Source organism: Athalia rosae, chromosome 4 (genome assembly GCF_917208135.1).
Source record: "Athalia rosae chromosome 4, iyAthRosa1.1, whole genome shotgun sequence".
NCBI classification, from domain to species: domain Eukaryota; kingdom Metazoa; phylum Arthropoda; class Insecta; order Hymenoptera; family Athaliidae; genus Athalia; species Athalia rosae.
Window position 1 is genome coordinate 10,361,234 of NC_064029.1, and position 52,465 is coordinate 10,413,698.

The 52,465-nt window shown below is 41.2% G+C and overlaps 1 long non-coding RNA gene across 1 annotated transcript; it reads left to right on the plus strand.

Moving 5' to 3' along the window:
* The first annotated feature begins 8,586 nt into the window (after positions 1-8,586).
* LOC125500646 lies at positions 8,587-48,929 on the plus strand. Its single transcript, XR_007278073.1, has 3 exons — positions 8,587-8,650; positions 8,735-8,921; positions 48,676-48,929. It is a non-coding gene; the product is annotated as an uncharacterized LOC125500646 (long non-coding RNA).
* Positions 48,930-52,465: the final 3,536 nt, after the last annotated feature.

Sequence of the window (52,465 nt, forward strand, 5' to 3'; positions counted from 1 at the left end):
GGTCCGTCTCCATTTTGGATTCCTAACAAGTAGGAAACGGGAGTAAATACATTGATCGAAAATACATTGTTCAACGGAAGCCACGCTCGTCCCACGCGCGAAAAGCATGCAGCGACAATCTCACTTTTTACTTCAATACACTCGCGCATGATGGGTAAAAAAATACGTAGTGATACGTACGAGAAATTATCGTTAATAGTTTTTTCGTGAGATCTATTTCGAACGATTCGCGATATTTTTATATTTTTACACTTCTTATTGTTATAGTCGCGTCGCGTTTGGACGCTTTACAGATAACGAATCGGAGTGAGTTCTTTTTTTTTCAACACGATGTGACTTTCGATCGGTCATAATTCAAGATTACTTTAAAATAGACCACCGTCAATAGCGTTAACGCAACGGCATCGCGTTCCGTTAACGTGAGAATGAAAAAACAATTATACGAAACCAATGCAAAATTGGACGCGCGACTTACTGATGCGGCGCATTGTTCGAGGTGAGGTAAGAAAACGCTGGCGACAGGGTAAAAGATAAATGAACGGATAAACAAAATAAAACGAAACAACGACGACGACGACGATAAATGAACGGATATACGCGCAATCTTCACCACGGAGTCGTCGGTGGCTTCGATCACCGTGCAACCCGGTATAACGCAATATCGTATCAAGGCGACACCTCGCGCTCGCCCTTCTCATATAAATGCCTCTCGCGTGCCGTACGGGACGGTGCGAAATATACATGAACGGGAATTTTTTACAGGCTGCGCGGTGGAGGCTGACGGTCGTTTTGTCGTCAACTCCGACAGCGACGCGCGAGCAGGTAAAAACGGGCATGTGTACGACGTACGTACCTGTACCTACGTACAAGGGGCGGAGGGGAACGGAAAAAAACGAAGCGACACTCACCTCATCGTAAACTGAATATTTAATTCCGCCTATTTCGTGCCTCGAAAATGGGGTGTTCGTATATCCGTAAAACGAAAATTTGAATCTAAAAAAATTAGTCCAATCTTCTTTCGTTCCCCCGCATCTTTTCTGTACGGTAACGCGTGTTCTTCGCCACGTATATGTGTTCGGACAGACTCTTACAGGTAGTACGTGCGGCGCGGTACGCCGTAATAGTGGTATACGGAGGACGAGATGAAGTCGAGAAACTATCTATCGTTCGTAGGAGTTCGTAACGTGTTCGAGAACAGCGTGGAACGCGGCGACGCTGTTCCAGTCATCCTCTGATCGAAAAGTGCGATTTATTTTTCTATCCTCCCGTTCCTCCTCCGCTTGGCATTTCGCTCACTCGTTACCTTCGTACCACTCCATTCCAGCCGGTCGGTCCCCGCTCGCTTTTCTCTCTCCTCCTTCTCGCGAGTATTTATCCCATCGCTCGTGCAACAACGCCAAAGCTTTACGGGTCGCACCGTACGTACGTACGTACATCACGTATACGTATGTACGTACCTCCAACGTACCCACGGAGTTATGGATATACATACATTACACGCATCCTCCCTCTCCGGCGTACTGTACGAGGTGAGTATTTTCCAACCTCCTCGAAACGGGAGGTGTCCAATTTGACGGATACTCGGCTTCTCTATTCATTTGTCGTTGGTTAGCTACTCTCGAGTCGCTGTCCCGCTCCGCTTTTCAGCCCGGTGCGTCGAATGGACGAGAAGGCGGCGGAAGTTAAGCTCCCGCCATTTTTGGTATTTAAAGAGGACTCTTTCTCTCTCTCCATTTCTCTCCCCTCCCCTCCCCCTCCCGCCCCCCGACTCGCCGGGTGTGCACGTTGTAACCTATATCGGCTAGTGGGTAGAGAGGCTGCAGTCTCGAAGAGGCGGTGAATGGTCCCATTAATTCATCCCGTCACCCCGTGCACACATCGTCTACGTATAACCAAAGCTTGGCGTCATGTAATACCGCGGTATAGTACATGGTAAATCATGTAGGTGTATCGTTCACGTACACGTACACGCGAGGTGGATACAAGCGGCATATTTGCACATGTACAGGTGGAGGGAACATATTGTAGAAATAGAGGCCTTTGCGATGCATATTATACGCGAATTAACGTTCTTAGGCAAACTACGTATCTATGCAAATTTATCTTCCAAAGTTCGACGGTGAGTTTTGCGTTTGTTGTTATCCGCTGTATCGGCAGAAATTCGAAAAGATATCAAAAGGAAATCACGAGAATCACGACCTAACCTAACCACAACGAAATTACAGCGATCGTTATACGTTGTCCTCAACTAATAAGCAAATTTGACATAAAAATTGAGCCCTGTAGCAAAAGTCTCAGTATACTTGGCGTCACATATTCTGATTCCACTGCAATAATGATCTGCAAGTTTTTAAAAGAGTAACCTACAAAGGTTATCTTTTTACTTATGGCAAGTCTTTGGCGTTTGCGTAGATATACACCCATACACCTCAATTAATAATTCCGCTTAATCTCATTGACGCGATTTTGACTTTGTACGAAAATTAATAGGCTTTAAGAGTACGGTGGCAGAAATCTCTCTATTAAATTTGAAATGAATCCGCGCAACGATTCGGAAGATATCAGTGTCTCGAGTTCGGGTCTGCGAAGAAGAAGGGGAAGATTGTTTCTTCACAAACTTTGACGGTTAATATTTCAACAACTACTCGACAGATCTGAATCAAATTTCGCATGTAAGATCTGCCGCACGAGAACTCCTCGTATTACAAAATTTATTCGATAATAATCCAATTGTGAGTTTTTTACGTAATATCTCGTCCAAGCTCTACAAAAGTCTATGAATTTCTCCGATAGGATGGAGAGAAAAACATTCATAGGCGTTTGACGATAAATTTCAATATGAAATGGACTTTCAATAGCTGCTGAATAAAAGTGACCGACTGCAGAGAATCGATCTCGTCGAGTATTTCGTACATCGTAATTTAATTCCCTAGAAAATCATACACCCCGTTTATCATTTAGTCACTTACATTTGTTGACTTAAAAAATGAAGGCTGTAACGAAAAAAGTTTTTATACACGCTATTTTCGAATGGGAAATTTTCTCCAAGCGGCCGCGAGCTGTGTAATTAACTCAGTTGCAGGGCTCAATCTGGTATCAAATTTTGTTTTCGATCAGAGACGACGTAACATTCGTATGGGAGCGAAAGAACAAAAATGGTCGACTCTTTGGCACGGTCTAATGTACACGTTAATTGGATATTCCGTTTGACCGCATCCAGCGTGCAGCGGAAGCACGGGGTTACCTACTAAACGAGCATAACGAGTGGTCAAGGTAATATCTATATGAAAAGCTTATAATATCTGCAACCTTTGATAATTCAAGAGCGAATCTACCCCAATCAATATATGTACACAGACACAGTGGTGATGGAACGTCGAACTAAATGGGGCGAAAATTACGCTCCGGAAATAATGAGGATACCAGGTAAATTGAACAGTTAGGTTCGTTTGAACCGGCAAAGTTGAAAAATGGCGCGTTATCTAGATGCGGTGTGGGTACGAGTACATAGGTATAAAGTGAATAGCGATCGAAGCGATCTGCTCTTTGTTTTGTTTGTTTTCTATTGTTTTTTTTTTTTATTCTCATCCAAGGATCCGAATACCTCTTTGTTTCGGCGAATGAAATGTGATGGGAAAAACTGAAGAAGAAAAGGAAAATAAGAGGGAAAAAGAAAAGAGTACTGTGAAAAAAAAAACAACAACTTTACTTTGTTCGAACACTTGGACGAATTTGTCGTGAAAAAATATCACCGTCGCACCGTGTATACAGGTGTGTTGTACTATACTTCCGCGTCTTTCCAAAGTCTGTTACTTCGTCTTCATCCACTGCAGAGTTAAGGGGCGTAGGAAAAAGAGAAGGAAAAAGAAAGAGAAAAGGGAAAAAGCTGTACCCTCTTGTGGATGAAGTCACAATCAGCATATTTTGGGACACAATAGGTTCGGAGTTCACCTTTCTCCTCAGTGGCGTTGCAAGTATAGGTGGATAGGGTGGTACAAGGTATATAACTATATACCATTTCGCCGGTAAACCTCGGGAATAAAATAAAAGAAAATAAAATGAAATAAAGTAAAACGAAACAAAACAAAGGGGGAAAACTCAGCTTTTACTCTTTAACCCGCGAATACCCCGCGCGACGACTTATACTTTATTCCCTTTCTTCCGCCCTATACTCCCCTGTACATACGTGCACACACCTATACATCCGTATAAATTCACAGCGCTGTACGTTTCCCACGGATAACCACAGTTTCCACAAACGCGAAGAGGGATGAATTCCTTTTGTATTGTATATATCTCGCCATTATGGCTGCTTTTTCACCCATCCGATATATGTATACCTGCAGCTCTACCTACGTGCTTCGATGACGTCCGATAAACCACCCTCGAGTTTAATTTTTACCCGCAACGTAAAGTAGGCAATACGCAACGGTTGCTGGCGGGAGGAACAATTGAGAGCTGGCACTCGAGATACGGAAAAATTGAACCGCGCGGCCATATTGCTCGAAGGCGTTTTGCACTTGACAAATTTCATACGTCCACACTCGAAGAAGATCGAACCACAGCGATCACCTCGCGAATTCCTACCTTGAAAATGTTCGAAATGGATCGAAATCAGGCTAACTCATCGTTAGGAGGAATTTGAAGTGAGCCGAAAAAATCGTAAATCTTTGTTTGCCGGTTTTCGACAAAGTTCCCTCGATTTGATCTCGAGCCTCGAGAGATATGCGGCGTAAAAGGTACCGAAAATCTTCCTTTCTATTGGATCTAGGCGAACTACGTTACCTGGAGAAATTGAAGAGCACAAACTCCGGTAGTTTTTTTCTTGCAAGAGCAACCTAACTCACAAAAACTCGATGCGAAAGCTGACCCGACGTACGATATTACCGTAACCGTGCCAAGTGAGAAAAAAAAACAAAAAGAAAAACGCGCCGATCTCGTGAACGTGATCCGAACAATGTCCATACAAATCTCCGCGCATCATTTGATGAGCACATTAATTACGATCGCCATTCGTTGCGTCGTCTGAGTTTCATCGTCAACTTCGCGTCGCTTCGACGTCTGCATATTTCCATGTATTCACCTATTGTTGTTCGTGTACGTATCACTTACGTTGCAACACAGAAGGCAGTAATGAGACATAACGAATGCCATATTTAGGATATTTGGAACGTCGTATTCCGAACTGTGCCATTTCCATTTACGAAACAATTACGTGTTTCTCCTTTCTACTTCGTCATTTCTCGTCTTTTCCCAGTACAGACGGTTTTGTCCGAGCTAACGTTGAACGAGGTAGGTGGGGTATCCGTATCCGAATACGTTTGCGAGTAAACGTTCACCACCACGTTGGAACTCCCTATCGGAGAATTAAATATCGGACTTTCGAGTAACAACGTGATCGCGGTATAACCGTAAAACTTACATTAGCCAGCCGTTTCTGTCCGTGTTCACCGGTCGTGAAAAGCAGGCTTAAACGCGGGAGAGCGAGCGGGATGAAGAATAGTTGTAGGGCTTTCAAAATGCGAGCGAGCGAGCGAGAGAGAGAGAGAGAGAGAGAGAGAGAGAGAGAGACGAAGGGATGGACGAGAGCGAGGGAGAAAGCTCGGAAATGGATCCAGACGGTGAGTGAGTGAGTGAGTGACGTAGGTCTGATACGAAGGCGTTCAAGTGCCGAAGGGCCCGAGGGCCGAAATAGAACCTCGCCTCGTAACTCATAGCCTGCCAATTCCTATCATGAACACCGAAAACGTAGAGAGGCTGGAAGGCAAGAGCGGAGCGAACCAATAAGACGAACCGAACCTTTGCCGCACACCCTTCGCTACTTTGTACCTACCTACCTACTTCCAAGAATCGAAAAGGGTAGCGGTAGGTATTCTCCCGCGGTTGGTGTAGCTGCGCTAAAAGGTTCGTCTCGGTTATTAGAGAGATTTGCTCCGAGTACGTTGTCTGTCACTTCATGAAAGGGATATTTCGCACCCTTCCGGTTCCCACTGGTGACCCTCCGACCCAACTTCAAACTTCAAAACTTCCGGTACCTTTCAACGAGTACCGCCACTACCAGGTTGCCATTTCTTTGGGTAAAACATCTGGAGATTATTTTATTCGAAATTCAGTTACCGCGGGGGGTACGTCAATGGCGGCGAACGAAAAAGTAATCCTTGTTCGCGTGTGGGCAACTTTTCGAAAGGGAAACAAAGTGATTATCCTCGGAAACTTGACGCGCTTCGGAGGCGCAGCTCGTTCAAAGGTATCGATGGACCCCATTCTCAAAGCAATTGCGACACGAGTACGTAGTTACAAAGGCGAAAGAGACCCGTCCACGATGGGATTATGTCCGTAGTTAGCTCTGGTCCTATCAAGGACGATACCAGTCTCAATTTCTCAATTTCTACTCCCCGGCAATTACAGAGGAATGCAGATGCAGCGGGAATAGATATGTATGGGACCGAGTGGCGGCAACTGTTGGGTTACCGTCGTCCCATTTCAGCGTCAAAACTGAATTTCGCCTTGCCGAAACACGCGAGTATATTTAGGCACAATGGACTACGCGCGCACAATGGTACCACAATGACATCGGGTGGTTTCAACATCGCGCAGAGTAGCTTCTGCTGCGGAAGCGTCGGCGGAGGGTGGCGGCGAGCTTATACGAACGTCACGACGTAACGTGTAGTTGGCGAATAGAGCGCACGATAATACAACACCGAGTCGGCGGTAATTGTACGCGTTACGTATACCTGGATACGCGAGGAGGTTAGACGCGTGTTTGTACCTACGGATGTCGTACGTAGATCGGGTTATGTTCGGATATTTCTGTCGTGATTAGCACGAGGTAGCTCTTACATCGGGTAATGGGAAACAATGACGATGATCTGCCGCGGTGGGGAATGAACATTTTTACGGCTCGGTGGATCGGCACCTACGTCCTGAAGTTGGCCAACCAACGGACGAGATTTTCTTTTACCTTTTCCCCGAGGGGAACGGGGGGGAATCGGGGGAAAAGGAAGTCGGAGCGACGTCCGAAGGGTAAGGGTGGAGTGTGCGGGGTTGTTTGCGCGTATAGATATATACAGAGAGTTGCGTTAGCGGGAAGTAATTTCAGTCGGAGGGTACATCTTCTAGTCAATTACCGAGTGACGTAGGAATTTCGGTTTATCGACGTGCCCCGCACCGAACGTCTAACGTACGAACGAGCGGTTGACCGAGTGCGAGTTAAAGTTCGGAAGCACGCGTGCCGATTACGTCGTATCGCTTGGACATACCCGGCGATTTATTAGAATTTGTTACGCCGGTTGACGGGAATACGTCGTTCGGTCGGTCGGTACCGCAAATTTTGAAGCTGCCGAAAGCCTCGTCCGAGTACCCCTCGTACCTAAACCAATATTTCTTTAATGCTTCCGTTTGAACGTCCGTAAAGCGCGTTGTACCGGATTACAAAACGCTGACTTTATATACAAACGCTCGCTTTTACCGACGTGCCTCTCAAAAACTCTTCTCTCCTCTCCCTTCTCATCTCCATCGACTCGCAGCTGCGTGTGTTTCGGCTCTATCCCTCCAGGTAACAAGACTCACGCGCACTCGACAAACACAAAAGAGTTCTGCGATACGCGAAGGTTATTTCGGAAAATCTCTCCGTCTTCCCACGACTACCGCCTAATTCACGCGAACGCCGACTTCATTTCCTATCGCTTTCGCAATAAGAAGCTACGAAGGGTGTACCGCGTTTCAATCCAACCGCGAAATACGAAAAGCGAGAGCACGCTCAACTTTCGGAGATTGAAAACGATCGCGAATAGCGACAACAGCCGATCGGTCGTAGCGAAACAAATCGAAACTTTCGGTCGCACAGTCGAAAATTAAACGTAATAATACGGCGTTACGTACCTTCTTCAAATTTTCGAACTCATCCGTTTTCACGATGATTTTTCAAATCTATTCTTTTTTAATACATCTCGTCGATTTTCAAAGCTGCACTTTACCACGACCACGTTTCAAAATCAAACACCCCGTATAATACGAACGTATATTTTATTACTCAGTTTCTCCCGACTCGTTTTATTCTCTCTACCTGCAGTGCGCGGTGAACATAAATATATTATTAATGCCCGCGGAATTTAATTTCGTTAAAAATAACCTCACAATCGACGAGTTCCACAATCTGAATGTACGTATCAAACGCGTACCCATAATTGCGGTACAAATACCAGAACGATTGAATTTTTATAGAGCGAATTGTAGTCTACCTTGATGGCGTCGATATGAATCGAGCACGCGACATAATTGGCGTCATCTATAATAAAGTGGGAAAGTGAACGAAAGAAAAGGATAATTATATAAGAAGTATTTGTACGCGGTAAACGAATAATTAGCATATAATACGTACCGATCCGTGTACACGTTATACAATCGTGAATAATTGCGGCACGCAAGGTTGGAATACATTTGTATAAATGTTTCGATTGATACAGTAATTAAACTGATTCAAGGCCCGTACGGTTTTCTAGATCAAAATGTCGATATTGAGCTTTATATGTAAAAATATGATTACGAAAGCTAATTTTATACAAAGATTACTCACATCGAGTCGATCGCTGAACTACTGGTCGTCTAGGTCGGTAAGGAGCTCGACAAATCTGAAAGAAAGAGGAAAAAGGTATAAAATCAGTCGCTCTTCAATAAATTCATATGAAACGTTGTTCCATTCTTTTAATTTTCAATATTCGGTTTCTATTGCAAGCGATACGCGAATGTTGCGCGTACAGTATAAACGTGCCTCTGGCTCAAAGGTGTGAGTTAAAAGTGGATTAAAATCCTGTGAAAGGAGTGTTAAAAGTTAAAAATAGAAAGAGGAGAAAAAAAGCGAAAAAAGGGAAAATGGAAAATGGAAAATGGAAAAACAACAGAAGAAGAGAATTATAAATGAAGTAAGTGAATCTTGCACTTCAAGATCTTAGATCCGAGGGAAAGAACCCAACTCCTTTATTTCAACATTTTTCACTCTTTTGTCCGACATTTTTTTTCCGTCTAAAATAAGAAAGCGAGACCTCCAGACTTTATCCGCGCCGCTGAGAACATCCTCTTTCGCGAGTAGGTAATAGCTAGCTACTTTTGTACGCTGTAACTCGCCGCACACTTCTCTACTCACCGAGTAAAAAAATTCGCAATTCGCGTATCTCTCATAGGGGTGTGCGAAACGATGCTTCGGAATGGTTTTTAATTGGGTCGAATTCGAGGTTTGAAATTTTAACAGCTTAATTTTTTGAGATTATACACAAGCTGTGAGATCCCTTGAAAATTTTCCCATTCATACGAATGGCACGTGCTACGTGTTCCTCGAAGATCCCATAGGGACGTAACTGACTTTGAAATCGATCGCGAGTTAATAACTCGAGAGTTTATACAAACCTTTTATAGATTGTCGGGAATTCTCGTTCATGGAATGATTAAAATTCGAATATAAGCCAATCGAGGACCAGTTCCAGCGAGTGTATGTACGTAGAGCGAAACTCTCGAACGCCCGAACCGCGGTGCGGTGTTCGCACGAGAGTGAATCGGGTCCGAAGAGTTTGATTGACTATATTTTGCGACCTATTGTTTCAAGCACAAGTGGCGGAAGGAGGGCTCGATCGAGTACCGAACGGTGTCGTATCGACGGCGCTTTAAATTTCCCCGCGAATTATATATGTATGTATAGTGTAGGTATGCGACGTTATGCGCGTGTAGCGGTACCTTGTACGCGATACAGCGACTGTGTGAATTATCGCGCGATATTCACGGGGCAATTACCGAAATTTCGCTGCAACTTGACGACAAAGGAGATGTCGCCGTCGGACGCTATGGAATTACCCAGGGAGAGACGAATTTTAGCCGAAATTGAATCTCAAAGAAGGTACAGCTTGTTACCCGCTCAATGTGCGGCGTGTCATAATAATGAATATAATACGGGATGAAATATATCGAATGAAAAAATTCAGAACGTAACGAGCGCGTCGGTGAACGTTTCTTTCGCCGCTTCAACGTACGTACGTACGTACCAATGGTATAATATCTCTTTTGTGTTCTCTTTTTTTTCTCGCCTCATTTATTTCAATTATACTCGTTTTAGAAGGATTCAACTCCCGCGTCACGCTCGGACCTCCTCGAAAATATGACTTATAACCCTCGCCTGCGGGATATTCATTCTCGCAAACAGAGGAGAATTATAACATGCGATTACGTATACTTATGTACCTATATACAACCCTTTGTCTCCGATGGTCCGCAATCACCGAATTGCGTCACGATAATCTTATACTAAAAAAAAGGTGTTCTACGTTTTTCATGTTTTTTCGACCGATAAATCGGCGATAACTGGATCGTTTCTACAAATAGATCGATTCGGTTCGCAGATATCTAAACCTGAAACTAAATCTAAAACTGAAACCGACAGGAATTTGTCAAAATACTAGGAAACAAGAATCGTCAATATTTCAACCCGAAACCGAAAAATCTGGTTCGGGATTAAAAAAATACCGTGTAATTGACGAAATATGGGGTCCTCATCTTTGGTACGAACAAAATGCATGTACATTTACGCGCGAATTGTAAATCCCACCAAACAACCACCAGGAAGTAATGGTTGGATCTTCCGTTTGCGTTTTGAGTCGAATAACGCGATAAAAAAAAAAAACTCTCAAGTACAGATTCTGCAGGCGACACTTCGAGCTTAAACATGGTGTCACGGGCCATCTGTTCCGCGATTTTCACGCGAGCTATACAAGGGGTCAAATTCGAATTTTCACGCTATTGTAAGTTGCAAAAAGGCGCATTTGAAAGGTCATCGAGTTTCGAAGATTCGAATAAGGGAATAATGCAACAAAGTTCCGTACAATCAAAGTCTCAAACTTCAATATCGTTTTTTAAAAACCTGGATACAACAACTGGGTCGGTCGGGGTATCCGATCAAAGATTGACGGACAATAATTGCTGTAGCGTCGCATAATTCATGCAAAAAAAATCGTAAACAAAATTAAAAAAACACGTTTCGAAGGGAACACTTCAACTTTCAAAGTAACATCAAACGAATTTATATCCAATGACTGAAACATCCGGTGCACCTTTTCAAAGTCCAAAGTTTTCTTTGCGTTTTTGACATGAGTTGAATCACGAGAGTACAACTACAGTGAACATAAAAATGCAATTTAAATCAAGTAAAATCATCTGGAAGGTTAAGCTTCGAGCTTCGTGACGCTTTTTTTGCAACTCTCTACCTCCACTTTTCGAGCAGTTACAAGGCTCCGTTGTTGGATATCTTTCGGAGCGAAAACAGGGTGGCCCACCAATTTTTGTGCAGAGTGTATCATTTAGAAGCCTGAACGCAGGTTATTTTCTCATAGGAAATTTCACGTACAAAAAACCTTAGTTAGACACTTTTAGTCATGAAAGCGACGTGTGAATACGACCAGTATGTTTACGTTTTACCGCATCTTCGTCGCAAAGGAACAAAGCTAAGCAAAAAAAGCGTCGGAGACGACGATAACGTTGAACATTTGATCGTAGAATCGGCCAGAGCGTGAATAACTTACATGACGAGATCTCATCTGTCCGAACATCAACGTAATTGAAATTAGACTGAAATTCAAGCTTCGCATCTAAATTCCTTGAAACGCTAATCATTTAGGAGATACTTGCAAAAAAAAAAAAAAACAAACAGTTGGTATTCATTCTTCGGCGAGGATTCAAAATAACAGGTTTTGTAGTTGAGAAATCAATTGTTTCGGATAAAATATAGGTTAGGTTAGGTTCACCTCACTCATAGGTATCTACCTAGTCTTGTTAGCGTCGGTACGTTTGGTATAGTAAGCACAGATTTGAAGCTCGAAGTTTCTTGAATTCGAGTTACGTAGTGTACCGTACTATCTATACATGTAAGTACATTAGGTTACGAGAGACGTCTCGATGACAAAGCAACCGAAGGTATTTTGTGGGGAAACGTTTATGGAACCTGCTGATTGTGTCTCGAGGACGACAATATCTGAGGTTCTGCAATGCACGTACTTACGTACATACGTACGTAGTAGGTCGGTACGTTGACATCTCACTCGGATGAATACTGGCCAATTAGAGTACCGGATTCTCGCAGTCGCATGCAAGTCAAGTACGTATAGAATGCGATAATTAGACGAATAGGAATATGAAATCCAGCAATCTTGATTCCAAATAATAAATCAGGTTCACGTTAACATGCATACCGGATAATCAAAATTGAAACAAATCAAAACGCAACCAAAATAGAAAAAGCCACGACGAAAATTCTACATCGCAAAAACATTTTAGATGTGTAAAAAAAATCGCCGAAGGCGAAATGTGTTCCCTTTGACAGAAATAAGGCTTTCATTTCTTTACATTTAATGAAAATCATCGTAAAGAAGCGAAAATTTGTTATGAATTCAATGATGAATCTTCATGATTGTAGCTTGCATCGCTATCGTTATTATACTTCCTGTATTTTTGTAATTCTCATCACTACCATCATCGTGATCGCTCACATCATTAATATATCCTCGATAATCTCACAACTATCATTATCATCCGCATTTTCGTCATAATTCCCATTTTCATCGTTATCGTCGTACCAATCTTGAACATTATTCTCAGTTTTGTTCTCATTACATTTTCTGTGTTCGGAGGCTGCTCACTATGTCGAAGGGAAGCCAGGGCATGACGGGTACTTCAAGCATTATCATTAACCAAATGTTGATGAATTTCTTGGAACCGGTACCTGCATTTATGTTTGTACCTACCACCTGCACATGTTTCAAACGAAACTTTTCTTTCTGTCAATTCTGAATAATAATTAACGGGGGCCGGTATTGCCAAGGTATCCTGTCAATTTTAACTTTTTTCGAACATTAGTTGTTGCGATACCGCGAGCAGAGAATTTTTATCAATTCAGTCTGCGAAGAAGAAGGAGAAGAAGATTGCGATTTTCATCAACTTTGAACCCTTGTAACTCCGAAACCGCTGGACCGATTTCGTTCTGATTTTTCATGGAATTTCGTAGCGCGATAACAAATAATTTTTGTCCGAACTTCTTTGCCAAATTTCCAGACGTTCGCGAAAAGAAAAACCCCTGTTTCGAGTACGAAGAGTTCGCTCGAGAAAAAATAGCTGGCTGGCGGTTGATTTGATTTTTATTTTTCAAATATCCATTTTATAATTGTCAATTACACTCCGCGGTACGATCAGTTTAAATAATATCTAGGTTGACCCAATTATTCTCGGTTCGGAGGTCATCATACACGTGCACGTACGTATTACACGTGTGCGAAGCGCATAGATGTATAATACAAAATAGGAGCACGTTTTGCAGGAAGTATAATTTTTGTTTTACCGAGACGAACAACGATTGTATGAATTATTAATTGAAAACAGTAAAATCGATATTTACATCTGACAATGAGTGAGCAGGTGCTCCGGTAATTCCGGGCGCGTTCGCTTGAAACACGCTACGTCGTATACCTTCCATTTTCGGAAGCGGAAAATTTATTAATAATGATACGTTAGCAGCGGCGAAGGGGGGGACGGAGGGGGAATAGATGTGGTGGCGGTTACAGGGTAGAGCGGTGCGAGGGTGCGTAATTTACCAAATAATAGTTCTTTATCGACTTGACTGTTACCCCCCAAGGTTATTACGGTCAGCTAACTTGATTCAAATTATCTTCGGTGTGATTTTGATTTTCGAGAAAACGCGTCAAATGCATTCCCACTCTTACACACCTTAGCGGATAAGAGTGCGCAAGTTTTTTTGAAAATTTGTCACATTTTTTGTGGTTAAAGACGATCAAACTGTGTATGATTGTCGATGTGAATTGCCGTAAAACACACCTTCCATTGTTTTCATGCGTTGACGAAGCTCATTCTCGTCTTCTTCCGTGCTAGTTGTGTCACATCTCCCTAATTTCGGAGGAATACCGTCGAATTTCGGATATGAAAACAAACGACATCGAGTTGACGATAGCCAACGCTGTCTATCGGAGCAAAGCGGAACTTCGATCCGCCAAGGAGCATAAATGAGAAGGCGTAAGTGTACAGCAAACCGAAGATTTCGTCACTTTATCCGAATGCAACCTAACCTTTTGAGAGATACAACTCTTGAATCACGTGAAAATTTGAACAAACCTGGACCATGGGCTTCGTTTGTTCTCGCTTTTCAAATTCTTGTTGACTTTATGTATATACGAGCACTGCATTTTACAGCGGTCAAAGTACAGTTAAGGTTAGCTGCAATGTACCGTGTTTATGGATATTACGAATTCCATAAAGTTCAGCGAGTTCGTGGAACGATTTCATCAATTTCAATCGACGAAGGGGTGCCGCTGTGTCTTTGACCAATCAACGACGAGTATAAAAAGATAAAAAGCAACAAATAATCGAATTCAACAAATCCAGGATGAGTTGTACGTACGTACCTACGCTTATTTCAACGAGTTCGGTATGCAAGGTGGGTCGGTCGATACGAACGTAGCTAGCTACCTATTAAAGTAGATCGTCGTTCAAGATGGCTGAATTTTTATATACGAATAAGGGAAAAACGAATGTATAAAGCAGACCGGAAATTCTTATCTGATAAAAATAAACGAGCTGCTCACCAATTCTTCGAATTGAACAGCATCGGCGATAACGGTAGCGGCAGCAATAGCAAAAGCGGTATAAACGTGATCCACCCAACGGGGGATCTTGATTCAATTTCAATTGAAGCTGTACCAGTGGGAAAAGGTTTACGGAGAAATAGAGGATATCCTACCCCGCGAAGCACAATTAACCCGGCAGCTTTTGATTGCTACGGCCAGCGTCACGCTGCTCGGTGATTGAAATGCCCGTAAACAACAAACAACTTATCTCTTCCCGTACGCTACCCGACTACCCCCATTGTTTCCATTCGATTGCTCCTTTTTTCTTCAAACGTCATCGGTCATCGGAGGATATACATACATCGTATCTCCGCTCGCGCGTGCGTCTATAAAAATATTAATATTTATACGCCCGTGAACGCCGAGATATTTCTCGTTTCAAAAATAAGGATGAAAATTTGCCGACAATGTAAGCTCGCAATCAGTTACGAAAATCCTTGATGCAAAGCCCCGTGGGATTTAGAAAATGATTTATAAACAGCCTAACGTATCTCGCCTCTCTCACGAGCTCCATATAATAAAAGAAGAGGAAAAAGATGAAAAAGAAGAACAACCACCATCGACCCCGTGTGACCCTTACGAAATACCACCCTCTCGCTCCCGCACTTTACAACCCCACATCTCATCCCGCACAACCTCTTAAGACGAAGGTGTATCAATCATCTCGTTCCTCGACCGTGATCCCTTCTTCCTTTCCTCCCTCTCTTCATTCCTGGTTATTCCACTTTCCACCCGCCCCCGAAACACCCACATTTTTCAAATGCATCGAATAAGCACGATTCTAAAACCTCTCGGTATAAGTAGAAGAGAGAAAGAAAAAAAAAAAACACCGGGGCATATATTCCCAAGAATCAATATTTCGAAAACCCGATTTTTTTTTTCTCCCTCCCTCTCTCTCTCGTTTTACCATCTGCATCACCAAAACTGACCCCGTGATGTATGATACAAAATGACGGTAATTTAGTTAGACGTGCAGAGTTGATAAACTCGCCACCGAAGTACGCCGGCGGAAAAAGGTAGTTGAAACGTGGCCGGTAGAAAAGGACGAAGATAAAAGTTATCGAAGTATATAGGAAAAAACAAAAACTGCATTAATGTATATATAGTGTATATATTTTGTGAAGATAAGAAAGGAGTTCCGAGAGTGAAAAATCACCGCTACTATTTTTTTTATCCCACAGTTTGAATCCGCAGTGTTGACTACGATGGTGCGATCGGGAAGCGCGGACGTCCCGCTGCTAATAAGTTTATAATTTTCTCATGTGAGATAAAAAAGAAATAAGTTTTCCCGATACAGTTGCCGTGTTTATACAAGTTCAGAAAGAATCACTTCAACAAACACTTTGCATATATAATTATCCCGGGTTCGTATTTCTTCCACATTCGATAGCATCGATCTGTAATTACGTGACTGGGTATAGATATAATGTATGTATTTAATACATATACCTACGTAGGTGCACGTGATCCGCAAGCCACCAAACTCGACCCCCCACCCCTCCCTCTTTCCCCCCTTACCGCCAACACCGCGTTGCCCTCGGAAGCAAGAGTAAGATTGCGATTATCTCTTCTTCAAACATTTGTTTCCAAACCCAGCATTATTTTCCTTCTCCTTTAACTTTCGGACAAGTATATACATACGTGCCGCCCCTCACGCCTCCACCCCCCCTCTACTTTCTTACCGCAAGCTCTAATCTGCGGCGCAGTTTACTTTCAACCCACTCATGCCGCAACGGATCAAATTTACATCGAAATAACCGCTAAATAGACGCCGGGGTAAAAAAAGAAAGAAAAGAAGAGAAAGACGATAAAGTAAAAATGCGCAAACGGTAACTCGGGTAGGCATGAAATTTCTCCAACGGAATTTACAAACCATTATAATCTGTATGGATGAAAAGAGAAAAATAAACAATTCATTCGTAGAAACGACGGATTCCATTTCAGGAATAATTTGAAAAAAACGATCGTCGATACGAAGATGGAAAGATTTTCGGTTGGCATATTTTCGGTGCAGATGCACATAAATGGAACAAAGAATTGACGGCTGACCGAAGCGTTGCCTCTACCACTTGTCGTCTGCAGCGACTCGCTGCCAAGAAGCGTCGGCGTTGTACCGAATGCAGACGCCGCGCCGCCCTCCCTGCGATATGAAATCGCGTACACTCGACTAATTAGATTTCGGATCGTATGCACGTGCGCGATGTGAGTCGTACGAATCATTTACGGGGTTGAAAAAAAAACGGATCAGAACTTGGACAGCGCGGTGTACGTCGGGAGCTTCTTCAACTCTTGATACTCCATCGCTCGTTTTTTTTTTTTCTTTTCTTTAACCTAAAAGCACCGCGACCGTTGGGATTCGAGAAAGGAGGACGTGGCGGGGGTAAAAAGAGAAAACGGCAGCATCTTACCCTCCTCGGCGAGACCACCCCACACGCGCGCGGAGGAGACAAATGTGAAAATTATACCGCGCAATTTGCATCCTGCAGAATTTATGCATTTCAGAGTTCTTATTGAGCTCGGATTCCGCCTGCACTTAGTAATGCCTCCCGGCTCACCTTACGTACCTATATGCATATATTTGGTACATAAGCCATTCACATAGATTCATCTGTTATCCAATATACGTATGCGTACAGTTCAGTTGATACTACTTATACGTATACCCGAGCGAGGGAAATATCGGAGGTACAAATCATCCGGAGAAAATGGAAAATACGGCGGGGCGGATGCATTTGATAATTTTCGACGGATTCGTATACGCGAAGGCCGATGAAAATTTAATTATCGGGGACACGATACTGTAGCGAAATTTTGAAAAATTCGAAAACGATGATCCCAACGGTTTTGAGTCCAACCCGAGCGTTCGTGCTCGCCTCTTTCCATTTTCCAAGTGCGAACTCACGCAAAGGTACATCAAATGAATTTTCGACGTATTATTATGAAATTCATTGAAATCTCCGACAAACCCCATCCTGCTTAAATTAGGTAGCGAAATTGAGCAAACCTACTTGAACGAGAATCATTAAACGGAGCGTGAATTCCCGCGCTTATCGGAAATATATCTACACACATCGACGTTGATTAAAACGCAACCGCCTGCCGCGTGAATGCGTATGCTGATAATTAAATATTTGAAATTTCTACGTACCTTCGGATACACGCGCAAAAATCCCAGGATATAACTCCTACTTGGAAATACAACGGCGTTGAATTCTCTGAAAAAATTGCTCGCGGTCGGTCGTTTTTCAAAATAACAAAAAAGAAAGGTCGTCAAATTCAAGAGCGGAGAATCTCCAAAATTGACGTTCGCGTATGAAACTCGAAAGATTTTTTTAATATCTCCGGAAACTTTACGCTTACTCTTGGAATTACTTGGACGGGTTGAATAAATACCTATATGTTCGCGGAGGATCGAGCCCGATTCAATATGGGGTTATTATAGGGTAGGTAATAGAGTTTCGGGGAAATTAAAGTTAAGGGCGATGACTTGGAGAACGTATCGAGCAAGTATAAAGTAGGGGGGTGTAACTATACAGGGTGAATCCTTCAACTCTGTCAACCCGTCAGGGGTATGTTGGGGCTGCTCAGACAAGCATTTTGAGGTAGCACACTTATGGTCGGAAACTCCTCCTAACGGCTGTGGTGGGCTTTGAAGATTTTTTTTTTAATTTATTTATTTATTTATTTATTTTTTCTGGTACCCAGGGGTTGCTCGTACTTTCGCTCGGATTCGAACGCAATGGTTTGTTCCGCGCTAAACAACGTACTTCTTAGTGTCTCATCGGTACAAGTCGAGTAATTATGAACCGCCTTACTTGGGTCGAGCTAACAGATGTGCATTATGCGTACCGCGCCAATGATTCGAATTCACTCGCTGCGCAACGCTGGTATCGTGAACGGTTCCCAAACCGACCTTTTCCCCACAGGCAAGTTTTCTCTGCAGTTAATCGTCACGTGAGGGAAACTGGGTACCATAAAGAAAAAATTAAAAACAAAAAAAAAATTTTTTAAAAATTTAAAAAACAAAACTCCAAAGCCCTCCACAGCCGTTAGGAGGAGTTTCCGACCATAAGTGTGTTACCTCAAAATGCTTGTCTGAGCAGCCCCAACATACCCCTGACGGGTTGACAGAGTTGAAGGATTCACCCTGTATATGCGTGTTATATGCCGACGAATAGCGAGAGGGCGGGGGAAAATTACTAGCAATATTTCACGTATACGAATATAGCTATGTACATGGTTTGTACATAAGGATCGAAAATTCAATAAGCTGTTAAAATCGGTTTCCCTTTGTCGAACCTTTGAACAGGTTATATAAGCTGAAAAATAAATTCAACTGTAATAGCCACTCTAAATATCATTTATTTATGCGAAAACTCCCTCGACTCCAATCCATTCGATCGCCCTTCCCATCCCATCGCAATCTCCACTTCCGAACAGGCAATCTTACGATCGGTCAGATGCCGTGCTCCCACTTTATCCCGATGAATTCGGAATATTTTTTAAATCTAGTCGGTACGTTGTCAATTTTCGGAAAGTCGTTCCGATAAAAAAAAAGCAATAACTTTTTTTCAATCTTTTTTCGCCGGCCCTCGTTATGTACCGTCCATAAAATTGAACCTCCCTAAATGGCTAATACTGGTGAAAAAAATTACAACATTCTTGCCTCCGTATCTTTTTTTGTTCGCGTGGAACGAAATACCCGTATATAACTTTTCCCTCTGCGACGTGCATCACTCGAATAGTTTCACGCAAAAATTCAACATGGTTTTTATCGGTGAGGAAGTCGATCGTAAATATGAGACATAAAAACCAACACCACAACGTCGAAAATTCAATAAAACGGCATAAATTAAAGAGATAATTTCGCGCTCGTCGTCGCACGTGTATAGAATTATCGCGAACAATGTGTTGTACATCGTGCGCTGCAAGCTGTACATAAGTTTTCGACTGAAAAGTTTTAGCCGCGCACGTCGTCGTCGTCGTCGTCGTCGTCGTGGTATCATCGGTACTTTCGAGACCAATCGGAAGCTGTACATGAGCTCGCGCGTACAGGTACGGTACATAAGTATGGATTACGTGTGTGCACCGCGACGGGGGACGGGACAAAGAAGATGAAGACGAAAAAGATGAAGGAGAAGCCTTGTTTGTTCATTCATTGTTGCCGGTTGAAGTTTGCTGCAAGAGTGCCGATGCGAATAGTTCCGAGCGACGGCGGCGGCGAGAGGGAGGAATGGCGGGAGGCCGGGGGATGGAAAGAGAAAAGATGGGAATAAAGGAGAGGATGTTGGTTAGGTTAGGAGTACGAGGCCGTCGGGGGGAGGAGTACTCACGGGGGTACTCCGAGGTATTGTAGGCACCGCACGGTCGAACGTCTCTCTGGCACGACGCGACGAGAGAAAATCCCCGAGGCGAAAGAATACGGAGAAAAAGGGAGATCGAGACGAAGAAGAGGAGGGAGAGGGGGAGGACGACGAAGATCCGAACGAGTAAAGTGTTTTTGACTTCCGCGTTTTCAGCCGCGCGCATTCCCTGGAATTCATTAATGTCGAGCGCGTTGGAAAGTATTACGATATTAGTAAATATCCGAGCATGTATAAAGCGCGTACATACCTACCTACCTACCTACCTTCGTTCGTTTCTGTGTTGAAGGACTTTTTTCATCGCGCCAGTCTCCCGACATTTGTAGGTATTCCGGAATACCTAACTTCCGAGTACTTTGAGTCGCGCGCTACCCAACCTATACCCTGTTTTCGCGACAAGTCTCCACAGGTATACGACCGCCGCGCAACGAGTCGGAGAGAAAATACTTTCGGCCGTTTGGTTAGAGTTGGACCGTCCTCTTCCACTCCCGGTCGGTGAATTTTTATCTCGACATTTTTACGAACCGGGTAGAGATATACCTGCGCCCAAAGTATAGAAAAAGACGGTCGGATGGACGAATATTTTCTCCCTCAGTCTCGCCGGTTTTTCCTCGCTTGGGAGCACGGTAATTGTTTACACAAATGTATGTAGATTGAAATGCCTGTGTAAAATCCAGCCAGATATGGGCAAATGTTTAGACTTAATGAAATGTTTTCAACGGATTAGTTTGGAACGCCAAGCTTGTTAATTTGATTCTGAGTTTTGTAATTTGACACGCAGAACAATAGTTACACGGGGTGGGTGGGTGGGTGGGTGGGTGGGGCGAGGGTGTACCTTAAGAAAGTGCCGTCGGTTGTTCGGAGCCGGTATCCGAGGACATTTTGGAAATCTCATTTCAGCGAATATCATCGGCAACGAGGGTAATGCGAGCTAAGGAGTTTGCCATTCGCAGTGGAATATATCGTTCGCGATACGCCCGGGGGGGATCCCCGAGCCTCGCGATTCCGGTTCGTCTTTCGCGACCTTTCCGCGCGTTGTTTTTTTTTTCCACAACCCGGACACGCGGGGCGCGAAACCAACCCTAACGCGCGCGAATGTCGCAGGAACGAGACACCTACGAGAATTTGATGAATTCGCGCCGAACAGCCGGCCACGGGGTCGTTCTACGACGGGAGAACAGCTTCACTCGCGCGACCGATAAATATTCAAGTCACTCACTTAACGGATTTCTCGGCGTAGCTACCAGCGGTTAAGTTGGTTAAGTCGTACACGGGGAACGAGGCAGGCACGGGGTGGCGAAGCTTTGCAACCTCAATGACTCCGGCAAAGTCGCTGAATAATAAATCGGAAATACACCGTCCCCGCGTGTTGTTCCTACACCCGGGTGTATATATACGGCGGGGCGGTTATCCCAACACCCGCGACACCGTGGAAACTTGATTTTCGTCTTCACACTCGGAATTTCCCCTCCGATCCGAGACTTTGTCGATTATTTTTTGCGGACTTTTTTTTCCCCCGTCGCCGTCCGTGGAACGAGGATATCGACGAGGCGTGTTTCCGCGGCAACGAACAGCACGCGGGATCGTTTAATTTCGCGATGTCGGTTTCCCCCCGATCGTCTCCGCCCTTCGCCGCGCGCGTCGTTTCTCAAAGGTGTTTGAGATGCAAATTTCGAAGCGAATTTCCGTCTAGTCGCGGGTCGGCGTCGGCGTCGGTCGAGGACACGCGTCACACGTATGCGCCATTCGCGATGGCCGAGCCAGGGGGTGCGCGAACGGATGTCTGCGAGAGTGTAACGGGAGGAGGCGAACCCGCCGATTCGAGGAGCCGGTGCACCGTTAACACCGAGGGAATTGGATTCGGGGAAATATTGTCGAGATAGTCAAACTAGAGATGCACCTACTCGCTTCCCGGAGCGTTATCTACCGACGTCGATTTTACGTTGCTTCCGCAGAAAGAGAGGAAGTCGGTCGGATGAAAAGGGGATTAAATTTGGAATCGGACCCGATGCCGGAAATCCCGTGAAATCAAGGCGAAAAATTAATCGTAACGGGACCCGATTCTCCTCGAAGATCGTTCGAATCCAACCGAGAGATTGGACGCTTTTCGAAGACCCTCGGAGTCGTGGGAAATCATAGCGCGGTGATATTTCACTCTCGGAAGTGCAGCGCGTAAAATATCTACGATTTCATTGAATTTCGGGCGAGACTATTTTCTAGGAAAATCGCGCACTGTAACGACACGAGTTTCACGAGCGGTACGACGTAGCGCGCGTACAAGTTGAATGCGAACGAATTTTCGGAATACCTTGTTCTCATCACGTAAGGTTACGTACGCGTCGTGTGTGGGTTATACAGGTGCGATAAATATTACACGTACGTACGTACGTACGTACTGGTAGGGTACTGCGTCTACCCTACGTTCGGGTAATATTTTCCGATTTAATCTCGACGAGAAGCCGAATCTCGGATATCCAGCTTCAGACACTCGACTACATTATCATACATACAACGTGGGACGAAACAAATTACATTACGTGTATAACGTACCGCCCCGAAGATGGTTTCGTTCCGCCGCCGCGGATTAATTTACGCGCGCTGCCGTTCGCCGTGAAATTTTTCACCGTCGAAGCTCAAGTTTAATTAAACAGAATTCATTCGTTTATCCTGCATCGGTCGGATTCGTCCTCGTATTCCTTCAAGCGGGTATTATGAGGGGATACTTTGATCGCCCGGCGAACTAAGGGAAGTTGAAAAGAGCGAGACGAAAAGAGGGAATAAAAATGAAAACAAACGAGAGTATTTCATTTGACGAAGCGCGGAAGCGGAACGAGACCCGAGACAATTAAGCGTATCGTCATCGACGGCGCTACCGGGCGATGCTCCGCTGCACTTTTCCCACATAGTTTTCCTTACTCTCCCGGGTGTGACATTACCGGTGAAATATCGCCGCAATGTACGCGCGGACGTTACTAATTTACGGGATAATATCAACCCGGCGCGTATCCGCGTATCGGGGTGCGTATATTCTACCAATTGTACGTACAATAGGCGCGCGGCGCTTGACAAAGGGCTTTTCGATTTTATCGAACGAAATTAGCGAAAAATTTGCACCGACGGTGCAGATTTCGCGTTCCGATCTGGATCCGATTCCGGTTCGGAAAACCGGCGTTGTATTCCAGTGGATTTAAACAAACGAAAATTTTAAGTTTAATTTTGAAAATAGGTAATAAATCAAAATTGTGCAAGTCAAATTTAATCGTTCGAATATTTAGTTCGAATTAGCGGATTCATCTGGCGAAGTGATAAATAACGTAGCGTAACGGCGCGACCGTGGAACCTCTTGTAAGTAAGTCAGCCCGCGATATATCCGTTCGTACGAGAGGTTATACTGCAGCTGCCGTAAAAACGAGAACGATATAAAAGTTGAAGATCATTCCGGTGATGCACCTTGTATTATTCGGACAATCGTACCTTTATAAAATTACCTAGGTATATATACATATCTATAAACGTATGCGTATATAATCGAGAAGAGGGTGAGTTGGACCACCGCCAAAAGTACTTCGTATACCTTTATGTCTACTGAATTTTCAAAGTTCCGAGCGTGCAGATTTGGCGAGAAAAAATTATTCAACAAAAAGAATGTTGGCGAACCGGTGTTTGAATTTACCAAGAAAACCGGTGCGGATTGAACTAAAAGATCGATAAGAAAATTCGAAGTATTTCTTGGAAAATTTTATTAACGCCCAATTATGATAACAATGGGGTATTAAGATGAAATTAGTTCTTCTTCGAAAAATAACTTGAATCGAATCTCGATTTCTACTGACTCTTCATTTTCGGAATTTCAAACGAGGAATTTGAATAGCTTTATTAATGAAATTTCTCAACTAGATTCCGGCTCTTCGAATTATTATCCCTACGAGACGGAAAATCGATGAACAAAATCGGTCGTCGTTTTTAACGTGCCCATCAGTGAAACCCTACGCCTTATATAATTCTATAGGAAATACGGAAAAAGCAAAGAACTGCACTAATGAAAATAACGTACAGAAAATACGTCTAAGCGTATTTAACGACAAAAAAAGCGTTCGACGTTCTTCGAATAGTTTTTCATTTTTTCTTTTTCAACATATATTTGTTCTTGTTTCCGTGTTCACACTTCTTTACTTTTCGAAATGATATTTTCCTACTTACATGTACATAAAAATAATATACGTGTACCACAAAAAAATTGGATTCCCAACCATATGCGAGGCGTCAGATGCTCTCGTACTTTCACAGATATGATTTAATATTATGTCAATGTTTAGGAAAATACCTGATACGGTAAACGGAGTTCCTGCGTAGCCGCAGATAAGGCGATTACGTTTCGTCGAGATGCGCGACCATAACTCATCGTCTGGTAAACGCAAAGCGGTAGTCGCGACCCTGTATGCAAATACATGCGTTTACGCCAAAATATATAATCCACGATTCACCCATAGCACACGAGCGCATTCGAATATCTGGATGCAAGATATATACTTTATACGGATCGGACCGCCGCCATTTGCGAGCGGCAATGATCATCCGCATGACATCCGCATACATTTATTGGGCACTCGCGCCAGCCGCGTCTTTACGAATTTTCAAAGGTGAACGAGAAATGCGTGAAATTAACGATCGACAAGATTTAGAGCTTTAAAAATAATTCCATCCAAAATCACTACGTAAAATCGAATACGTTACATATAAATATGTATATGCAATGACGATAATTATATGGACGTTAAATAAATCACGTCTGCCGTTTAAGCGATCGGCTCTATTTCGAGGAGTGACAACTCCGATACACCAACAATATGCAGCGTGAACATAGCATATAGCATACACAGTATACACGCATATGATACCGGATACTGTTTAACACATTAATAAAGAATGCATCACCTTGAACAATTCCGTTGCGCAAGATCACCGCGAAGGTTACCAGCTAGACTGGTTCTTCATATCCTTGACAAGATTTATCAAAAAAGAAACGAATAGACAAAAATAAACAAAAAAAAAACAACAACTCAACTTCCCACGTTACACTGCAGCGAGGGGGCGAGGGACGGGAAGTTAGTCGAGTTCAGCTGGGATTCCCCCATATGTTCTACCGGGTGGCAATCGGCACCACTGTACACCCTGCATCGCGAGTCACGTATCAAACAAACTTTTGACATGTAAGCGGCAACTAACGCTGATTGGGATTCCGACCGACCGCGAAGTGGAGCGAAGTGGAGCGAAAAGCCTGACGATAAGAAATCGTAGAGAGAAAATCCCTTTTTCCGTTTCACGGAACTCTTTTAAATAACCGTGAGAGCGGAAGCGCCCCGGAATCAAAGGAAAAAAACTAGGTAAGATGCGGGGTTGGCGTGAATTTCGATGACGAAGTGCTGAGGGTGATATCGAAAAAATTCTCCGGCCTCGAATGCACGAGACCACGAATTCTCGAAGAGGCCGTTCAAGGCGGTATTGTTAAATTTGGCAAATGAGACGAACATTTGAATGATAATTAGTAGGAGAGGGGGGGCGGGGGGCTATAAATTCGCTGGGAACAAGGCCACGTAATTGTTTAAAACCTGTCCGAGTCCTACATCGGATCTAAGTGTACGGAAACACGTACCCCGCTGTATGATAAATGTATGTAGGGTAGACCATGTACGGGTCGTGTGTATAAATACTGTACATACATAAAAGGGGGTATCTTGCGATTCGCATCGCGGAGAAAGCCGGGTGGCCCGATCCCTCCACGCGCAAAATAATTCAGAAGCAAAGAATAAAATTTTCATGAATGTACATACATTATCCTCCGTTTTCAAGAAAGGTTACATTAAAGAGCGACCAACGGCTTTTCGTAAGGCGCGGTTTTAGTTTCAGTTTTAAAACCGCAATAGCCGTATTACCGGAGCTCAAGGATTTTCTCGTCCTACCGTTTGAATAAATAACTCGACAAAAAAATTAGTTCAATAGCCCCGTAACCGAGGGTTCCCACCGCGAATTACCTTTGACCTGATATGTTTCTTCATATTTCACTTCTACCGACGGGAAACGCCCCTCTGCAGCCGTGTCAACCCAAAAAATTTCAATTTTCGAACTTGACGCGCGACAAAAACCGAACGAAGTCGCGACTCCTTTATTTCCGTCTGTATGAAGTTTTAATTACTCACCTCTGAACGATGAGAAAGCCTGTATTTCCGAAGCCTATTGTACCGGCTGACTCCATTTTTATATTTTTTTCCATTCCGCATTACCCCGGAGGAATGTGACCCTTACTACGGGGGCACAATCGCGCCACTGAACACGAAATTCCCAAAATATCAATTTTGAATTCGCAACTTTTTCACTGGCAACTGTGATACTGTCTCGCATATAGCTGCTTATCCGTATTTATATAGGTTATGACACACTTATATCTACCAAAATCATAATTCTAAAAGGATAGCGGAAAATCGATGAAAGATATTTCATCCGCTCGTAAATCCTCAACTCTTTGTACACAAGCCGCATGGTACAGATCGATAAGTTTTTTACATTCTCTTTATTATTTAATTATTATTATTATTGTTATTATTATTCTCCTGTAAATTTGTTACGTCATTTTTTTTTCTTATTTCCAAGAGAAATCCTCACGAGTTTCAAATTTACACCCCACACCCCGTATAATCCGTATACCTGTATTAGAAAAGGCTTTTCCGCGGAATGAAAACGTGCTGGTAATTCGAATGCCTTGGATTTGATGGCGTACCTTCCGGTGGGCGTTCCGATAAGTCTTAACGAAAGATACGAGCTACACACCACCGTATATAACGGAATACATATATATATATATATATACATATATATATATATACGTACGTCCAATATCCGCGTGGAAATGTATTTATTGAAATTGAAAAGAAAAATCTTCACCGAAATGGTCCGTCGTAAAAAAGCTTACTTTTACATACTACTGTACAGCCGACACATGACTCGCCTCGAAATAAAAAAGGGAAAACAAATCTCTGCGGTAAATTTTCGGAACAATTATCACTGTGGGTGGATATGATTAATTTACATGAAAATAAGCCGGTCTAGCGGAAAAATTTGTCTATTGAAACCGTAACGATGGAGAATATTCGATGAAATCAGGCGACGCGACGGTGAAAACCGCAGGTTGCGGTCACCGCGACTGCGACGTGTATCGTATACGCGTAGCACCCGCGGTCGACGGTTCAACGTTTCCCTGGCGGCGGACGAGAACATTTCGTTAAAAATATTTGTCAGAATTGACATTTGAAAATTTGCACGTTGTCGAAAAAATTTAACGATTCGATACTCCCATGCCACACATTTCTCAATGTCGCGAGTATCTTTTTGAAAGAATTATTCTCCTTTGATTTTAGATCGCAGCTTTCGTCTCTCGACTTTTCGCGTTACTTGTGTTTCTTGGAGTAAAAAAAAAATAAAAGTTCGAAACGCAGACTACCCTCTATACGGTGACACATGTACGCGAAATAAATCACCGCTGCGGATTGCACGCCCTTAAAGTTCGGTTTTGTTATTTATTTATTCCTATTTTTTTTTTTTTTTTTTTTTTCTGTTTTTTTTTTTTCTGTTTTTCTGTAGCGCAGGTCGCGAGGGTTGAGGTTTCGCGAAACGAAAAGACACGAGGGCGGTACCTCCGCAAATACCATCGGAGGATTTATTCAGTTAAGATTTTCATATCATGGACGTTATTTCCACATGGTTTTCAACCGCCCTGCGATTCTCTCGTCGAGATTCGTCTCGTTCATCTTCATTTTGTTCCTAATTTTTAATTTAATCGAATGATTTTCTAATTTATTTTTGTAACGGATGTGGCAAAGAAAGGCTCTGAAAAACAAAAAATATTTCAATGGAAATTGAACGCTTTTTGCTGTGACCTAGGTACGCATCCGTGCATAGGGTAACGTAAATCCGCGTTTGTCACATGAGTCGCTGCTGCTATAGTACATTTGTACAGATATTATGTACGGTATATACATACACATAGGTGTATAAGTACATACATACATACATGGAGATCAGGCGTTAACACCCTAGGGACAATTTGAACGCGTACATGATACAGGTACATAGACAGTGTCATACGTGTACATTATATACCTGTACATATTATATAAAAAGGCATTTCACCTGAAATCATTGGAAATTTTTTAAATAACTCATGTTTATTTTTTCTAGTTATTCTGAACCCAAAAAATAAACCCATTCAAAGATATGAAAATGAAACTAATCGCGTGAAATGAAACCCATGAAGCTGTTTTGTTTTTCTCCGAAAACTGAAGACTCGAGTAGTCGGAAATTTTTAAAAATTCCTGTCCATCGCCAAGCTGTATGCGAGTGCTTCAAAAAAGAGTTCGTCAAAAAATGCGAATCAACTGTCGGGGAGAGATAGCCAAAAATATTCTGCACATTTCACACGATCGCAAGCTTGCGCCGATGGTCGTTGATTGACCCTATAACAATGAGTCAATGAGCTTTTCAGGTCGACCTGAATAGTTTCAAAGTCAGATTTTCAAATTCCGAGCGGCGAACACTATAATTTGTACGATTTAAAATTTTCATTTGTAGTATTCAAATTTTTCGGAAACTTCAATTTTTTCAAAAAACCCAAAAAACATCTTGGAACTCATTTACAACCCATCCGGTCAGGTTAGGTTAGATTAATCGAAATTCATAATTGAAAAGTATACGCGTCCCACTATGACTCAAAGGGTCGAGCCTTTTTAATCACTCGCAGTTTGGTCAACTCGGCATGAAACGTACCATATTTATGTAAATATGTGACCTGCTTACGAGTACACACCTCCCTTAACATACATACAGGTATCGTGTATATATATAATATGTATGTAGATATGCATGTAGAGATATATCGGAGATATAACTTTGATTGAATTCGCAAGGATATTTGTAGGATATGGATATTTACGTATAGTGGAGTTGGATGTTGGCGGTTTACAGATTACCTCGTACGATCATCCCTCTCAATCGGATCGCGACTACGAAGAAGAAATATGGAAAGCATGAACGAACGATAACAATATCTTTTATAAATATAGGTACCTACGTATGGCGGATCGTGAACCAGGCAATATAAGATGGCGGATAAACAAAAGATAATACAGATGGAATGTGTAAATAAAAATATATTTATATATTCATATATTTGTACATAGGAGTACCGTTTGAAGAATCTGCGATGTAAAAGATATAATGTGTATAAAAAAAAAATGTAAAGTAGCTATGGATGAATATGACATAAAATGCGGGAAGAAACAAGAGGGAGGAAAAATCTTTTATAAGAGGAGGACGGAGACCAGGGAAGAATAAGGGAGGGTAAAAATACGGTAGATAATCTGCTCCCTGTCGCCTGTTCGTCTTTTGTTTTACCACGAACGTGTTTTATTTCTAGAGAATCCACCCCGGTCGGGGGCGAGTGGTTGTCACGATTTTCTGATTCTGCAGAATTTACACAATTTCCCTCTTTTTTTTTATCTCGGTCTTTTTTTTTTTGTTTTTTTTCTTTCCTTCTCTTTTGCCACCAACTTTTCTCCACGTCTGGCGTGACCTCGAAAATCCTCGAGCGTCTTAGGTATAACATGTAGGTACGTACAGTGTCTGCACATAGCCACAATTGCGTTCAATGTTTTTTTGTTTTTCATTTTCCTCTTTTCCTCCACTGTACATTTATATTCGTTCGTTTCCGTGTTATATCATCGCATGCGAAGAATGCAATCGTACCCGCGTAATCGGCGGAATAAAGAATACAAAAAAGATGATAGCGATGTAAATGGTAAAAAAAAATGAACGATTATAAAAGTGCAGAGTGCCAATCGGGCAGGAAGAGGCGTAGGCGAATTACATGCAACCGCAGCAACACTGGCGATTATGCAATTTGCCACAGTAAATGACGACTAAATAACGACGTCAACCTTGAGTTGGTTTTACTTCCTACTTGTTCAATTTGCCATTTAACCGAACAACTTTATATCGTCACGTACGCGGTATCCCAAAGAATCGAGAAGAGCGGCGCATTTCTTAAATTTCGCCGAATATAAAACGCCCGAGTTGCATAGAAACGAAGCTTTCACTGCCATCGTAATCTACTCGGAAACAAGCTCCGGGAGTATCCGCTCGCCGAATAAAAAAAAAAAAAAAAAAAAAAAAAAAAAAAAAAAAAAAAAAAAAAAAAAAAAAAAAAAAAAAAAAAAAAAAAAAAACTGTTTTTCACGTCGAAAATTAGGCCAGGTTTCATCCGATCCACCGCGTAGGTAGATCCATCGGTTCACAGCATTTCCAAAGCAGATGGGAACGATTAAATCGACTCTGCAGCATTGAGCATTTCCATCGCCACCCCGCACAGCGCGGCTTCATCGCGCAAAGCTTATACGGAGAATCTGCGACTGCCGATTGATCTGCAGTTGCGCAATTATCTTATGCATGTAAACTCGCGATTAACACCCGTACTGCTCGAGGGTCTACCGAAATCGTATAAAATAACCATCGCCCATAAATGTACAAAAATATCCCGCTTCCTGCTGCAATTTTGATCATCGCGTGAACGAGGCGAGTATACAGGCGATCAATGAAGTCATACATGGGCCATTCTACGTGAACCGGATCAGTCACCTCTCAGATATTTTTTTAATTTGGCATGTCGATTGTCCATGGGGAGTTAGATTTTTGTGCCAAAGGATTTTTGAATTAGTGCAAATTTCGATTTATTATGAACAATCGAAAAATTGAGAGGCGGTTTCTTTAAAAAATCATAACTTCGTCAAAAATGATGTTGGATTCAATTTTTTTTTTTTAATTTACGCGGATGAGGCTATAGATTTATGAAAAAAATAAATGGTGCCAAAAAAATTTATTTATCATTTGTTTATTTGACAATGAATTTTTAAATGATTTTTAAAACACTGATGGATAGCACCGAAAAATTAAAAAAAAATTCTGACATATACTTTGAACTATACTACAGCCTGTGAATTAATTTCAGAGATGCGTTCGGCTTTGTTTTCGAGTAAAAAATCATCGAAGTTGGCGGCGCGCATGAATTCGAGCTCGTCGACGCCTATGCGCGTGATGACGCGCGTCGAGCGACAGAGACCCTATCTACTCTCTACGGACGCTACTTGGTGTACGCTCGACCGCGGTATTCACGAGTCGTTTTCGCGATGATAGACACCGTTAAAAAATATGGAAAAAATTCCATAGCTTCCCCATAACACGGCAAAGCGATAGAGTTAATTCCAGAGATGTGTTATTTCTCGTTTTCGAGATATAGGGACGCATTGGGACTCCGCGCTCGCTACTTGGACATATTAAGACACAATAATATCTCGAAAACGAGAAATAACACATCTCTGGAACTTACTCTATGGCTTTGCCGTGTTATGGGAAAGCTATGGAATTTTTGTCAGATTTTTAAACGGTGTCGATCATCGCAAAAATGACTCGTGAATTCCGCCGCCGAGTGTCTACCAAGTAGCGAGCGCGGAGTCCCAATGCGTCCGGATATCTCGAAAACGAGAAATAACACATCTCTGGAATCAACTTTATCGCTTTGCCGTGTTATGGGGAAGCTATGGAATTTTTTTCAGATTTTTTAACGTTGTCTATCATCGCGAAAACGACTCGTGAATACCGCGGTCGAGCGTACACCAAGTAGCGTCCGTAGAGAGTAGATAGGGTCTCTGTCGCTCGACGCGCGTCATCACGCGCATAGGCGTCGACGAGCTCGAATTCATGCGCGCCGCCAACTTCGATGATTTTTTACTCGAAAACAAAGCCGAACGCATCTCTGAAATTAATTCACAGGCTGTAGTATAGTTCAAAGTATATGTCAGAATTTTTTTTTAATTTTTCGGTGCTATCCATCAGTGTTTCAAAAATCATTTAAAAATTCATTGTCAAATAAACAAATGATAAATAAACTTTTTCGGCACCATTTATTTTTTTCATAAATCTATAGCCTCATCCGCGTAAATTAAAAAAAAAAAAATTGAATCCAACATCATTTTTGACGAAGTTATGATTTTTTAAAGAAACCGCCTCTCAATTTTTCGATTGTTCATAATAAATCGAAATTTGCACTAATTTAAAAATCCTTTGGCACAAAAATCTAACTCCCCATGGACAATCGACATGCCAAATTAAAAAAATATCTGAGAGGTGACTGATCCGGTTCACGTGGAATGGCCCACATACATATATCCGCCGCATGGTGGAATTTGCAGTGTTTTTTTTTTTTTTTTTTCCAATTTTTGATACACGAACGATGCGCATTGACGCGTGACGACTAGCTGATTGTATAAAAGATCGTATGTTTCAAGGGCGTGCTATACATCGCGAGAAGAGAATTAAAAAAAAAAAATTATAATCTTTACAGCAATCGTGCAAAATGAGAGGCCAGAGAAAAAAAAACTAATCGTGTAGCGCAGCTCGTGTATATGTATACATGGTATATAATGCCAATTTCGTAAGTGCACTTTACATGCACACATTATGTAACATCGAATAACCGGATATATCTTCGTGCAGAACAATCATCACGCAAAAATAGATAGCTGGTGTACATTATTACGTAATTGAGACTGATTGTGAGTGCACACCTATTGCAGGTAATGCTAAATGTGCCTTACTACGGGAAAATCGCATTGAACGAATCTTGGAAAAAATGAATATATTTTTTTTTGATTGAAACTCGAAGAATGAAACCCCATTTCCGTTTCATGTTCAAATTCATCAAAATTTCCGTCCGAGTTGCCTTTGAAATGTTGAAAATGTTTTCAGAGACCCCCGTCATCGGTGTACGGGAAACGCGGGCTTTTTAATCATCAGAATTTTGAAAAGCGAAGCGAAAGCTCGACTCCCCTAGTTTTCAACAGAAAGAAGTTACCCACTTTTCAAAGAACACGGTTCACCTTTCGAACCTGAATTCTATCGCCAGAGTTTAACCTATACGATTCAAACTAGCGGAGTATAATTTTACGAAAATTCAGATGAAAAGTCCGAGTGAAGTATATCGTGAAAATCATAAATCGATAAATCGCGTTACGTCTTCGAAATACTTTAGGAAACGTGACGTAGACAGGAAGACGGAACCGTTAAATCGGAAGAAGAGATACAATCTGTACATTTGATATATCGTTACCGTACAGCTGCACATACATGTAAAACAAAGAATCTGAATATAAATTCAATGATGATATAAGTTGAAGCGCGGTGATGTGGACGGAAGAACGATACTTCGTCTGAATTCACGTTGCGGGTATATAGATAGGTACGTATATCGGAGAAGAAAAGAGGGAATATTATACCAATAGGAATACGCGCAGGAAAAGAGGAGAACGATCGAAAGTGATCGAGAAACTACCGAAGAGCTTTCGTTCGTTCGGGAGTGAAATGTAAAAACAATAGAAGCTTTGAACCCCGCCTTTTCAAGAATAGATTTATCCACATATCCGGAAAACGACTGTATCCGGGAAAAAACTATGCCTACATCTTAGCTGACATGAGAATCAGAAATCGGATTTCCTCGAGTGTATTAAAAAAGTAAATTCTAAAAGCTCTCCAAGTTAAATTGAATTAATTCGTCTCATCGGTAATTAAAGTCTCGATGAAATTTCCATTGTTACAAATATGATCTCCGTTACTTTTTTCCGCCGACTGAAAATTGCAAGTACAAATAATAATAATCCATTGTTTGTCGGTTCGGAAAATAGAGAAGAAAAAAACTTTAATATCCAGCAAAAACCAATCAAACTACGTATAGTTGCTGGACTTTGCATTTCGCGATAAAGCTGCGAGCCATGGCTGTAAACTTGAATGGAATAGAATCAAAAAAAAAAAAAAAAAAAAAAAAAAAAAAAAAAAAAAAAAAAAAAAAAAAGGAACAAAAAAAACGGGACAAAAAATTCCATATTTTGTTTTGGAACAGCATATATAGTCGGTACTTTGTTTTCTCGCTCAGTTTCCTGTAAAAGTCTTTAGACAAGACGAGAGTTTTGCTTCTTTCAACGGCAATAAAAGTATGAAACTCCAAAAGGGGAATGGGCGAGTAGGTATATTTATTGCAGAAAGATATACGTGTGTACCGGGGGCGTATAAAAGTATATAATTATTTTCACTTTTTTCTCTCCGCGTTTCTTTCCTGCTCACGATACCAGCGAATTTACCGCGAGTTGTCAGCGTCGTATCCTCCCCATACCTATCTCTATACCAGAGAAGGAAGTAAAAAACTTTTATAGCATAACGGCAGACCCCGTGTAGTTACGATACAGCTTTGACGATACCAACTGTTTCGACGACGACCCTAACTCGAGTACTCGAGTATCGCGATATTTCGCTTCGATGCCACTTCGCGTCAATTGGCGAGGAGATGCAGAGGCGAATTAAATCTATCCAAAAGTGAGCGGTTGTTGCCGGTGGAGATATCCATTAATTATTTAAGAAGGCGAACTCGTTCGCAATTCCACGGGTCTGACTATACGGGACGGCGAGAGAGAATTCGTAACGTGCCGACCCGTTGAATTCCGCATACCTATGTACGTTTCATCCGGCGTCCGTTTGTCCGACAGAGTTTGATCAGGACCCCGAGATCCCAAAAGTATACATCCGTGTATCCTGCGAGGTAAGCCTTCCCAAGATCCCACCAACATCGACGACGAGATACGATATATTATCGAACGATTCCACGAGTTCAATCCGATCGTTCTCTACGGAGACACGCGTGAAATACAAAATAGAAAATTTCGATCATCGCGCCGTAGCGCGTGTTACACGTGGCAACGAACACGATTTCATTTACGCTTTTCTTTGATTCCTTATTCCCATTTTTTTCAAATTAATTGCTCGACACGGAAAACATATTTTTAATTTTTCAACAACTGGGTTACCGAAGTTTGACGATTGACAACCTAAAGAAGGATCAAAATTTGTGTCGCGTTCGAACAAAGTTCAAGCACATGTACGTATCTCACTTTTGTCGAGTATTTTAACTTCGCCGGTAAGTACACGTGGCATGTGCTGCAGCGTAGAGCTATGTATAAAATAGATTTTGCACCCTTATTCCAGGAACGTATCCCGCGTGCGCGGGTCCTTCAAAGAGGAAGACGATAACCTTGTTTAGTACTTGGTAGAACTGCGTTATCAGTTTTGCTCGCACGTTTGCCACGCCGCGGTACACTAACCGAAAGTTAAAGAGCAAAGTGTAAAGCGTACGTTTTATGTATACGAAAACAACTCCGTATCAGGATAACATGCATCACGGTATATCAATCAAACGCGAAAATTCATGCGCGTGTCCGAAAGAAGTAGCTTCATACATTTATTTCAATTCACCGGTAATTCGATTCGATTGTTTTTCCTTTTTCAATCGACACGCCGATAATCGATCATCGCACACAAATTGAATGTGTTGTTTTTTGTGTCACCTATACCGAAAGTGATAACTCGAGTGGCTCGTTGCAGGAGCTCAATGTTCGACAGCTTTTCTACTTTTTTCAATGGCACGGAAGTAAAATTTCGCTTTCATGAATCAGTAAGAGCTTCCTCCCCTCTCGCCCTTGATTTTTTTTTTTTTTTTGCTTGTTTCGGACGAATTTCACAATCGTACGAACTATTTACTAAACTCTAGGCTGCGTTGTCGTCGTCGTCGTCTCTGTAATTATCACTTGGCGCGCGTAGTGCGACTACCAGAGTTTCCAATTTGACTCAGAGTTCCAAGTCAAATGAATGGCCTTCGCTAGGTATAACTACAAAGTAGTCCATCTCTAGAGCTGACTCACAATCAGAGTCGAGCCCTACCGCATGCCCCGGAAGTAGGTATAAAATTAACCATATAATTAATCCTTGTGCGCACAGCGTTATTCCTACTTTTTTTTCTCCGATTCATCTTTTTTTCTGTGGCTGTCTATTTGCTCTGCACACATCTATACCGTTATGCTTAATGAATTTTCCAGAACTTCGGCAAACATAGACTGATGTAGAATCAGAAAATTCATTCCAGATTCGCTGTATCGTCCGAGCAAATAATGACTCGCTCGGCGTTTGTTTGTTTGTTTGTTTTTTTTTTGTTTTTTTTGTTTTTTTTGTTTTTTTTGTTTTTTTTTTTTCTATTCAAAAGTAAGTGTTCCGGTAGAAAAAAAAAGAACACATACGACTCGTTGAGGAATGGATTCGTTTGCGATTGTCTTCTTTTACATTTTTCTCTCATTTGATCGATACGAAGTGTACCATCACCCGTGTACATGGTTGCGGCTATGGTATTTTACAAGCCATAGGTTACCGCGTGTAAACTTTGACAAAGTAGCGAGGGAATAGGGGAATTTCAGAGGATAAAGTGGATATACCGTTGGTGACGTCTCAGGATTTCTCAATATTCGCTCACTCGGATATTAAACGCCGTATCTGGTTACTTTATCAATCACTCTTCCCGATTCCACGGTAGATACGCCGATAACTTTCAAAATTCAAGCTGATACATATGTATACGGTATATTGCTAAATCAGCCTTCGACATATTAAGGGCAGAGTCGAGGGCTGAGAAACGGAAGGGCTTGACCCAAATTTTTTGAATAACATCAAAATTTGCGCTTCGAAAATTCAGTCGTTTATAAATTGTTCCCATTTTCGGGTATCGATAATTTTCGTGGAATTAGAAGATATGAAAATTACTTGAGAATAATTTAGATACTATCTGATATTTCAGTTGTTCTTCGTGCAATTTCGCGTGACACGGCAGGCTGAAATTTCTAGACTATTACAAAGCTGCAAACTATGTTTTCGAAGGATAAATGTATTCACATACAATGGAGAAAAGAGACGAGGAATGAAAACAAGGGTTGTTCCTCAGAGTGTAGAATCTGAGATGAAACACAAGTGGACGATATGACGGCGACAAACCGAGCGTTGTATGTTTTGAATTTTTTCATCTACCTCCGCGGTGACTGCATAAATTCATAAAAATAAGTGTAAACAAGAATTTCCATACGAAGTTAAGCTAAGCGATTGAGGGGAGCGACCGTATAACAGGAATAACTATGTATGATATAGGTATACGAGGAAGGTATTCGTGCGTGAGATGTAAAATCGTCAACTTCGAATAAACTTGTGGGATAATTGGATGAGTTCTTGGAATTCCAATTGAGTTGCGGCGTAGCAAGCGACTGTCGCGAACCATGCGTTCCTTCTCTCGTTAAATTTCCTTTTTTTTCACGCAGGTACTCCGAGTAGCTTTTTCCGATTTTAATGCGCTGCAGCACGACGAGACTCGCGCTACATGCGAAGTGATTTTCCGCACCGAGATTGTAATTGACACAATAATTTTGAACGAACTGTACCAATTTATTCGTCCATACATTTACTTTGCACGATCAATTTTCATCACATTGGCCCATCAAAGTGATTCGACTCGGATGGAACCGACACACAGGTAATATAGATTCGAACACACACCGCTCGGATTCGTTTTTCGAATTTAGAAAATCTGAAAATAACGGACGAAATTCAAGAATGTTCTTTTTTTTCGTGTCTTTTGCCCAAGCGCACTTACCGTGCAATATGCGGGAGTGACTTGAAATTTCGATCTCCATATTTTTTCAATTTCAAACGTCACCTCGCAAGTCAATGTTCGTTCACGAAAAAACAATTCTTCGCGCCAAAGTTCTACTCCATATCGCGGAGGGGATGGGAAAAGGCAAAAAAAAACACCTCGAACTTGCTCGAAGTGTTGGAGAACCATCGAGTTTTTTCAGTTTCATCGAATTCTTTCGCGATCCTGGCCAGTCGCGATTTGACGAGGAAATTGAACATTCGTCAAACACACGTCGGCGTAGGTATAGCTGATGTTCGAGCGACGGGTGGACGTATAATCGTTGTATAATTATGTCGAAAGATAAATTAGCGAACTTATCGTACCCCGATATTCTGAGCATCTAGTATCGGTTAATCGATAGAACCCGAATGGTTTGCGCTATTATGTTATTCCGCAAACATAGTATGGCAGAACAGTGACTATGGTAACTACAGAGATACGGGGCTTGGTAACGGACATTATATAGTCGACAATGCAAATGAGGGCTCACGCGATCAGTAGTAGGGCAAATATCGAGTTCGTTACATTAGACCGACTAAACCCTCCGGAGTTATACCTATACCGCTATAAAGTTACATACGATCTATAGTCAGCTTCCATGGTGCCAGATTAGGTTTCTATCCCCAGCGAGAGATCTGCGGCAAAGGGAATCTGGCGCGTTGCACACCAGCCGGAACAACGTCACATCGGACGTGCAGCGAGTGCGCCGCGGCTCGCGCATTTCGTCAGTTCCCTCGGGATTTCAGAAACACCTGCACCGTGATATAATGAGCAATATCCAGGGTGAGTGCCGTTTGTGTTCAGGAGGGTTACTGAATCGTTGCAAAATTCATACACCGGTACGTCCTGCGCGAAGTACCCACTTGAGGAAAATTTTGAGGCAGTGTCATCTTTTCGAAATACGCTTCCGCACCGTGAAGTCGCATCGATTTTACTTCGGCTCGCGTATATTTTAATTATCAACTTCTACCACCTCTCGCGATTTTTTCGCAGGCATAAAACGATGACGGCAGATATTACGAAATACAACCAGAATGCACGGATGATGAAAAATTATTATTTCCAAAGCTGTGTAATAAATATCGGGGCACCTATGTAATTAAGAGTTTTTTTTGTTCGATTACATTATACATATCCATCGATTGTAATTACCAAGTAATTCGAATATATGGAACTTTATTACCGACGATTCGAATTCGCAGCTCGGATGTGGTCGTATAATAATACTCCGGTGATCGCCGCACCAACCGCGAAAAAGGTTACGTACCTAACGCGTATGAGCATTGCTACTTTTTCGATTTTTTCCCGGAGAGAGAATCGAGTAATTGTGGGTGCTTCTACACGTGCATGGGGTTTCGCGGCTAAAGCAAATTGATATTTTGGTAAATTTGAATTGAAATAATGAGCTCTGAGGGACAAAATTTGTGTGTAATTGAATTAGGTGAAACTTTTCAACCGAGACAGGGACTCGGATAGGTGACGATCCCTCAGAGCCACCAGCCGCCTCTGACAACGAGCAGATCTGGGCTGCTCGGATGATAAAAATTATGAGAAACATAGACAAATAAGGTTCGCTCTGCCGAAGCTACAGCTCCGACTGACCATCTCGTCTCCCGGCATAATAACTCAACTTCTGTAGTACGGCATACACGATTTATCATTAAAAAAAGGCAATCGTTTAACAATAATTTTACACAGTACTTGATAAAGCTAACTTGATTCTAATAATCGACTAAAAATCTGAGTTCAATCCCGTGAACGATAAAATAATATTGAACCACTAATGGCTGTTCTGTTCATTGAGCAATCGGTCTGAGATGAAATTTGGTACAGCTAAACTCTGTCGTTGAGACGCGTACTGGATGAGTTCGCTAATGTTTAAGTTCAAATCAAGTCTAACATCGAGTGCGATTTTACGTTCGTTTGGGAAATGGAGCTAATATAAATGATTCCAAGTTCACTCGTCTAGTTGAGACTACTAGCCAGCGTGCAAAATTTGATCTTGACCCGACAGACGCCTTGCCAACAATCGCGGCTGGTCCCCCCGTTTTGCGAGCAGTTTTGTACCTGCCCATGACGTCACGGACGCCATCTTATTTCTACTCCTGCGCTCGCAGCACTCGGTGGTCGGTTGGCCAGCTGATACGTTAGTAATAACCGATAAAAAGGATTTGATCTAAATAACTTACGTAACCCCAAAATCAATTTGTAGGCTATCTTTCAAAATTCTCCGAAATGGCGAGCTCAGCAGAAGAATGATCTTTCCAATTTAAAATTCAAAAAAGGCATTTTAGATCATCAGGTGCAAATTGGCGAAATATGTATTGAAAAGTACTAAGATGCAAGAGAAACGAGTTGACCGAGTTTCAAAGTCCGGTGCCATCCAGAGGTCTGCAGGACATTGCCCATAGAAAATTCAGTTGCTAATCCGGGCCTCACGTAGGACAAATACTTCCAAACTCTGCAAAAACCTGTCCACAACCCTATCTGTATCAAAACTTCCGTCTCGGAAAGGAGATTTTTTTGTGATTTTTTCGAAATTTTCAGAATGGTCATACTTTGCTGAAAATCGATTTTTTTATTTCAAACTTCTGAAAACTGAGTTTGAAAAATTAGGCGAATTTCGGTAGAATGTTCATCGAAACAGGGTAGGAGTTGCGTGCCAATTTGAGATTTTCTCAAAAAACCATCGAAACAAGCCGGGTGTTTGAAAATTCGGAACTTTTTTTTTTACCGTTCCCGGGTGAGGCGAGCGCAAGAAAAAAGATAGGTCGAAATAAAAATACTCATGTCGAATGCATTCTTTGGCGTAGAACGCCCCATATGTATACCGAAATCTATGCATTAATTAAGTATGAAGAGGAATAAATTAATTCAACTCGCCGACAAGGTTTTTCCGTAGTTCTAGAACAGTGAACTTTTATAATATAACAAGTACTCTATAGAAAACTTGGAAGATTTCCCAAAACTAATCAGTTTTAATTTAATTAATAATGAATACTTATTTTCTTATTAACAATCGGAACTTTAATACCTCTTGTCAGATTAAAGAACTTCCCAGCGTTCGTCTCATTGTCACCGTACTTTAATTATTCTGAGTTTTTACTAACACCTCATACAAAACTTGACCCGATACGAATTTTCCAGATCGCCAACTGCTACCGCGCTGCGCGAAAAAACTTCAAAACAACATAACGGCAAATTAAAAAAAAAAAAAAAGAACGACAATAAACGACTTCAACATTTTTTGAAAAACATTTCCTCACAATATGAAAATTGGGGAGGAAAAAAACTGGAATCCAATAGTGAGAAATTTTGTTTCCTTTCCCTTTAATCGTATGCATTGATTTTCACGTTGAAAGTTTATAGGAAAGAAGCAAAAAAAAAAAAGACAGTTCAAAATTAGATCACTCCGACGTAGGAGTACGAAACGAACGTGCACCCTCGATCCGGAGGATACCTAATTCACGCGGTATAAAGATATCACTGCGGTGGTTGACTATAGCACTCTTTGAATATGTGCAGTACGGGGCACGACACGACCTGAACGACCACTACAACTAGTAATACGTAGGAATCTCATAAGCAGCAGTAGCAGCAAACTCTTGAATAACTTGCATTCATCCTTTATAAATGGGTGCTACTATACGAGGGCATGCTTAACTTTATACATATAAACTGCGCTGCTCATAAAAGGGATTACTATACGATTACATCATTACACCGTAGCACACCACATCGATATAATGGTTTTCGTCCAAGTGTGCTGCAATCTACGGGTACACGTACACGCGCAAATCGCACTTACATCACCGTTGTCGTCGTGTGTTGCACGCAACTATTCGTTTTTCTTTTATTTCTTTTAGTTTTATTTATTCTTCTTCCAACCAGCGGAGCAGGTCGTCCGACTAACGCGATGAGCCGCTTTTATTTAACATAATTTCACCATGTGTGATCTACTATGTTATGACGTCTGTAAAACACATACGACTATTTCCACACCATTGAACCCATTGAACGTGTAAAATATAATTCGCTGAGATTGGTCAGCTTCGTCCCGTTGTTCGTTTACTCAATTTTCCAGTAAGGGATGTGCCCGCGGGCAGCGTTATTCCAAATCGTCACTCAAAAGACCGCCGAAGAGGAAAAATAATTTGGGGAGAATTTCTTCGCTTAAATGCTTTTGGGATTTGAAATACGCCGTTTCTATGTAATGAGAAGAAAAAAGCCCCTCGAACAATCGTGTTGACATAAAAATTGTACCGTATATTATACTTTGGTTACTTTACAAACTGACATGTATCTACAGCATCGAATGGACGATTTTCTAGCGAGCTAGTTTCTTTGTGCAGATCCGACAAAGAAGGCACATCGTACAGGTCGAGTCGTCGTCTACCCTGAGCTCATTTCTTACGGGATGTCGGATCTACGTACGTAAGTACACGCGACTCATCTAAACGAACAACTGAATCGGCACAGCGAACGCAAAATGTACATTATTCCATCGCCTCCTTCGTCGCTCTCGAGTTATTGGTACGAGGTCGCTATGTAAATATGTACATGCAATTACCGGATTAATTTTGTCGCTTATAACATCGACCGCTACGACGACGACGCGTCGACTCCGAATCGTTGGATTACTAGTTGTGAAATGTACCGTGATATTAGGTAATAGCGAACAGCTGATGACCATATATCGATAATCGAATTAGTTTCCACTTGACAAATGAAATTCCCATGTGGAATTTAGTATACAGGGTCACTCGAGATACCATTTAACGAATCAAATTTGATGATTTTCAACGTCGAATCTTCGTGATCATTCCATCATAGATATATTGAACTAGATCGGACAAGTTGCGAAAAGTGAGAGTCATAGGGTATTAAGTCGCAAAATAAGAGTGCCAGCCCAGAGCGCCCTCTGCGTTTCATGGTAAAACAGACCCTTCATCGACCTCTGAGAGATTATCGGTCAACCGCACGAACGATCTGTAGATCCAATCTTCAAATTCATCCTTATAGACGGTGACGCGCGACAAATATAACACGCTCGTCCGGACTATCGGTATTACGGTGCAGCAGATGAGCTTCTCTCATCACTAGGATGATTTCAGTGCAAATGGATATTATGATAATTTGTTCACATTTGAATACAAAAATCTGAAATACAATATTTTCTGTAAGGAGAATTATTCTTGTTCGGTTGAAAAAAATTTCAGTATAGTTCGCAATATTACGACTTTGGAAAAAAAAAGTATTTCATGTTCGCTAACACAAACTATCGGTCGAAAAAAAAAAAAAAAAACTGAATTTAACTGTTATTTTTGTTGGGGCTTGCGAGTAGGAGTTTGTTCGTTGTTCAGCTTTTTGTGAACTTGTTAATATGTCACGATGGAAAGATTTTCGAGTACAGAAAAAATTTAGAAAAAAAAAACCAAAATCAAAATCCAAAGATGCCGAGGAAAGAAGAATTAATTGAAAATCAATTGGGGAATAATGATTTCTAAGTGAGAAGAAAACTTGTAACAAGTTTTTCAAAGAAATTAGATTGTTCAATTAATTTTCACTGGAACTTAATTCTATCATTAACGTGTTGTCATTTTCTTCGTTTCATTTTCTTTAGTTAGTTTATTTTCTACCGACCGACTTAGGGTCGTTTGCATTTGTATCCAAACGAACCTAAGTCGAAATTTCTTATGTCCAAACGAACCCTGGGCAAATTTTCTCCGTAGAAACGGATTCTGTCTAAACGATTTCTGTCCAAACTAACCTCACTCACACCAGCAACCAGGCTTTAGCTCGCCGCGCATCAAAGCGATGACACTCGCTTCCCAGCAAATTATCACTTTTGCACCTCGCTCTTTTTTCGTTCTTCTAGTCCTATAGTCTAGTCAACAAGTGCCTTTTGGTCAAATTTGAGTTAGCCTTCGCCGAATTCAATGTAAAGGTGATTTTTGGATCCAGAATGAGCTCGAGAAACTTCAGAAATCGCATGACAACGCGGTTGAAAAAATTACAAAAGTAATAAACAATTTAATGGAAAAAAAAGTAGGGTTCGGTTTTTTGCGGATATCTCGAAAACTATTGCGGCTATCTGAAATTTGATCTGAAAAATATTCAAAAAGAGCAGAAAACACACTAAAAAAAAGTCCAACCTCCCTGAACTGCACCACGAATATTTATGATTTTAATTGAGCTATGAAAAAATGACCGATGACGCCTGATTCAGCTCCCACGCGCGATGCTCGTTTGGGAGACATGAGCAAAAAAAAAATTTATTCAACAGTTTATATATGAATATTGAGGGTTAAAAAAATTTAGGTACTTGCTGGACACTTTAATAAACAATAATCAGTTGGAAAAAAATTAGAACCAGAATTACTCATTAACTGTTGATACGGCAAGTAATAATACGATAGTAGTAATTTTCGTAACAAAGGTAAGAAACTCGAAGAGAACGAAAAAATTCAAGATCCATAAATTTTTTAAATTAAAAAAAAACTGGAATTTTTTTCGTTTAGAAACCCACACACAGTTATTATTGTATCATATTTAGTGATAAAAAAAAATCTCGCTCGAAAATTCATTTGTTTATAACAAATTGTTTATGCGAAAAACATTTTGAAAATAATTGAGAAATTTTTTTCCTTCAGAATGCCAAATAACAATTGAAATTATGATTTAAACAAGAAAATGTTTTCTTAAAAAAAAAATGTCACTCCTTTTTTTATATTTTTAATTTTTCTCCATAGCTTCAAGAAGTGGAAGGAATTTGAAACTTTCGGTTTGTTAATTATCCGAGTTTTTTTGTTATTTGCCTATTGAGAAAGAGTTTTCAATTTAAAAAAGCATAGTACATTGAAAAATGATGAATAAATTTTTTTTCCAACTGATTATTGTTTACTAGAGTGTCCAGTACGTACTCGAATTTTTTCATTCCTTAATATTCATATATAAACTGTTGGATACATTTTTTTCGCATATGCCTCTGAAACAATCATCGCGCGCGGGAGCCGAATCAGGCGTCATCGGTCATTTTCTCATAGCTCAATTAAAGTTATGAATATTCGCGGTACAGTTCAGGAAGGTTGGACTTTTTTTTTGTATGTTTTCTGCTCTTCATGAACCTTCTTTCAAATTCGGGATATCTGCAATAGTTTCCGAGATATCCGCAAAAAACCAAACGTGGTATATTGGAACAAAATTTATTCGAAGAACAAGCTATTTGCTTTTAATCGTGTCAATAACTATATTTTGTTAAATTTCATTATTATAAATCTCATTGATTATCGATCCGTTTTTTTTTATTTCTTTCTTTACGAAAAGAAGTTCATATTGTATTGTCATCCAGTTATGAGGAGTGTTTGAAGTTTCAAATATCTAGTTCATTGGGAAGTTGGTTTAAAATCGATTGCAAAATTTTTACTGAACAGACAAACAGATAGACAAGAAAGCGGGTTAATAAAAACTTGATAAAGAGGAACGCTTCGTTACAGAGTCGTATCACCAATTGAAACAAAATAGATTCCACAAAAGCTCTATACAGAATGAAATTATTTCTTACCAGGTAGAATCTGATGTGAAATGTAAAAATAATTTTTCTGAGATAATTTTTTGAACAAATTTATGAGAGTAAAAAAAAAAGTTCTTTAAACAAATTCAAAGAAAAAAAAAAGCACTTCACCGTTTTTGTGGATGCGATACGATAATTTGAAATATCATTCTCTTTTTAATTCCAACACGTTATTTTCGTGGTCAATGGTGATCCGGCAACGCTGCGCATAAAGTTATCTCGAGTATATTGTAGAATCAAAAGTAGGAATTATATATATATATAAATATATATTATATTTACTCGGTGCAACATTGCCAGATCACAGGTTTTGTTTCAGTGTTCTAAGATTGATACACTATGATCAGATATTAGTTCTTACAATCATCCTCGGTGTACAATGCATCGTAAGCTGTATACATAGGCAATACAGAATACATATGGGTACGTATGTGGCAAAAAAAAATTTCTCTGAACCTTGTGAGAATATTCATCTGAGATTTGTGTAAAAATTTTAGATTTTTAAAAATTATTGATTCTAATTTCAGCAGTTCAAAGATAGGCAAGGATGTCATATTTCGGAACAATGAAAAAAAATCTCGATACACCTTTTTTTTTTACCAAATTTTCCATACTTTTTGAAAAAATTGATTTTGATTTTCCATGGCCTTTAAAATGACCCTCTCGGTCATTTCAAGTGCCAAAATTCCTCGTTCAGAAATTTATAGAATTCTAAACTTTCTAATATCTTCTCTTTGTCTTCTGCGATTTTTCTTCAGAAGTTTTAGTTTTTGCGTGTAAAATTAATTTTGTATATTATAATTGCAAAATGATGATTATGAAAAAAATGTTTTGTACGAATGCTGCTTAGCTTTTCTTGTAGATTACGAATCTGCAATACAAAATATGGATTTCCGCTCGGAAAACCAAGTGACCCTCAAAACCCCCATACAATCCAGCTAAATTTCAATATCCATGGTATTATTGAATTTTCCTTCTATGATTCTGCAATTTTTGTTTCAAAAATTTTCCAAAATAATCCTCAGTTTTTGAGAAAACACCTTGTAACACTTCGAAAAATATATCCTGTTTATATGGAGGGTACAATCCACTATGCCGTGCATTCGTGCATTTTTGGATTTTGTGTTCTGCTTGTTGAGACATTACTGCAATAATTTATCACGGGTAAAACAGCCATGTATAACTATATCTAATATATCACGTTAAAAATTTATGGATACCGTGTATAACATGGCTCATGTCGCTTGGTCACATATCTGTCGGTCAAGTCGAACAGTTTCATAAAATTATCATATCGACCTGTTAAGCAAATCATGGGGTTTTAGGTAATTCTGTGAGTAAAACAGCGTCCTGAAGCGAAATCCTCAAAAAAGATATTTTCGCCGAGCGCGCCGACTACATTCATGTCGCGACACTACAATTTGCCAGCAACTTGTCCGATCTAGTTCAATATATCTATGATTCCATGCCGAATGGAACAAAATTGAATTAGAAAAAAAACAGTATTTCATTCGAATCGCGGCAACGTCACAATAGATCATTCAACTTTGTGTAGAGCAACATAGAAAAGAGAAAAAACAATTACATGTCGTCTGACCTCTCAGTTTTTTGCTGTCATAATTAAAAATTCCATCAATTAAATTTTGATTAGTCAACAGCTATTTTTGACTTCACTCCGTGAAAACGGCCTATAATTTTTATATACGATAGTTTTCGTTTCGTAATCGCTATATGTATAGAAGATCGATATGTATACATAGATTAAATAGCTGATTATTATACAATTTGTCTCCACTTAGCGGTAATCTGGATCGAGAATATATATATATATATCTCTCTCTCTCTCTCCCTCTTGTTGATTTACCATATGGCTATCACATAATATACATATGTATGCATATTCGGCCGCGAATAGAATATCCTTGAAGCGAAATTTGACGAGAATTTTTTCAGAGTCGATCAGATCAATGCCCTCTATGTGCCTACATTTATTTCATCTAGAGTCTCGACACCGAGAATCTATAAAAACATCAGCTATGGAAAGCGCTGTAGGGCCGACTGTTTTATCAAGTGTCTCCTGAATCAACGGCATTTTGGGAAATTTAAATCCGTTTTTGCGACATAAATCGGAGTGAAGCTTTTATTTGTGTCTAATTTCAATGACACCGATGTTCGGAGAGACGAGATCTCATAATAGCTGTCCATGCACGAACCCATTTTATTCTTCGTCCAGCGCTTTGTGACGTCAATTGGCTCTTCTTCTATGAAACATAAGTAAGAGTAGAAGGTAAACTCGATTTCTCGCTAACGCGCAAACCACCGCTACTGACGCTACCGCCGTCTACAGTTCTGCCGTTGTCCCGCAAGTCGTCACGAGAGCGCTGCGATGTTCGAACATTTACGAACTTGAAACGAACGCGAAACTTGAGGCCTTGTCCACCTCTAGGATGGACGAAATCAACGAATTCGGACTTCTGAATCCGTCAGTCGAAATGATCCAAGTGTTGACCCGCCAGCTCCGCAGTGACAGATGTCAGGTTATGTTATGCATGAAGTTTCACGCAACTAATATCACGAATATACGTATACGCCTAATAATTCTCCAAGCGTCGGTATATTTGACTAGGTTAACTAATTTGTTGATTTGACGTGACAGAGATTGGAGTCCAAGATTCGTCGCTGTACAAACTATAGCCCGATCGAATCCTGTCCACCTACGTGACAGTTGGCGAGCCGGTGATGACCTCTCTGTTCCAATCTTACTTATTCTACCGATTCATTGCAATTAACACTTATTTTTTCCTCACAAGCGTATCGTTCAAGAATTACATTATGGAACATTTTCCCCGATAAAGCCTGCCAAGTCTCACGATCTCCGTTTGAAGAGATTTTCATTCGTTTCTTTTCTTCTTTTTTGTTTTTGTTGAACACTTTTATTTTCATCATTCCAAAATTTGTCGTCTCTTTTAATTGGTAATTCAGTGTGTCTGTCTAATTCTAGCTTCCTAGTAGAGTTCCATATAATTGGCACATCAATTAATTTTGATGATTCTCACTCCGATTATCATCCATTATTTCTAAAGAAGATATTCATGGACTTGGCGAATTTTTCGGCACGGTAGGTATTCTCTGGGGGGATCTTATAGACTTGAGCAAAATCTTCAAGGCGAGTTTCGATATTTATAGAGCCCAGTTTATATGTACCGCATATCTGCAACCTTGTGTACATAAAACTTGCACCGGTCGTTTGCAGTCAAGTTATGGTATACGTAGCAGCATGTAGCAGCTTAAAAAAGCTTTACCGCGCCACAGCTGCAAACGTTTGCCTATTTCCTTTTCAAATAATAATTTAAACTCGAACATTTCATATTGCATACGTGTATATGGAGTTCATTAATTCGGGTTTGTGTGGATCAGGTTCTTGGAATACCTTCATGAGATGAAAGGCAGCTAACAGAAATTGCGTTCCGAAGCAGCACCGGCATCTGTAGATACTCGTACAACTATACGTACGCGTACGTAAGTATACCAATACCACGGAAACTGTGGAGATCGGGCGTGCCTCGCTCGCTGCTAATGGAGACGCGATGATATCGAGAGAATCTCTGGCATTTGGAAGAGCTCCGTCTTCCTCCTCCTTTTCGCTCTGCAGGACCCGAAGCAGAAATTTCTAAGGTATAAGTATACGGGCGCGACCCTCCTTGATGCCTCTCCTATCCTCCGCCGCGACGAGTACCTTAGAAAACATCATCATCTCCTACGGGGAAGGAGAAAGAAAGAAACGCAACGCAACTCGTGAATCAGAAATTCCACGATCGAAAAGTAAAGTCCGACCGACCCATCGATTCGAACTACTTGAATTACATACCTTGGCTTCATTCCGGTATATTCACAGGTTACTTCTATCAAACGCCGGGACGTACGCTACGACGCTTTTTTATATTCTATCGAAAGTCGGCAAACGAAAACGAAGAAAGAACAAGCATCGGTTAGCTCCTGACTTGCGTCTATAATATTACTGATTCAATAATGATAAAAAAAGTGAATAAAAACAAAATTCCTCTCCGCTATTCGAAATGAAAAGCCGAGGTTGGCGGGGCGAGCCTAATTTTGTTGTTTTACATGAAACGAGAAAGAATTTAATAAACATGAAATGGAAAAGAGAAGAAAAGAAAGAAGAAGACATCTTTTTTGAGTTTTTTGGTTCGCTGGAGTCAAATAAACTTTTGGAAAATGAAAATCGCACGGATACGTAATGGACGCGTATCATAATACCTCGTGCACGTGCGACGTCATTCGCTCTCTATAAAAGCGCAAAACAAAAATCGAAATGACGAAACGCCAAGGCTTCCGAACGAGAAATGATCTCCCGTGCGAGTCTGCTGTACGCAAAAAAGCGACGAGAGCCAATGAATACAGATTAATCGCCGGCGAAAATGAGTATTTTCATTTGCTTTTCGTTGTGGGTCAAATATCTCTATCCTATATGTATACACGATCCATGTTTCACCTTCGAAGTGTCAAGGAACGTATCACTGTCGCTTTTGGGACACGGTTTGAATAATTTATGAAAAAAACGCAATACCATAAGTTTGATTTAGCGAAAAAATATCGTATGACATAACTTTATTCAGAACCAATCTCACAGTTGGTATATGTGTTGCGATTGTCGGAGCCAAAAATTGAATAAACTTCGAACCATTGGAGCGACTGTTTCCTAATAAATTTTGGCCCAAGAAGCACGAACCCGTCGACGAGACTACAGAGAAAGAAGGAATCGACGGTGCAAGTATTATGCGTGTAGTTACGACCTATACCGCGATTCAAGAAAACCAACGAATGATGAATGGATTTTAATAATTCAAACAACTATGATCGGTATTAAATAGATATAAATAATTCCTCTAGTTTGCATTAAACATTGCTAACACAAAATTTGAATATCCGCCACAAGTAGCTCTCGTCCTTCCGCTACACCAAACCGCAGTCATCATCATTCGTTCACGCTTATGCATGTAATGTATCGAGCGAGCGACGTTCCAAAATGAAAAAAAGAAACCAGCGCAATATTTATTATCCATTAATACCGCAATACATAAAATCGGAATAATTAATACCAGGAGCATCAATTGCCTCGTTAAAAACATCCAATGATGGAATCACAGCGATATTGCAATCGCATTAATTTATGACCCATTCACACGATATCGCGCCGCGTTACCGGTTATTCTATTATCTCGCGTTATTTTCCGACTTGGGATAATCGACTTGAAAGATATTAGAAATTACAAACGCCTAACTTCAGATTTGCATAATCCTACTCGATATAAACTTCGTCGATATCATCCGCAGCGGAGATTTAATATTATAACAATAATACATTAAGGAGCTACCGGATATGCTGGATTAGATGGCGAACGTTTTATTACGATGGCTATACGCGTATTCTCAACTCGAATTATCCTATCTGCGTTCAGAAAATACATCCGCGGGAATGGAAGAAATTCAATCTCTCCGCGACGGATCTGTAGAATTCCTCAACAGGATTGCGCGCATTCGAGTATATAAAGTAAGCAAAGACCATGAACTTCCGTCGATTAGTTATCTAAGAGGCTGTTGACCGCTACACAATTGTTTATGAAACTTTACGAGTAATCGGTTCAACTCTATTCTGCACTGATTGTGAAATGCACGTATCGGAGTATCGGGTCGAAGTCCCCGTCGTGCTTTTGTTTCTCAAGGCTTCTGATTCCCCTATTGTCGAAGTAACATTGATCGAATCGGCATCGATATTATAAGCTTAATTTTTTCAATTCCAAGTTTCATTCGCACTCTGGATTTAACGGGTGAATAATCAGGGCAGGGTAAGCGAGACTGTTTTACCTAATTATTTCCGATTCGGAATATGCTGCACTCTTTTGAAACAAACCAACGAAGATGAGCTTTTGAGAAATAATTACGTATGTGGAACGGAACTTTGGCAGGGAGTCTTTTTCTTTTTTTCTCTCTTGTTACCAGCGGGAACGATAGCGTATACATCGACCTGCGCCGAAGTGAAACTTGGAATTAAACAATAGAGCTTAAAATATTGCCATCCTAGTTAGTATCCATGTGGTTCAAACTTTTTGATAGCATCCTATGTAGTTGGGGCGCAAGCACGGTAGCGCGCATAATAATAAACAGTTCGAAAGTGTGCCACAGCGAATCTTCAGAGTCCGTTGCCTTCGAGGAGAGAAAGAAAGAGATGGACGGGAGCGGCGGGGGAGGGAGAGAAAGAAGGGATGATGACAGGGGCTGAATTCGGAGTATAGAAACTTAAGATGAACTCGCGAGCTTGCGAGCTATTCGAAATCAACTCTCATGGAAGCGCAAAACGCATTCCATTGCGCTCGAGCAATCCAACTTGGACTCCTTGTACTCCTCTAGGACCCTCCAGTTACCGCTGCCGCTGCCGCCGCCGCTGCTGCTGCTGCTGCATAAACGTGCATATATGCATGCTGCACATCCATGTATGCAATTGAGAAGTTTCCTGTTTCTATATCGACCGCACGTGTCTCAAGTTGCACAGATGTTCGAACGATGAACGTGTCTCGCGGTTCGTTCGGATCCATGTGCAGTACTCGATGCACATCCTATGAAATACTTTTTCGGTCTCGAGAATGTCTTCTTCATCGAATTTCACATCATCGAAAAGTTCTCGCGAGGTTATACGTACGCGTTGATTCACGTCGGGAACATGTTTTCCATAATTCCTTATCGAATCAAGTTCACGACGATTTCATAATCTCGCGGTATTCTTTCGCCCGAATTCCCGCAGACCTACTACGACATGGAATTTCATTTCCCGAATTCCATGGGAGCAATTTCACGGATTAATCGCGAAAAAAATTTACAGCCCTCTATAACTCATGGGATGCCTGTTTGATATATGGCGTAATTCATCACCACTATTCGCACGGTATTAATTCGTTTCGGAGTTTAGTGGAACGCGTATATTACCCGCAAATATGAATTCCAATTTTATGTACACAGAAAAATATGTGTGTAGGAACGGCGTGCGAAAAGGATATACAGGCGATCGAGGGTGTTCCAATAATTCATTGTAATACTCGATCATCCGCCAAAAGGATATTCAAATTCATTTGTCAAATTCGCTTCGGCTAATAGATATGTACTTCGCCTAGCTTTTCTCTATCACGCGCGTATC